The sequence below is a fragment of the Cavia porcellus genome, unplaced genomic scaffold, assembly GCF_034190915.1.
Source record: "Cavia porcellus strain 051 isolate PalLab524CR breed Dunkin Hartley unplaced genomic scaffold, mCavPor4.1 scaffold_19, whole genome shotgun sequence".
NCBI classification, from domain to species: Eukaryota; Metazoa; Chordata; class Mammalia; order Rodentia; family Caviidae; genus Cavia; species Cavia porcellus.
The window spans coordinates 2,358,488-2,429,152 of NW_026947502.1; the positions used below are offsets into that span (position 1 = coordinate 2,358,488).

At 46.1% G+C, this 70,665-nt stretch overlaps 2 protein-coding genes across 8 annotated transcripts in view; both read left to right on the plus strand.

Moving 5' to 3' along the window:
- The first annotated feature begins 23,820 nt into the window (after window positions 1-23,820).
- Window positions 23,821-48,066, plus strand: Clk4 (CDC like kinase 4). 7 transcript variants are annotated; one of them, XM_013154988.2, is made up of 14 exons: window positions 30,049-30,209; window positions 31,256-31,318; window positions 33,762-33,820; window positions 34,801-35,023; window positions 36,111-36,201; window positions 36,596-36,662; window positions 41,532-41,648; window positions 41,736-41,902; window positions 42,106-42,200; window positions 42,495-42,624; window positions 44,004-44,086; window positions 46,448-46,527; window positions 47,291-47,381; window positions 47,585-48,066. In XM_013154988.2, the coding sequence occupies exons 3-14, from the start codon at window positions 33,768-33,770 to the stop codon at window positions 47,723-47,725; spliced, it is 1,338 nt and encodes a 445-aa protein (XP_013010442.1). In that variant the 5' UTR covers window positions 30,049-30,209; window positions 31,256-31,318; window positions 33,762-33,767; the 3' UTR covers window positions 47,726-48,066. The 7 variants fall into 7 exon arrangements, with proteins under 7 accessions (XP_063086587.1, XP_063086586.1, XP_013010442.1 ...); XM_063230517.1 differs by lacking the exons at window positions 31,256-31,318; window positions 33,762-33,820 and adding an exon at window positions 23,821-23,962; XM_063230516.1 differs by lacking the exons at window positions 31,256-31,318; window positions 33,762-33,820 and adding an exon at window positions 26,811-26,982.
- An 11,710-nt stretch (window positions 48,067-59,776) lies between these two features.
- Window positions 59,777-70,665, plus strand: part of Col23a1 (collagen type XXIII alpha 1 chain) — a 250,231-nt gene continuing 239,342 nt past the window's right edge. Inside the window, exon 1 of the mRNA XM_063230525.1 lies at window positions 59,777-60,237. Within this exon, the coding sequence (XP_063086595.1) occupies window positions 59,974-60,237 (264 nt within the window). The 5' untranslated portion in view covers window positions 59,777-59,973. The remainder of the gene's footprint in view (window positions 60,238-70,665) is intronic.

Below are 70,665 nucleotides of genomic sequence, written 5' to 3' on the forward strand. Positions count from 1 at the left end.
CTACCTATAGTAGTAGCCAGTAATTAAATATGGTTATTTATATTTATAATTGTAAATTAAAAATTAAGTTCCTAGCTGCAGTTTCAATACTTCTTAGCCACCTGGGCCAGCGGCTGTCGTATCAAGTAGAGCAGGTAGAGGACATTTCCATCACGGGCACTGCTGGTCCCTCCACAGTAAGTCCCGCAGTAGGGACTGCTTGGAAGCACGTCCAGCGGGCAGCCTATGTGGTGCTGGGAACCAGCAGCGCCTGGCACCCTCACAGCCCCTCTTCCTGTGCCTAATCCCACAGGCACCAAGGATGCCTTCCTGCCCCCAACAGAATGAACTAAAAATGAGATTTGGAACCAAAACGAGGCGACTCTCCTATGTTTACCGTAGTGGCTAGGACTGGAGGACCACAGACGAGCATACAAGAAGGTCAAGGCCAGGGAGCTGCTCGGCTTCCTCCACAGCTTCACTTCTGCAGCTCATCCACTGAGCACCCTCCTAGCACAGCCCTGGCCCGGTCTTTCTCAAGGAGCAGGGCATGTTTCCTCCACTTCTGGCTTCAAGGCCTAGGCACCTCTGGGGAAGGCCTTCTTGCTGTGTCTTAACACTGCAAATGTCATATATCAAAATACACACGAGAAGGTGCAGGACACAGCTTTAGAATAAACCTGCCTTCTCAATGAGGAGTCACCACCACAGCAACCTCAATCCACCAAGGTTGGAACCTGCAGACCTGCAGACCAGCTGTTAAAGGCCCTACCTCTTGGCTTGGCTGCTTGGAGCATTAGGCTTCTAACCCATGAACTTTGAGGATGTCCCCAAACCCTGGCATCTATTGTCCTTTTCTTACTGTGCATTACCAGCGCTCGGAGGATTGTTCTCTGTCACAGACCAACTTTCGGATTCCAAGATGACAGCTTTCAATCCTGCTTCAGCCTGCTAGAGCTCCTTTGTATTTTGGTGAGCTTTGGTTGGTGGTGGTTGTTTGTTTTCATTTTTCAGAGGCAGAGTCTTGCTGTGTTGCCCTGGCCGCTCTTGAATGTCTGGGGCCAAGTGACTTTCCTGTCTCCACTTCCTGAGTGGCTGGGGCTACAGAAACCCACCACTGCTCCCAGCCTTGTCTCCAGCTTCAATAGAACACCTGAGCCTCGTTTCCTGCTCCTGAAGTGGCCAAGGACACCAAGCCCTTGAGGAATCCCTAAATAGCTGGGTGTGGCGGCATACACCTATAATTCAGGGCCACCAGGCTGAGGTGGGAGGAGCCATTTGCGCTCCAGGCCAGCCTGAGCTACCTAGTGAGACTATTTATTAAAAATATCAGATCTCTGAATAAAATAGCTACATAGCAGTCTGTCTTTTGCATTACATTTTACACATTTCCAGGAAAATATAACTTTAAATCGAATCGACTTCTCTGTGAAGATCCAAGTTCCACAACTCTTTCTTTCAAACAAATTTCATTACTAAAACTAGACATATTTTTCACTTCTCTACAAATGACTAAAATGTGATGAAATGATGAGCATTACATCCGTTCTCCCCGGAAGCAGGCAGGTCTCCTGAGAAACAGTAGGCTGGAAGACCACTAGAGGGCGCCCTTGCATTAGGGCTTTTCCTGCAAAAGAAGCCGATTCTTTCTATGTCTATTTACTTACTTCCTGACCTACTTATTTATTTGAGGACACTGGTTTGTGTTCAAGCCCCTAAGCAGCACACAGGGTCCTGCCAACTCCTCAGGTGTTGGTATTCTTAAGACAGAGTCACCAGATGCAAGTGTGAGCGTGGGTATACATGGTTGTGATTTGAGGGCCTAATCAGGACTTGAAACAGCAAGAAAGCGCTTGATGCCCACTGTGTAGAGACGCCAGTACCATGGCACTTGGGTTCCCAAAAAGAGTCAGGAGTCAGGAAGAGCAGTAAAACCACTCTCCTTCATCAGCCAGTGCTGATGGAGTTTAATTAAAGCAGCCCAGAGTAAAGGAGAATAGAGGGCTGACTGGTGTAACTGCCAGTCTTCCTGTGCAGGTCCAGGTGGAATTTATGGATAATCCTAGCCCATCCTGCAACTGTTGTGACTGTACCCTTCCCTTATTTTTCTTGTTTGTTTGTTTAATTGATTGATTGATTGATTTTTAAAGCAGTCCTGGAGAGTGTGAGGTTATGAGTTCAATCCCCAGTACAAACAACAACAACAGAAACAGCATCTTGCTTTGTAGTGCAGGCTGGCCTCAAATTTACAGCGATCCTCCTGCCTCAGCCTCATGAGTGCTGGGATTACAGGTGTGAGCCACTACACCTGGCTTGTATCCTTTACTTCTCATCTAGGTCTATCTTGCTCTGGTTTCTGTTTCTGCTGTTTAATGTTACCAGGCAGTTGAGGTCATTTAAGGTCAAGCCTTAGGGTTCCTTGCCTGTGTCCTGTGTAAAACAGCTTGAACTGCTTTTTTTTTTTAAATTTTTTCAGGAAAGGATCTTCTTATATTGTTCAAGCTGCCTTGAACTCACTGTATAACCCAGGCTGACCTCAACTTCACAGCAATCCTCCTGCCTCAGCCTCCCAAGTACTGGGATTTCAGACATGCATTACCATGCCTGCTTGTTGAACAGCTTTTAGGAACAAGAAAATCTGTTTTATGGCTCATGTTCAGTCTCTGTGATGCTTTTCCCTGGATCGTGGCTCTGTCTAGCAGGAGCCTTCTTGTGCTAAAGCAGAAGCCCCTGGGCTCTCAGTACCCAGGTGTACCTGACCTTCTTCACAGTGCCCTGGGCACAGACTGGAGGCACAATACCTTTGGAGTCCTCAAGTATAGGCCAGGGCTGTCTGGGATGGCACCTCAGGACCAAACCATCAGCTACCATTCCTAGCCCCCCCACCTCCGCCCAGAGCCCAGGGGAAATTCCATACATTTCTGCAGCATGCCAGGACTGAACACTATAGTATCATGAATATCCCCTGGAGACCCCTGTGTGACAGCTCTGACCCCACCTACTCCCAGAGTCCAGCTAAAGGCATGGGCTTGTCTCCACGTGACAGGGCCAGCTCAGGAAAACCCCCAGGGACAGAGTGACAGCCTGACCTCTGCCCATTGGATTAAGGAAGCAGAGGCCACCATTGCATTTCCTACAGGACAGCAAGAAACCATGGAGGAATGTCCCAAAGATGCAGTACCAAAGAGGGCTAGGAAGGACCACAGGAGTTTCCCACAACGGAGAGCACCAGGGCCACTCATGCTACACTTCTGCAGGTCAAATTTCTACCCACACTAGAGAATGGAACATCCCTCCACCCAAAGAAAGAAATGAAATGATACAGCAATTGAACCATCAAGAATGTAATCAAAGTGCATCCTGTTTACCACATGAGTAGATCCTGGCTTGGTGAAATCACCTCATTTATGGCTCTGTCAGGTTTATGATCTTCATGCTGGCTTCCAGCACAGCCTTAGTAATTGAATCAGCTCCTTCTAACTGATAGAGCAGCCAAATCCCACGCCAAGAACCAGAACACACACTGCGAGGTTGGCCAGAGGGCTTTTAATCAAAGGAAGCACAAGTGGCACTTTACCCAGCAGATCAGGGCAAGGTTCCAGTCAGGCAGAAACATCTTTTATGGGTCATAAGCAAGAGGACTCAGTGGAGGGAAGGGGGTTAGGCAGATGTGTCTTCTTCTGATTGATTGGTTGGTCTCGCTGGGCTGTGGGCCTGCTGCCAGTTGGAGGTTTTCGTTTCGCCTCTGTTGCTTTTGATTATTGTTGGTCCTCACCGGGTAGAATGAACTTGTACTGTCTGAGTTTGGGGCCGCTTCCTCTTTCAGGGAGAGGAGGGGAGGCCTTATCACTAATGGCTTTTTCCCGTGGCATTCCCTGGCCCCCTTTTCCCATTGAAAACTTCTCCCCTCCCAGCCTCTGATCCCAGTGACTGACACGTGGCGGGGTCTCACTGTCCCTACAGCACTTGCAGCACTTTGCAGTGATGGACGCTTTTCCATGCAGATCCCGCGTCCCAGGTCTCTGTCCTGAATGACTTATTGTCACTTACCCCTTATTTTTCTCTTTGCTAACTGTGGACTAAGGAGGACAAAGTAATGGAGATTACAGCTGTTTGCCCAGTAGCACTTTCCCCGGGAAGATGGCGGCTCAGTGAGCACCGACTTGACTATTTTCCCCCCACCCGACCAGCACACACAGGAGAAAAAACAGCTCTGGAGGGGCTGGGACCTCCTGGGTTGCCTGTGAAATTTCAGCCAGAGCATAGAACATAAAGCTAGGGGGTCGCTTAGAGATAGAGATTATCAGGCCCTTCACCCCAAATTCACTGAAGAGAGATAGACTTCATCAGCTCCGTACATCCAAGATGTGTCCTCTTGACAAAACCCTGCATAAAGGAGTTGAGCCAGATGATTCCCATCGCATCTCTAAGTGACTTGGGCAGATGTGTAGGGCTGAGAATGGACCTTACTAGGGAGGGTCTGCCCGGCATCTGCCAGGCTGGCAGGCAGGCAGATATGAGACCTATGAACACTCCCAAAGTAGATCAAGCTGGGCATGGTGGCGCACACTTGTAATCCCAACATTCAGGAGACGGGGGCAGGAGGTTCACCATGAGTTCGAGGCCAACCTGGGCTACAAAATGACTACAAAGCTTGCCTGAACTACATAGTGAGAGCTTGCCTCAAGAAACAAACACAAAAATAAAAACAAAGTGAATCAGAACTACCCACTTGTGTGATAAATCCCAGTCAGTAGGTAGGTAAAATATAAATTCTCTCCCTTTATAGGGAAAACACCAAGACTTGGAGAGGCCTAAAGACCTGCTGGCTTGGCCAGTCCACTTGAGATCACTCACTGATAGACGGACGCAGAAACATCTTAACAGGAATTCAGCAGCCCCAGCTGAGACCCTTCTTCCTCTCCCCCCCCTCAAATACCGGGCAGTCTCCTAAGAGAAGACAGGATCTGTAAAAGACACAGGAAAGAGACAAAATCATTTTGATAAATTTGATCCAGGAAATGTGAATAAATAGGTCTGAAATAAATAGGTAATAAATAGGTCTGAAATAAATAGGTATGAATACATATATATATTATATATACATATATATACATGCATATTGTTGTTCAGACAGGCTAAATAGTTTTAATAAGGTTTAGTACTATTTACGTAGCCACCTATTTGGAGGGTTTTTGTTTTTGAGCATTTTGACTTTTCAAATACCTGGTGTCTTCACTAAGTAAACTTAAAAGTTCTATTATTGGCAGGACAGTTGAGAGACAGAAAGAACTCGTGATAAAATAATTAGGTTATTATTTTTGAATTTATTTATTTATTTATTTTTGGTGCTAGGGATTGAACTCATGATCTTGTGCTTGCTAAGTAGGCACTTGTGCCACTGAGCTAAATCCCTGGCCGAAAATAATTAGACTAAAAACAAACACTCCAAATACTGCACATTACTTATAAAACCAAAAGAGAACACTTCTGTCAAACTCCAAAACTTCTACACATAAGGATTGATCATCTTAAACCAAGTGTAGTGATGTATGCCTATAATCCTAACACTGGCGAGGCCGAGGTAGGAGGTTTGCCTTGACGCCAGCCTGGTCTACATAGTGAGTTCTAGGTAAGTCTAAACTACATAGCAAGACTGAAACAAACAAAAAAGTTGATAGTTTTAAACTAGGCACTGTAGCCTACAGCTGTAATTCTAGCACCCTGGGAGTCTGAGGCAAGAGGATTACAAGTTCCAGCCCAGTCTGGGCAATTTAGCAATGTAGAAACTGTCTCAAAATAAAAAGGGCATGGTGTTTAGCTCACTAAGAAGAACCTAGTACTGCAGAAACAAAAAGAAATTTTTTATCTACTTTGTAGGCTCAGTTATTTATGTATGAAACAAAGTGGCAAAATATATTGAGAAAGAGTTGCGTTACAGAGCACTTCTTGTTCACATTTCTTTTTTAAAAATTTTACAGTTAGTGCATGTGTGCAGCACCCGAGGGTGATACTCAGTACCATGGGGTCAGTGGGCCCAGGTACACAACACAGATTAATGTTTTTCATGCTGCTTCTCCTCCTCTCTCTACTCCCTCCATCTTTTGGCCCCCTTCCCCTTTGCAAGAAATCCATCTACCCATGTTTCTTGTTTTCTATCCTGTACTTTGCTCTTTATACTATTCAGTTCTTATATGAGGGATATTTAAGCTTGTACATCTGATTTATTTCACTGAATACTATGGTCTCAAGGTGCATCCATTTGCCACAGATGACTCAGGTTTATCCTGTACAGCAAAGTAGTATTCCACTGTGCGTACGCACATTTTCTTTATCCATGTGTTTGTCAGTGGATATACAGGCTGCCTCCAAGCTTCAGTTGTTATGGGTTGTGATACTGTCAACATGGGTGTGCATGACTCATTGTAATATGCCTTCAACTCTTTGGGGAAGAGCTGGGTAAAATGTTACTTCTGCTTTGAGTTTTCTGAGGACTCTCCATACTGATTTCTGTTTCTTTCTTTTCTTTTAAAAAAAATTTTTTTAGGGGATTGAACTTGCTGCTGAGCTAATCCCCAGCCCCTCCATACTGGTCTCCACAGTGGTTGTGCTACTTTACACTCCCACCAATCACATAAAAGGCTTCCTTTTCCCCACATTCTCACCAGGTTTCATTATTATTTCATTTCTTGATGATGGCCGTTCTTTCTGGAGTAAGACTGAATCACAATATTGGATTGACTTGCATTTCTTTAATGGCCAGAAATGTTGAACATTTTAAAAATATATTTATTGGCAACTTGTACTTATTCTTTCAAAAAGTATTTGTTCACTTTAGTTGCTCATTTTTTGCCTGGGTCTTTTATTGGGGGAGGTCCAATTTATATATATATATATTTATTTATTTATTCATTTTATACCGGGGATCGAACTCACAACCCCATACTTGCCAGGCAGGTGCTTATGCCACTGAGCTAAATCCCCAGCTATATTCTAATAATAGTTCTCTTTGAAGGTGTGGTTGGGAAAAAACCCATTATACAGTTGTCTTGTCATTCTGTTGGTTGTTTGCTTCGTGGCACAGAAGCTGTTTAATTTGGTAGAATCTCATTTGTTGATTCTTGATTTTTTTTTCCCTGTGCAACAGGGGTTCTGTCGTAAGTTTTGTTTACAACTACTACTTTAAGAGTTTTACCTATTTTATGTTCCAACAGTTGATTCTGTTTAAATATTTATATCTTTAAACATCTTTTAGATGTTTTTCATTTGGATTTTAGTTTACGGTATGATGAGAGATACAGAAGTGGATTCAATCTATTGCACACAATGGCCAATTTTCCAGCATAACTGTGTCAATTTCTTAAATGTAAACATATTTTAATACATGGTTCATTAATATTGAAGAAAAAATGAAATGTTGCCATTGTAGTGTTGGGCAAGTTATCAATAAAAAATTAAAACTATTTGTGGTATGGCATATACTTGTGATTTAATATAAGCTTCTGTAAAATTGTGTTTCTGTATGTAGTTTGCCAATATCAAATGCTTGATCTGTGAATTGGAGACTATTTAAAGACAAGTTATGTCTACAGCTTGTAGTGGATTTAAAATTGGTGGTCAACTTAAACACCAGCTGAACTGAGTCAGAGTAGTGCTGAGTGTAGATGGCCCAGTTGAGAAAAGCTGACAACAACATAAAAAGGAGACCTGGAGAGGAAGAGTATTGTTGTGGGTTCTCCTACATGAGTGTTGCTGTTTGGAGCTGTTGGTTCTCCTGGAGGAGCTTGTTGTGCTGGTTTCCCTATATGAACTCAGCTGTCATCAGCACAGGAGCTCAGGACTTCATAATTGCTGAGGATGACTGCGGTGCTTTCCAGGGGAGCTCTGGTCTTTAGTTCGAACATTGCTTCTTGGCTCTAGTGCAGAACCCTCAACCTACTGGCACAGACTTTTAGCTTCTAATGCTGACCTTTGGGCCTTCCCAGTAGATACATGAAATACACTTATATAAGTCATTGTTGTGGGCTCTAGGCCTACAGCTGGACTCATAGGAGATATTAGTATGGGCTCTAAGTTCTCAGCTGAACTCATATAGGTTATTGCCATGGGACCCAGGGCATAGGCTGGATTTTCTAGGTCTCTAGTGTGTGGACAGATTTCTTGCGTTTTCTTTGTATTTGACTCCTTGGGTGACTATTATAAATAATACTATAAAGTCTGTGTCCTGTGTGTAATAGTTTTCCTTCCAGGCTTTGACTGTGACACAGCTCAAATTTGACTGGAGGTATAAAATGAAATCCTTGCCCCCATGTAGTAGAAAAAGATGGCTTCGTTCACTGCTTGAGCTTTAAAGCCAAGGCTGAAATTCAAGTACACATGAAGTTTTATCTTTCTATACTTCAAATGAAAGCTTCTTTACTAGTGGGTCATTATGAAATTTATATGCTTGTTGTTCCAAATATGCATCAAAGTTTCCCAATAGCGATCAAATACCGTACCAGCCTTTAAATATTTTGATACAATTACAAATCTAATTTAAAACTTCAGCCAAGAAACCTAATACTTATACCAGTCAGTGCTTACTAGAGAAACATGTTTAATGCAAGATATATAAATATATAAGAATTTACAAGATACCTCAAAAGTTTGACTGACCTGGAGTAATACAGTGCAGGCCTGAGCAGCTTGACTGATCTGGAGGGGAGGGGTCCACATACGTTGCCCCTGTTTGCAATTCACTAACACTGCAGTGGGAAGGGTCACCTAGCCAGCATGCTTCAGAAGAATTGTAACCACCAAAGAAAGAAACTGGGACCTCCTGGAAGAAACAAAAAAGATGGGAAGAGGAAGCAACAACAAAAAGTCCCCAGGTCCTAACCCTGAGAACATTGACCCAGGACAGGTAAATACAAAGGAGAATGAAAATAGCAAACATGCAATATCAGACATGGCACCAGTGGACATAAAGAGATATCTTCAAGACCTCATAGATCAGTTAAAAAGTGAAATATTTAGCCTAGTAAAGCAAGATATAAGAAGATTAATAAAAGATGCTAAGCACCCCTCAAGCAGACACAGACGGAGGAAGAAAGGAACTCAAACAAAGGAGAGAACCATTTGATGAAGACTATAAAGAAAATATAGAATACATGAAGCAGATTCAAAGAGATTACCAGGAAATTAAAAACTCTATGGAAAGATGGCAAATCTGCTTGAAAGAAACTAAGGATACATTATCCAAACTGGAGGACAGTTTTGCAATGTAGGATTATGAAAGGAAAAACTTTTTTAAAACATCAAGAAAACAAGCAGTAACAATACAAAGGCTAGAAAATGACAAGAGGATTTATAACTTGAGAATAAAGAATGTGAATGAATAAGCAGGGGTACAAACAAAAGAACTACAAAGGTTATTCACAGAAATAATTAAGGAAAACTCCCCAAACATAGGAAAAGGAAATGATATTCAGATGTATGAGGCATACAGAACTCCAGCCACCTACAACCAAAACATAGCTACACCCAAGCATATAATAATCAAGATCCCAGAAATTCAATATAAGAACAGAATATTAAAAGCTGTTACAAACAAGAAACAGATAACCTATAAAAGAAGGCCCATCAGAATAATGGCAGATTTCTCAACACAAACCATCAAGTCAAGAAGAGCCTGGAGTGAAATAGTCCAAGCCCTGAAAGAAAATAACCTCCAACCCAGATTGATATACCCTGCTAAACTGTCTCTAGAAATTGATGGAGAAACAAGATGCTTCCAAGACAAAGAGGAACTTGGGAAATTTGCAACCACCAATCCAACTCTACAGAGAATACTGCAGGGCATTCTAGAGAGAGAGAAAAGTATTAGGATTCCAGGAACAGTGGCAGAGAGGCCTCAATGAAAGGAGCAGAAAATAAAATGAAGAAGATAAGCAGACAACTGATGGCAAAAAAAGAGCATAACAGAAATGAGACAGAGAAGGTTGGTTATAATCTCTAATATAGAAGGCTTTGATACGCTAAATTAAAAAAAAAAAAGAACCACACGTGGAGTAGATCAGGAGGAAGGATCCACCAAGATGCTCTTTATAGGAAATATAGTTAACATGAAAAAGAGTACATGGACTGAAAATCAAATATGAGAAAACAATGCTCTATGTGACAGAGAGAACCAGAAAGTAATAGGGGCAACTAGCCCAGTATTTGTGGATAGGTTGGAAAGACGGGCTTTAATAAGTAAAGGAATACAATTAGAGACCAAGTCCAGGAGAGAGAAGGTTTGGAACCACTTAGGTAAATAGCAGGTTGCCCCATCAATTTAAAACCAAGGGTCTTGGTCACACCCAAAAATGCACAGTGTACCCTGGGGAAGTTAAAAGGCAGGAAGAGTCTTAAAAAAGATGGCAGAAGATATTGTTAATAGTGTATCAGGATTTAAAACCTACATTACTCACACCACTCTGCTTATCTAGATTTTATTCTGTCCCAGTTTGTCTGTTTGCATTAGATTTGAGGGCATAAATAGCTATCCCAAAAACTTCAGGATATAGCACAGTAATCATCTTTAATTTCCTATTATCTTAATCTAGAGCCCTGTATGACTTATACTGTTCTATCATGACTGATCTTAGTTAAATCTAGTTTGTTTGATTGCTGTTTGGTATCAAAGATTTTATTCAAAACTGATATGATTGATAGTATCAAGTCTGAGAGTATAGGCAACTACACTGAAGATGACATGACTCTACGATACACATTCTAGTTTGATAACTGCCTGTTTTTGAAGTTTTATACTATATACAAAGTTGTGTTTTCATTAATACTGTTATTACTGATTGATATATTCAATTATACTATGTCTGATGATACAGCCAATTCTATTGAAGATAACAAGAGACAACACAGGAACTATGGTAGAACGATTTGTACAATGGTCTTATATGTCTTTTTCATTTCATGTGTTTATAGGAATATGTGTTGTCTTGCTTAGTTTTGTTTCTCCCTCTAATATAGAAAGGATAGAAATACATGTTAAGATTCATGCATGTGTAGAACCTATAAACAGTTTATGAGAACTGATCTTATGACCCATGATGAGATGAACAGATACTTTGAAGAAAAAGAGACACTAAAGTACCCAGGGCCAATCCTGGAGGGTCATAATGTGAAACCCAGCAATAGTACTATTCTTTGTTCAGAGTGATATTAGACTGCTTGGGTTTGTTCAATCTCAACATAATTGAAGATATGGATAACTGCATGTGTGTTTAAGTGTATAGGATTGATAATCATATTTCTAAGCTTTTTTGGAACAGAACTGGTTGCAATCTCGCTGTTTGAATCCCCACTTTATATGCTCCACTTTAGTATCTTGAATAACTATTTGTAAGAGGACAATCTGTAATCATCAACTAGTGATTTCTTACTGTTTGTTTTTTTCTTTGAAAGTATGCATTATTTCTACCCATTTTTTTGTTTTGTTTAGTCTTTCTTTAAATAAAATTTAAAAAAAGAATTTACGAGATGGACTCAGATGGTACCCACAGAGTCAAGCGTGGAAAAGGGTGAGAGTCTGCATGCTGGGTGCTGAAGGGCGGCCAGTGCAAGGCCTGGCACTCATGGCAGTGTCCCCTCCAAGTCCACAGCGCCAGGCTGAAGGTCTGCACTGGAGGCTGGAGGTGGTGAGGACAGGGCTGCTCTGAGGACACAGAAGCGAGCATGCCTTCCTTGTGCCCCTTAGGCCATGCTGGGGACAGTCCTCCCTCAGGTGGGTCTTCCACACCCAGAACAAACAGTTAATTCAGTTGGGCATTTCTTACTCAGACTGACACAACTAACTGTTAATATGTGTTAATATTTTTATTTTCATTAATAATTAAACATATTTATGGGATATGGTGTATGTCTTGGATACTTTCCCCGTTGCTGAGAGACAAAACCCCCGATGCCCAGAGTTAAAAGAGGAAAGGTTTATTTGGCTCACGTTTTGTCAAGGTTTCCACACTTCTGTGGCTCCAAGGCAGAGTGGCTCATGGCAGAGGCCATCACAGGTAAAGGATGGGCAGGTGCCCTCATTGTGTCTCATATCCTATCGGCTACTCACCCCTAGGGCAGGCAGCACTCTCACCCATGGTGGGCAGCTTTAATCCTAGCACGCATAGGATTGTGCAAGCTATTATTGCTCTATGCCGGCCACGCATAGAGCAACCCCAGCATCTCACACCTAGACCCAGCCACCTCCCTCAAGCCCCACTGTGACCCATGAGGTTTCAGGGGACACCTAGGTACCAGCCATGGCAGTGTGCAGTGAGCAAAGAGGGGTCATTAGCCCATCTGTCACCTCACGCGTTTCTCTGCACTTTGGGCTGGGAATAGCAGACTCCCCTCTTCCACCTGTTTTAACGTGCAACTCAGTAACTCCTTCGCGCTGTGCACGGTGCCTCGGTTTCCCCAGTAGGAGACCGGCTCCCGCAGTTGTGCCGCTGGACACCATCTTCCCTCTGCCTTTTCAGAGTCCAGCAGCGCTGACCCCGCGCACAGCTCCTTAAACTCACCTTGGGCATCGCCCTGGCACAGCAAGCTCTGGGGACCGCGCCCGTCCCTGCCCCCAGACCCCGCCGGCCACCTGCTCCTCCATCTGCTCCTGGGCTCTGAAAAGGCCAGAGCTGTGCAGGCGATGAGAGGGGAGAGCGGGGCTCCAGGCCGGGGGGTGTGAGCTGAGAGGGCCCGGTCCGGACTCCCGGGCTCAGCGCCGCCGCTCAGCACGTGCTGCTCGGTGCTGTCTCTAGTCTGTCTATCAATCTATCTGTCTATCATCATTCTCTAGCATCATCCATCTGTCAGTCATCTATCCTATTCCCTCCCCTCTCAGGTCCTGTTTCCCCACACCCTCGGGGATGCAGCCCATGCAAGGAGCTACATCCCAGCCCTTGTTAAACTCTGGCACAGGGACTCACTTACTTTCTAAATTTCTCAAGCCGGCCTGGAAGCTGAGACCCTTCTGCCTCCCGCCTCCGGAATGCAGGGACTCAGGGCGCCCGGAACCTGCCTGACCTCCCCCTCTCTACAGGGGAAGCTCCCCTCTCTCCTCCGAGCCCAGGCCTCTCACGGAGGGTTGTGACCCTCCCTGCCCGCAGCAGCAGCTCGCAGCGGGGCGGTCTCCTCACCCCGCGCCGTCCTCCTCTGGGCTTGGCGCGTTGCTGAGCGGGTTCCTTCGGGCAGATGTGCGCTCGCGCCGGGCGTGTTTCCGCCAGCCCAGACCCTGGGGAGCTGATGCCCGGCTCAGAGGCCGCTGCCGGCCACCAGCCGGCCCGACGGGGAGACCGGTGCGGCGGCTCCTCCACCACGTGGAGCCGAAGGAGGGGAAGCTGGACGGAGGGACGGAGAGGGCAGAGGGCAGCCTGCGGGGCCGCAGAGGAGGAGTGGAGCCCGTGACCTGCATAGCGGCTGCGCCCCTCTCGGGTCCTCCTCCTCCTCGGGGGTCCCTGCGCAACCGTCGCCTCGCACGCCCCGTGTGCCTGCGCCACGCGCTCCTCGGGCGGCGGGCCCTCCCGCTGTGATCTTCCTTGCTCCCCGCAAGCTGCCGGGCGGCTCCCTGTGGCACCATGCCCCCGACTAGGTGCTGGGCGCTCGGGATGGTTTCTGGGGCCGCGTCGCTCTCCCTTGGCCTTGTCCCCCACAGACCCCCCCCGCAGGAGGCCAGCACCCCGCGTTTCGCGTCTCCTGGCCCCAGGAAGGGCGCGGGGTTCTATGAGGCCGCACAGGGACCGGTACTTCGGGGGCCGTGCTGACGTTGGCTTCGGTGACCCAGGAACAGGCTCGGCCCGGGGTCCTGGCCCAGGCACCGGGTCTCCCCTGCAGCGCTGCCGGCAGAGCCCCGCGCGGGTTCCTCCTAGTGCGGCTCTGCTGGGGCGGAAAATCGCTGGGCAGCTGCAGCCCTCTCCCCTCCCGTCCCCTCTGTCTCTGCCTCCCTCCTTTCCCTGTCCGGTCACCCCTGCCGTCTTCCTAGCGCGTCCCTTGACACCCAGCAGCTTTTCTCCCCAAGTTCTCACTCAGGAGAACGCCGCCTCTGCTTGGGTCCCGGCTTCTTGCTCTAGGCCTGGAAGCTGTGGTGTGAGCTGGACTCCTGCGGCCCCTCACTTGCTGCCCCGACCGGTGGTTTACTCAGTGCCTTCCTTTGTCATTGGGGGAGACCACAGGGCACACTGATGTGAGGTGATCCGTCACAGCTGAGGCCCGCCATTGTGTTTGGAATATGTGTGATCTGCAGATCAGTTCTTTTTTGTTTTGTTTGGGGGGATTGTTTTTGCTTTTTGTTTAGTTATATTTTTTTTATACAGGGCCTAAACTCACTACTTAGCCAGTTTATCCTGGAACTCACGACCATCCTCCTGCCTCAGCATCCTGAGTGCTGGGGTTACAGGTGTGCCCCGCTTCCCCCTAGGTCAGTTCTTAAGAGTTGAGAAAAGTTTTATTTCTATCCCCAGTGCTCTCGTCGGCTTCTGTGGGTGCGTGTGTGCCTGGAACCCTGGGCCCCCCATGTGCTAGGTTCACGCTACCACTCAGCTACGCTCTCAGCCCCTTCTAGAGTTTATGTTGAGGCAGAGGTTTGCTAAACCAGGGAGCTGTCCTTGGACTCGCCGGCCTCTTGCTTCAGCCTTCCAAGCGGCTGCGGTCACCGCTTGGTTCCTAACTCTCTAAAGGTTCACAGGTGGTGAGGGGCGGGGCGGGGGAGGCGAGCTGGAGTCCAGCCGTGACCGTCCTTGGTTTAATTTCCACTATGACGTGTATATACAAATAGTTTTGAACTTTTTTAAAATTAGAAAGTAGCAATTTGGACAGAAGTTTCCATAAACTCCAGGGCACCCAAGAGGAGAAATGAAGATCGCAAACGCGGGGCAGGTGCAGCGGCGGCCTGGGTGCACAGGGCCGAGGCAGCGTGGATCTCCTCCGCTGACTCCAGCCTGTGCTGCCCGCGGCCGGACCCAGACTTAGGGTCCGGGGGACCCCAGTCTGGGCGTCCCCGCGGGTTCCCCGACCCGCAGATAAATCTCCGGGCGGGGTGCTCGGCCCTGGAGGACTGAGGGTGCTGCGGGGCCCGCGTCTGCTCCTCGCTCTGTCCCTGGAGCCCGGACGTCGGGGCTTCGCTCGCGGGAGGGGGCGCGCGTGGAGCCCCACGTGGAGCGGGCGGCGGATGGCGCCCCCGGCAGGCGGCGGAGGAGCGGGAGGCCGGCTGAGCTCGCGGACGGGTTTGCGGCTCGCTCGGGGCCGCGTGCGAGGCTGGAGACCCAGAGCCGCCAGCGAGGTCCGGGCACAGGCGAGGCCGGGGGGTGGTGTTTCCCGGGCCCCGTCCCCCCGCACTCCACGCCCAGGCTCCCGTTCCCCCACCCCACCCCGTGCCCTGGCTGCGGTCCCCGTCCCCCGCGCCCCGACTCTGTTCGTGGCCGGGAGGGGGCGACCTCGGGCCGGGCGTTGGAGGAGGCGAGGGCCGGGGCCGGGACCCCAGAAGCTTCCCTCCCCCTCACCCCCGGGCTCCCCGGAAAGCGTTGGTCCTTCGTCCCCGCAGCCTCGCCCCAGGCTGGGCTCCGGTCGCATCGGCCCCCCTGAGGGCCGCCCCACCCGTGACCCCTGCGCCACCGTGGGCGCCTGGCGGAGCGTCTGCCGCGGAGCCTTGCGTGGCGACACCGCACCCGCAGCGCGGACCCGTCCCGCCAGATCGGAGCACCCCCGACCCACCCCGCTCTCCGCTCGGGGCCGGTGGGGCCGGGGCGGCGCGGGCCCAGCTGCTGCTCCCGCTGCTCCCGGGCGAGCTGAAGGAGCTCCTTCCCGGGAGAGAGCCCAGGATTCTCGTGTTTAATTCCTTTTTCCTGTGTCTAGCCGGTCCCTGTTTTGAGGAACATTTTCATGGGCCCCTGGAGGACAATGAGCGGAGCGACCCCGCCGGATGCAGACAGCGCTCCGAGTCCTCCCCAGGCGGGCGTGGGGTCCCAAGCAGTCCCTCGGACCGGACCGCAGAAGGCGAGCTCTGGTGCAGGCCGGGCCCAGGGAGGGGACCTAAGGGACCCAGGAGACGCTGGCCGAGGCCGCTGGGTGCCGCTTATCTGGAGAGCGCGTAGCCACACGGTGGTGACCATAGTGCACATTACCGTGTTTTATGCCTAAAAATTGGTTCGAACGGACCTGCGATGTTTTCCGCTTTGAGGCTTGTGTGCTCGTATGGAAGTAACTAGGATGCTGAAGGACGCGCCAGTTTCCTGCCCTGCGCGATCTTCTCTCAGTGTGCAAGTATGTGACGGCTGCTCCAGATGCCCTCAAATCTCGTGCAGTCGCGGGTGGGCTGTTCAGAGGTGGTTGGATCTAGAGCGTGTGGTTCTGGGATCAAGGGTAAGATGCTAAGGTAGTCCACCGACTGGTCTGGCGCAGTTGTGCAGTGAGTCACGCGACGCCACCGGGGGTGGGCGCTGCCCCTAGGCAGGCAGCCGGGTAGGGTGAGCACAGAGAGCGCGGCTGTCCTGCTGGCTGCTCGGCTTTGTTGCCCGCCCTCCTCCGCTCTGCCCTCTGAGGACTGTGTCCTCGCTGCCGCGCCCTCCTGCTTTGCAGCCGGCCGGCTATGAACAGAAAGCTCCACACACTGGCCAGATCAGCCTGTCCTCCCCTCACTGGGTGCTGGGAATTCTGTCTCGGCAACAGGAAAAGGAGCCAAGGCACCCTGTATGAGAGCACGCCTGCGCCTGGCGCACCTCCAGGGCTGCTCCCTGTTTTCCTCGGTTACACTGCGATACAGCCACCCACCGTCGTGAGTGCTGACTAAACACAGAGCAGACACCGCTCGGGTTGTTCATTTTTGCTGCTCTGAAGTGTAAAAAGGACATGGAAAAGGCAGGTAGCAGGACAGCTGGGGAAGGGCGTCTGCTCAGAGATAAAGATGGAGGTGGCATTACGGGCAGAAACATGCAGACAAGACCCAGCGCTGCTGAGGGGTACTTGTGCCGGATCTATCACGTGCTGAGAAGTGTGAAACACAAATGCAGAAGACATCCTGGCACGGGCACAGCCAGAGTGCACTGCAGGGTCCGGATAAGGAAGGGGGTGCCACGCAGCTCAGCCTGCAGCGTCTCCGGAGAACTCAGACCCCCTGAGCGAGCTCTCCTGGCCTGGCTGGGAGAGCTAGCGGGACCACGTCTACACTTCTAGACATGTGCAGCTATTAACAGCAAGTTAGGAAGTATTTATCTGACAGTCCTCTGTACCTCTGTGTTCAGATGACTCCGTGGTTCTCAACTCTTCGGGGAGGGCAGAGGGGCAGTAGTGGGAATCAGATCGAGGGCTTTGGCACTGAGCTGCGTCCCCAGCACTTTTTGCTTTTTGTTGTGACACGGGGTCTTGCTATGTCCTAGGTTGGGCAGGGTAGGCTTGAGCTTCTGGTCCTCCTGCTTCAGCTCCTTAGTGCCTGGGTGTATAGGTGTTCTCAGCCACAGCTGGCCTCCAGGCGTAGTATAGCTTTGTGTTTAGGTCTGTGCTCTGTTTTGTTTTAAACTTTGTGAAGAATGTGTCGTCTTTGTGTGCGTTCCCTTCTTGGCTTCACACTTTGCCTGTCCAGTTGCTTTGCTGTCCTTTGCTGTCCTCTCCCCGCTGCATTGCCCTGGCACTCGGTTGAAGGCTGACGGCTCACGTCTGCGAGCTGTCTTTCTGGATAGCCAGTGCTGTTCCCTTGATCTGTCCATCTGCTCCTGCCCAGTACAGTACTGTCTTGATTATTGTGGCTTCCTGGTGAGTCTTGAAGTTGGGTAACTTGACCTTGTTTTTCTCCTTCAGTATCCTGTGGTCTGCTTTGGGTCTTTTACCTGGATTCCAAGTTTTAGAAGGTTTTGACAGTATACACAAAGCAGCTGGCTGGGTTTTGATTGGATTCATGTGGAGTCTATAGGCTAAGTTCAGAAGAGCTGACCGCCTGACCATATCAAGCGTTCCTACCCGCAAACATGGAAATCACTCCATTTATTTAGTTCTTTGTCTTCTTTCATCAGAGTTTTAGATTTCTTCCTAAGCACCATGTACATATTTTGTTAGATTCGTATCAATGTGTCTCATGTCGGAGGAGGATAATCTAATATTCCTTTATTTACTGAGGATTTTTATCATAGACAGCATTAGATTTGTAAAATTTCTTTCTGAGTTCAACTTTTTTGGTTCTATACATTGGTGAGATCTTATAGTATTTGCTGGTTTGTGTCTGGTTTATTTCTCTTGGTGCAATGTTCTCTATTATTAGGGGTGTCCTCACAAATGGCAAGATTGAGTAATATTCCTATGTATGCGCATGTGTCTGTGTGCCTGTGCGTGTAGGTGAGAGACTTTTTAACCACATAGTGGCAGTGGGCACTCATGTTGCTTCCACATCCCACACCATGGCCGTTATGAATGCTTGCTGGTGAAGATGGGTGTGCCATCTCCTTGCAATAGTGACTTTGTTCCTTGGATATATACCCAGAAGCGGCCTTGCTGGGTCTTATGGTAATTCTAGTTTTTTCAAGGTAACTCCATACTGTTTCTCATAGTGGCTGCAACAGTTCACATTTCCACTAACAATGTTCAAGGGTTTCTTTCTCTCCACATGGGAAGGTTTCTGCCCTAGGATAAATAAATATTATAGCAGTGGTCTAACATGGTGGACGACCAAAGCGAAAACAACACTTACCCTGACCACCACTTCCTCCTCCTTCCCCTTCAGCCCTGATTGCAACTTCCTCTTTCCTTTCCTGAGTGAAGAGAATTCCAATCAGTTCCTCGCGCATCATCAACACCTGCCCCAAACTCCAGCTCTGACCAGGGTCATAAAACCTCTGCCATATTTGTCTCTGGTCAGAGGAGAAAGCCCAGTCTCCATGTCCTCAATAACGATGTTATTTTTCTTGCCTTCTGCTTCCCTATCATGCTGGAAAACCCTAACAAAATCCTCTCCCAGCTGCTATCTTTTCTGATAATAGACACCCTAATAGATGTGTGAAGGTCCCACTGTGGTGTTGACAAGCATTTGGTGGTGATTAGTGATTAGGAGCAGCTTTCAAGTCCTGTTTGACTGTGCATTTTCTCGAAGAAGAAATGTCTATTCAGGTCCTTCATTTATGTACTTTTTCATTTTACTTTTGAGGCAAGGTTTCACTGTGTAGTTCAGGCTGACCCTGAACTGGCTTGGTAGCTGTGACTGGCCGCCTTCTTCAGCCTCCTAAACGCTGGGATTACAGGAGTGCACCACCACTTCTGGCTCCCTTAGTTTATTTTTATTTATTTATTTATTTATTTATTTTGGTCTTTTTCATTTTTATGGGTACCAGGGATCGAACTCACAACCGCCTGCTTGCAAGGCAGGTGCTTATGCCGCTGAGCTAAATTCCCAGCCCCTCCCTTAGTTTATTTTTAACATGATCCATAGTTGTGATTGATTTGAATTCCTTCTATGTTCTGTTTCTTTGATTAGTGTATTGTTTGCATCTATTTTCTCCCATTCTGTGATTTCATGCTGCCCCACTTGTTTGACTCTCATGGCCCATGCTTTTGTTACCTGGGTTGCTTGGTCTAGCGTGAGGAGGCCGTGGGGTGTGGACCTTTACAGGCAGGAGGTGGGAGGTGAACAGCTCAGGGCCCCACCCTCAGGAGGGGTGAAGGCAGGTTATGGACTAGATCAACTGGATTGTGAGTCATCCTAGGCAAGGCCCCACCTACTCTGAACCCCTCTTTAAAATGCTGGGCTGCTACTCCTGTACTGCTCCTGCCCCTCTAATGTCAGACACACGGAGCCAAGCTGATACTTGTGCCACTGTTTGAAACTTGGCTGTTGTGAACTAAATAAAACTGTGTATGCGCACCACAGGCTACACGTGTCCACATGTGCGTGTCCACACAAGCACTGGATCCCATAGAGCTGCACCCCAGCCTGCCTCTTTTCTTTTTTGAAAAATGCAACTATTAGGAGTGCGTAACGATTGCATCATTGCGGTAAATGTGTGCGGCAAGTTTTAGTGCCTTCCGCACCCCGTTGCCCCTCCCTCCTCCACTGTCTCTCGCTCCCCTTCTCCTGTGCAATGATCTGTCTCCCTGTTTCCTGTGTATCCACTCTTAGTGCTGCTCTGTAATTTATTTATATTTGGGGGTTTTCATAGAAGAGAAAGCATGCCATGTTTAAATTTGTGTGCCTGATTTCTCTGGTTGGGCGTAGAGGCACACGCCTGTAATCCTAGCACTTGGGAGGCCAGGGTAGTAGGATGGCCATTCATTTGAGCCCATCCTGGGAAACACAGTGAGTTCAAGGCCAGCCTCCACTACACAGTGAGAACCAAAAAAACCAAATCAAACCAAAACATCATGGTCTCAAAGTGCATCTGTTTTCCTAGTAATGACTCAAGTAATCCTTCGTATGGCAAAGTAGTACTCTGCTGTGCATAGATACCAGCCTTTATCCAGTCATCTGTAAACAGACACACAGGCTGCTTACGAGATTAACTGTGCTGAGCTGTGCTGCCGTGAACATTAGTGTGCGTGAATCACTGTGACAGCATGTATTTACTGTCTCTGCAAGATGCCTAGAAGAACAGCTGGGAGCTTCTAGATTGTTTAGGACTGTCCATGTTGACTTCTATAATGGTTACATGTACTAATTTACACTCCCACCAACAAAGAAAAAGAGTTCTTTTTCCCCCACTACCTCACCAGCATGTGTTATTATTTAATTTTTGATGGTAGCCTTTCTTTCTGGAGCAAGATAGAATTTCAGTGTTTTAATTTGCATTTCTCTAATGGCCAGAGATGTTGAACATTTTTTCATGGGTTTATTAGCCATTTATTCTTCTTCTGGGACTACCTCTTTTTCTTTATAAATTACTTAGCCTCCAGTATTTTGTTATTGCAAAGATATACACAAATTTATTTTTTATTTATGTATTCTTTAATGACAAGCATTTACGTCATCTTTTTTTTCTTCCTGTCACTATCAAGAAAAGGCTTAAAGAGGCAGGTGATTTAGCTCAGTGGCATAAGCGCCTGACTGGCAAGCGCAAGGTCATGAATTCAATTACTGGTACCAAAAAAAGGGGGGGGGGTTAAAATAATTAAGAGTCAGTCAAATGCATGTGTTCTCAGGTAAGCTCTGCTGCATGCTATTTCTTACAAAGAGGGGCTGGGTATCCCCCTCTTTGGGACAGAAATGCTATTTAGTGATGTCCTTGACTGCACTAACAGCATGTGTGTCCTCGAGTCTAGCCACACAGGGCTGTTGGCATCAGGTCACTTTTGTCTGAACACAGCACTTAAGGAACTAAGGAACTGGACACAGCGCTGACTCTTGCCTGCCGAAGGCTTGGTCTCCTGCAGACTCCCCTTCATCCTTGGTGCTGTGCCCTGTGACTGACTGACGTGGTGCCTAACCTTGCCTTCTTTGTTCTTCACTCTCTAATACTTCAAACACAGGCTCTTCTCGGTCGGTGGGATCTGACCTCAGATTTCTGTAGCCTTGTATATGTGGCTCCTTGCTGCCACTGCAAAAATGAACTTCGGAGCACTCTCATGTTTACCAGCAGAGTTACATGAGTTTTAACTGATTCCTCACATGGCCAGGTTGCCCTTTGCCTTTCCCCCAAATTCTCTAAATTGTCTAAATTCTCTAAATTGTCACGTCTGGCAGGTGATGTGAACCAGGCCCTCTGCGGTCATTCTTCTAGGCTCTGGTTTGTCTCCTTTACTGAACTTGTGGAACGTGGAGGAACTATATTTCCATGTTGTTTTCTCTCCTGCAGTAACCTAAGCTTTAGAACAAGTGTTTTGCCCTGTATACTTCTGTATCCCAGCACCTAGCACAGGGTGTCAAAAGCAGTTGCCAAATAACTATTTTATGTAGGGGGAAAAGGGCAAAAAATAAACAGGAAAAGGAAGAAAGTTCTTAAAAGAAGCTTTGAAGTTGATCCCACAGAACTTTGCTATTCAACATTTAAAGATAAAAAAATAAGACATCACCTGCATTAGGAATGATTTAGAACCCTAGAAATAGTGAATTTTGATACCAATTTTTATGTTTTTTTTTGTTTTTTGTTTTTTTTTTTTTTTTTACATTTTTAAGGCTATTCCTTACACAAGCTACATGTGTGAAGGCTTTGGGAACTAAAGGAGAAGCAGTCTGTGTCCATAGCTGGATAAAATGCTGTAACGTAAGGAAGGACAGCAGCGGCCGATGGTACAGTATGGGAAGAGCACAGGGAGTGGAGGGAGATGCCAGGAAACCGCCAGCAGCACCAACCAACACTTCAGAAATTGTAAGGAGACGCTGTAGAACACTGTACTTCCTGCAGCATTAATGGGAATTTGACATTTATGCATTAAAATAGAGAGTAAACCAGGAGATTTAGAAATTATTATGTGTTTTATACAACCATACATTCATGTAAGTCCCACGATACCTAAAAGAGTTACATAATTATAGTTTCCTGTGTTCTCATTGGATGATTCATAGTTGAGAAGATTGGCAGTAAGGATTGAGAAACCCTAAATTACTGTCCTGGATGAGACGTAGCTTCCTTAACCCTTGTGAACATGTACAAAAGCCCATCCACACAAACCTACAGGTTGCCCAACACAGTTATGCTGAGGCTGACATCTTATCTACGTTGATAACATGGTTAATCAGGATAATTTTGAAATTCTTATTTATTATTTTGTCTTCTTGAGACAGGGTCTCACTAGGCAGTGCAGGCTGGCCTTGAGCTCACTGTGTAGCCCAGGCTGGCCTCGAACTTGAAGTGATTCTCCTGCCTCAGTCTCCTGAGTGCTGGGATTACAGGCATGAGCCACCATGCCTGGCTTTGAAATTCTTTTTAAATGCTGAGAAAAATTTGTTCAATAGATTCACTAGAGAAGATTTAGCAGACAGCATGCGTGTGTGTGTGTGTGTGTGTGTGTGTGTGTGTGTATACACGCATATGTATGATACTGGGGATTGACTTAGGGACTGCTGAGCTATATTTCTGTTTTTGTTTTTCCTTTGAGACAAAATCTTACTGGCTAGTCTCAGACTTGCAATCCTCTTGTCTCAGCTTTCCAAGTAACTGAGATTACAGAGATATACCACCATGCCCCAGATAGGGAAGTTTTGTTTTTAATGTGATTTCAGGGCATAGTGACCTATAGAGTGATATTTAATAGGCATGAGGAAATCGATATATTTTAATACCTGCTTCAAAATCCAAGGACTAGCTGGGCCTTGGTGTCACACACCTGTAATCCTAGCACTTGGGAGGCTGAGGCAGAAGGATCATTGTGAATTCCAGGCCAGCCTGGACTACATGGGGAAACCGTCTCCAGAAAACACACACACAGCCCTGGGACTTCATGCTGAACTGACCCTCTGACGCTGACAGAAGGTGTCAGTTCAGTCCCTGATTTGCTACTCTATGGTGGGGGCCATCAATAAGCCTTCTGGTCACTGCATTCCCACTCTGGTGCTTGTGGCTGTCAAATGGAAGGGTTTTTGATACACTGCTTGTTGACTACATTTTCATCTCAGTCTCTGTGGCAGGAAAGTCCGAAGGGTACAGTGGACTCTAACCGTGCCCTGAAGGCTCGTGGAGGAGATGGAAAGTCCAACCTCCTTGGCAGAACCCTCAAACTGCGGACCCCAGCGGCCCCGGACTCAGCGGACTCAGGGGCGCCCTGCAGCCGGGACCCCGAGGCAGGCACTGGGGTTTTCCGTGCGGCTCAGAGCTCGGCGCGCTGGGACTCCGCCTCCGGCGGGCGCAGGGAGCACCCGAGAAGCCGGGGTGGCCCCACGGTGACCCCCATTGTTGCGTCACAGGAGCGGGTGTGTGTGTGTGCGTGTGTGTGTGTGTGTGTGTGTGCGCGCGCGTGTGGGAGTGACCGAGAGCAGGCCGGCCTTCCACAGACACACTGCTTTGGGCTTGCCGAAAGATGGGCTCCGCGTCTCCTCCTCTGAGGACCAAGTAGAGTAAGTCGCTGTGCGTTTTGCTGAATGAACTCAAACGGTCGGTCGGTAAAACACGGCAGAGCCCGGGCGCGGGCCAGCGGGCTGGGTCTGAACCCGGTTCCGGGAAGGTAATAGGGCGAAGCTAGGGCAAGCTTTACGGGGCTGTTAGGTTATTAACTGAGGTCATGGCTGGGAAGTGTTAGCTCAGAATGAGGACTGAACTGACAGCCAAAGACAGCCAGGAAATTTAACTGAATATAGACTGGCGATTATCCATAATAAACATCTTACTACAGCGTTTTTAACTCGGTAAGGGTTCACCTACACCTTTGAAAAGGTTACTCTATCAAGGCAAGTATTTGATAAATTTAATTTACACAATAATTTTATTTGTGTAACTTTGCTTTTATGGATGAGCGTTTTCTATTTTAAACACATAGACTACATGTCCTATAATAAGTAATATGAATATTCCTCTGATTGCTCTTCATAGCAAAGGTTTTCTTTACATAGTTTATATTTATTGGGAGTATCTTTGACGTTTGTTTTTTGAAACAATGTCTCCTATGTAGTTCAGGCTGGCCTTGAACTCATTATGTAGCTTAAAATAGCCTTGACTCAAGGGATCCTCCCCTGTCGCCTCCCGCGTGCTGGGATTACAGGCACCACCATGCCCAGCTACATACTTGTTTTAACACATGGTTTAAGTTTTTCTTAGATGTTTTGGCCATATATACACATATTGTGTAGAAATGAAGCTATTGGTCAGGTAGCATTCATGTTGCTGGTAGTGGATTCTGAGAAATTTAAGTCAGTCTTTTCACTAAATTTCCTGAACCAGTTGTTAATTTGCCAAGGAACTGTCTCAATGGAAAAGGCTGAGGCGGCCATAAATGTTAAGCCAACTGGCCGGAGATCTGGAGAGTAAATATCTGCCTTTACTTTAATCACACTGGAATTTAAACTGACTGAGCAAAATGGCAAAGGTAGCTTGTACAGACAACCTACAATATTTAGTGACTGATATGCCGAAAATAATATAAATCAGGTCCTTGCCTCCATTTGACTACAGAAGAATAATTTGGAGCGTCATGGTTCTGTATTGCGCATCAGAGACACTCGCCACAGAGACTCAGCTTCCTGCTGATCACTGCACACTTTCCAATGTTAGACCTCATGGCGCCATTGATTGATTAACATTGATTTCAGTGCTGGCGATCAAACCTGGGGCCTCCTGCAAGGTAGGTGCTCTGACCACTGAGCTACATCACTGGCCCTTTATGTAGCGCATTTAAAATAAAATACTCAAAGTTACTTTAAAACAAAACAGCAGCAATTGTAAAATGGGGCTGCTGTAGGTAGATTTTCCACCTGGCTGCCTTTTAGCAGAATTGTGCAGTGTCTTAAATCCTCATGGGCAAAAATCACTCATATTCCAGCAAATGGGAACTTTGGTGCCAGCTTAAATTTATACCCTATTTGCTGCAATTTGAGCCCTACCTTATCTTGCAAGATCGCTGTCTGTTGAGCTCAATCCTCCATTTGCTGGATATCCATGAAACAGTATGTGTAACAAACTATAGAACTAATACACATTCACTCTGGGCAAAATCAGTAGGCACTTGCAGGTGGTGAAGTCATGCCGGTGTGTCTTGGTCCACTGAGGAGCTTCTCTCTTGCTGGAGTGAGAGCAGGGAAATGGGTGGGCATTGATGTGATCAGAGGCTGTGTCTTACAGGAGATGGAACGTCAAAGGCAGCCCTCCGCACTATGTGCTATGTCCCCTACATCTTCAGCCTTCCTTATGCATTTTTGGAAAAGGAGTCTAGTAATTTGCCCAAGCTCAAAGTTTTAATCTTCCCGTCTCAGTCTCCAAGAGTGCTTTATTTAACTTTTTGAAGTAGAGTACAATCTTCATGGAATTTATTCAGGTTTATATAATTTATGCAAAGTATGTGGCACGTTGCTATGCCGTTAAGATAATTAAAGGTATTACAATTCTGACCTTTTACCTCGGAAGCTGTGGGAGTTCAGGCCTCCTGTGTGCTGCTGGGCTCACAATCCATCCCTTCCCTAATTTTGACGTCTGTTTTGTCTCTGTCTCTCTCAAGCCTCAGGGATGGGACCTGGAGCCTTGTATTCCACCAGTGACTTGTACCCTCTACCTCTGGCCTTCCTTTTTATCAAATAAATGCTTGTTAGAAACAGAATGCCCTTGACAGTCTTCGGTGTGAACCGAAGCACTTGGCATGGTTGGCCTCTGCCTCCTGGCATTTTACAGGAGGGTTATTTGGCACATGACTCCGGTGGCCGGTGGGTGCACGGGGCTCAGCGCCAGCATCTTGCTGAGATTTCCCTGGCTGTGTGTCACATCGCAGTAGAGAATCGCAGGAGAGGGAAACAGCAGGTGGATAAAGCCTGCGGGACGGCCTCTGTTCTGGGGAGGCCAAGCACACTGAAGAGCAGCAGGAATCCGCTTCCCGGGGAGCGGGGAGGAGTCAGGCTCATCGCCCGTAGGCCACGCCTCGGAAAGGTCCTGCCGCTCAGCACTGCCACGCAGGGACCGCAGAGCACTACCAGCTGCTTCCTGAACCCGTGCCTAGGGCTCCCCTTCCTTTCCGCTCCAGCTGCTTTTCCACCTGCCAAACGCTCCCAAGACGCGCGCATGCGCGCGCACGCGCGCGCGCTCAGCAAAACAGCCGGGGACTCTTGGGACGCAGGCACCTCGGGGATCGCAGCCTCAGGATTGCAGAAAACAGCCCTCCTCTGCTTCAGCCAGGGGACGGAGCCGCCCCGGCTGCGCAGCCGCAGTGTGAAGACCCAGGCTCCGCCTCGCCGTCGCGGGAGCCCCGCCCTTTACGGAAGAGGAGGGGTGCGCAGCGCTCCGTCACGCAGGCGCGTTGGCGGCGCAGCAGGCAGACCGCGGTTAGTAGGGCGACGGCGCAGCCGCCATTTTGTGGGGTGTTTGTGGCAGCCACCCGACAGGGACGACGGCGGTTTGGAGACGTTTTTCGGCCAAAGGGCCTTTTGCTTTCGCGGAGGTGAGGTTCTGGGCCGAGTGTGCTGGTGTGGGGGGGCTGTCGAGTCTGACCCCGGTCTCTGAGCCAGCCGTTGGCCAAACGGCCGGGCCTCGGGCCTGGGCGATTGGCGGCGGAGGCGGGGGTCGCTGCGGCGCTCCGCTGGGGTCGGGAGCGCCCGCAGGGGCCGGCGAAGCGGGTCAACCGCAGGCCCTTCTCCGGGGGTGCGGCGAGTCACTCTGTGCGGACCTGCGGCGGCACTACGGCCGTGGGGTCGCCGCCTCGATGGTCTCGGCGCCCCCAGGGGCGGCCCGCGGGGCGCTGCTGTCCAGCCGGCCTCGCGCGCTGCCGGCCTCCCCCGGCCCCCGCAGACCGCGGGGCGGCTTGCGGCTCTTCGGCCGTGTCCGTCCGGTGAGGCCTTGGGAGCGGCAGGGCCACGTAGGTGCGGGCGGTTGAAGGGTGGCGTGAGCCTAGCGCGCAGGGGTCTCCCGCTCGTCCGAGACGGAGCGCGCGGGTTCAGGGGTTGGGAGGAAGGAGCCTCGCTGGGGCGGCGGGGCCGGGGCCGGGCCGGGCCGGGGGCCTCGGCTGCAGAAAACGCTCCCGGGCGCCGCCTGGGGAGGGCCGGGCCGGGCCGGTCTCAAGGGCCTGGACCCGCGCCCGAATTCAGTGTTTTTCTTTTTTTTTTCCTCTTTGAAAAACAGTGGATTTGAAAAAAACGAAAAAAATGAATTTTAACTAGCGAGTGTGCCTAGGCAAACAACATTTGGGTTCTCACAAAGAACGCGCTTTTACGTTTTGCCCTGCTGTAGGGCGCGTGCCTTGCGTGACTGCTGCGGGTCCGAGGGTCCCCTTCCCAGGAGGGAAGGTGTTCAGCCCAGCTGACCTAAGGCGTTAAAGTAGTTTCGGTAATTGATCGGACAGAAAAATTCCACAAAAAATAGGAAAAAAAAGTCCGCCTCTTTTTGCCTTTTGCCTCAGGTAAACTCGTATTGCTTATTTTTAGTTTCCCTTACCCAGGTGGCTGTATCACACCTAGATGGTGACTACTGCGGAGAAGCCTAGCCAAGAGTTTTAGAGTTTTCATTTGGCTTGATGAGTGTCTCCTCTCTTTAAGCTAAAAAAGAAGTCACATTTTATGGGCCTGAATCAGCAAGAGAATTAAAGTACAGTACCTGAGTATTTGGGCTAGGGATACAGCTCAGTGGTAGAGTGCTGTTGCCTAGCAAGCAGGAGACCCATGGTTTCCCTCTCCGGACCGGAAAAAAGAAAAAATTCTGAGTGTTTGATGGTGTGAATACATTTTCTTAGGGAAAAAATCTCGCAGGAGTATTGAATGGGCCTCATTTAAAACTTTTAATCTATTTGAAATTATTTAAAATTTTACTGGATTTGTTGAGTTTTCACTTTGGGAAACTGAGTGAAGAGATTGGTTTTGTTTTACTTTAGCTTTTCTCAGCTATTTTGCTGATAATGTAAAGTTTTTACTATTTAAATTCACCCTGTTGCAAAGTTTGAACCTCACTGTTAAAAATTTAACTACTACTGGTAAGTGCAAGGTCCTGAGAATGATTTCTGGTGCAGAAAAAAAACATTTTTTTTTTTTTTTTAAAAACTGCTTTGGAAAAGGTGAGAGGAGGAAAGCAGGTTAGACTGTTTAGACACAGACACTGAGCCTGGAAGGAATCCAGGCTGTATGTAGGAGGTTGTAGATGAAATCTGGGAATTGTTACCATCTTTGTCTAATGTCCTGTGACCATGTCTCCGTGCATTCTTGTAGGCTGGTTGCCTCAAAGATTGATTTCTTTTTCAAAGGCATTCGGATCTGTTAATTTTGAGAAAAAGTGAAGGATGATCTGAAAATAAAGTTGTTGGTTAGAAAGAATGGGTTCAGGATAAGCCATTTTGGTTTGCCTTCCCTTCCTCTGTTGAATACTGTATTGTGTCTACCTCTGTTATTTTCAAAACTTAAGAGTCCAGGCTAGGGATATAGTTCAGTGGCAAGTGTCTGCTTGGCAAACACAAGGTCCTGAGTTCAATTCCCATTTAAAAAAAACAACTCGAAGTAACCTGATGCCTTTCCATTATTTGCCCAGAATGGTGGTACAGGTCAGTAATCCCCAGCAGTCAGAAGCTGAGGCAGCAGGATCACTGTGAGGTCAAGGCCGGCCCAAACTGCGTAGAGAGTCCCTGTCTCAAAAACACTTTGAAACAAAACAAAACGAAACAAAACACTTAGAGTCCTTCTGAGGTTTAGAGAAAGAAATTCAACAGAGTTGAGGAAAAAAGGACAAAAGACTATCGTTAATCCGTAGTCACTGTTCATATTTTAATATTCCTAAATGCTTCCCTCATTTTAGCAGTTCATATTACTTTTGCCAAAGCTACAGGACCTGTGGTATTATTTAAGCCAGCTCATATTTCAACCTTGACTTTTTTTTTTTTTTTTTTTTTTTTGAGACAGTGTCTTGCTATGCAGTTTGAGCTGGCCTTGAGCTTACTTTGTAGCCCAGCCTGGTCTCAAACTCCCAGCTGTCCTACTGCCTCAGCCTACAGAGTGCTGGAATTACAGGTGTACCCCACTACATCCCGCTCGTTGACATTTTTTAAAGAAATCACGTTGATAATCAGAAAATTAGTATGAATAGAAGGTGAAAATATTAAACAACATTAGTAATTTCTAGCTAAATATTATTGTCTACCTAGCGCTCTAATCTTTGTTTCGGTTTGTTGGTCCTGCTAGATGATAATTGCTACTTGAAAACAAGCAGCAGCGCTGGGGATTTAGCTTGGTCAGTGGCTTAAAGCACCTGCCTGGCAAGAGCGAGGTTGTGAGTTTGATCCCCGTACCAAAAAAAAGGAAGAAAGTAAGCAGCAGAGAATTTGTCATGGTTCCTATCAGAAGAATTGGAAGAAAATTTATGTAAGATCATATAGTACTAGATTTATGCCTCACTGCAGTGTAGTGCACCATGCTTTGGGAAACATACTTTAAAAAATGTAGGGACCTCTTGACTCATGAACTGTGTGTGTGTAATAATAACTTACATAGCTGTCTTTACCTTCCACAACTTCCTTTTTCCCTCTTAACAGATGCGGCATTCCAAACGAACTCACTGTCCTGACTGGGATAGCAGAGAAAGCTGGGGACATGAAAGCTACCGTGGAAGTCACAAACGGAAGAGGAGATCTCACAGTAGTACACAGGAGAATAGGCATTGTAAACCACATCACCAGTTTAAAGAATCTGATTGGTAAATTACCCTTGATCTTAGTAGCTTTTTAGTTATACTAGTTTTAAGTTACTGTTTAATAGCTTTCATGTGTCAAGTTATTTTATGTTTCAGTCAACGTTTATTCATTCAGAAAACACTGACTGCATATTATAGGCTGTCCTGTGTAGGTGTCAAAGAGGTAGATGTAAATAAAACAAAGCTCCTATTTTCATATAGCTAAATCTGCCTGGGAGTGAGGGAGACAGCTGATCAGTAAGCAGATGAAAAGTGTATTTGGGAAGTCAGAGCACTCAATGGTAGAGGACTTGCCTAGTATGTGTGAAGCCTTTGGTTATGTCCCCAGCATCAAACATGTTTAGCACAAACATGAAGAGTTGAGTAGTAATACTAGAATGTCCAATGAGTGTTATTTAATTTGTACATAGGAGGGAGATGTATATTGTCGGAGGAGGTACTTAATTCAGATGAGAAAAGCAGCATGTACTATTGAAGAATGTTAAAAAGTACTTTGGGGATTAGTACTTACTTTTTACAGGTTATATTTCTTTTTTTTGGTACCAGGGCTCGAACTCACAACTGTGTGCTTGCAAGGCAGGCACTTATAATGCTGAGCTAATTCTCCCCCCCCCCCCCCCCCCCCGGTTATATTTCTAGAATAAGACCAATGGATATATCTGGGATTTTTAATTAGGTTGTGTTTTTTTTTGTTTGTTTTTTTTTTTTTTTTTTTTTTTTTGGTACTGGGACTCAAACCCAGGACCTTGTGCTTGTCAGGCACCTGCTGTATCCCCAGTCATATCCAGGATTTTCAGAAACTTGCTTTATTCTATGTTACTCCTTTACAGAGGTAGTTAGTAATTTAGAAAAGGGCTTCAATAAAAATTTACAATCACATGTGTCCTGTTTTATTATATTCGTTCTGGTATAAAACTTGGAGATAGTACATCTATTTAGAATACATTAAAAAAAAAAAAGACTAGCTTGGTAGATTTTTATTCCATTTTCCATTAATTTCTCTTTCTCATTCGTTTTGTTGGTTCTGTGTTTTCTCCTTGTTTGTGCAGATGTTCCACTGGGACTGTTTACCCGATTACTTTCTAAATTAGCCAGCTGGTTACTTTAAAACAGTATGTAATTTTTTTCCTTCTCCATGCTAAAACAGACTTGTTCTGCTAAATAATGAGCAATGTGGTCAGTGCATACTAGTCTTGCTTTATCAGACGTTACATAAGAGGAAAGTTATGGCAGGATTTCGATGACCAGAGCTAATTAATGTATCCTACAAAAAATAATATGTATTCCTTATATTCACAAGGCTTGACATTGTAGTACTAATTATTCATAGGTTTACTATACATTGTAGCAAGGAAGTGATTTGAGTGAACTTGACTTTGTTTTATTCAGTTTGACTACCTAAGAATACAATTTGGGTTAGTTTAGTTAACTGCCAGCTCAGTGCTGTCCTCTTGAACATTGACACCAGACATGTTTAATGGTTAATTGTTCACTGTAACTTAGAATACTTAATAGTTTTTTTAAGAGTAGAAACTTTATGAGGGTAATTTTTATGAAATAACAGAAAAATTCAACACGCAGAAACGTGTAAGAAGGTAGCCTTATAGGAGGATGCTAGTTGGTTATTTGGATATAAATTATTTCCAGTTTCGTCTTAAAATATCTTTGTATACAAATCTTTGCCTCTGATTGTTTCCTGAAAATAGATTCCCAGAGGCATTTTCAAGTTAAAGGGTATGAGGGGCTGGAGATTTAGCTCAGTGGCATAAGCGCCTGCCTTACAAGCAGGCAGTCGTGAGTTCGATCCCCGGTACCGATAAAAAGGAAAAAGACAAAAAAAAAAAAAAAAAAAAAGTTAAAGGGTATGGACTGTTAAAAAGATTTTGCTAAGCATTTACATTTCTTTTGTAGTGTTATACCAGATCCTGTATCTATATAATATGCACCATCTACACTCAGATCTCAAAACATAGTGTGCTGTGTTTTAATTTGATCTTTAAAAATTTAGGTAATTTGTTGACATATTTATGAATCACTTGAACATTTTTAAAAATCTTTACTTTTTCTATTATGAATTGTCTTTTACTTAGATAAGAGCTTTGTATCATGTATTATTTTAACCCATTGTCACATATATTGCAAAGTGTTGTTTCTTTCTGGTTTGTCTTTGGTGTATACTGTGAGTTGGTCCCAGAAGCTTAATCCATTCTAGGCACAGTGTTAGGAAGACTGAGGTGACTGTAAATGCCACCTTCCCATACTGAAACCAAAATTGTTACAAAGTATCAAGTCTTAAAACCATTGATTCTCTAACTTTATTGGCAATAGTATGTTTAAAATGCAGATTATCAGATTTATATTTGTATAACCTGGTCCCAGAACTCCGTATTTGATAAACTTTATTAAATAGACCCATCTTTTGAGAAATACTCCCTAGCCTGATCTCTTCTCAGCAAAAAAACTGGCTTGTATTCCCCTGGGTGAAAATGACTCTTGAGATTTTCTGCTCTTCCCAAGTAATGCGTGGACGAGTCCATTAAGCCTTTGTGCCATAAAATATAAAATGTTAATATGCCATTCTCCCTTGCAATTTTCTATTTTTCACTTTGCCAAAATCTGGCTTCCCTATAAGATACAACTCTGTTTCTTTTTCATGAATTTTTCCCTGACCTTTTTAAGCAAATTGAGTTCATTCTTTTCTGTGACTCTAAGTGACCTTTCAGCATTTCCTGCATTGTTGGATTTTATTTTTATGTGACTACAGTAATTTCAGGTTGTTTATTATGTGTTGGTGGGGACCTTGCCTTATGTGAATTTTTTTTTTTTTTTTAATATCCCATAGGACCTGTCTGGAAATAAAAATGAATGTCCATGCCCTCATTGGTTTTGGCCATTTTGAAAAGTTACAGTGAAATATTTTTAAAATTAAATCAATTTGTTCATTTTGTCTACCCTGTCCATAGTCTGTTCATATAATCTCTTAAGCTTGGTCATCAGTCATTACAGATTGAAAAGGTCCTCATCCTTTTCGTTTACTCATATTATTACCTTACCTCATGTTTTATTCTATAAATTGCTTTTGGATGAAGAAGAGCTCCAATTTCATGCAGTATTCCAGCTAAAGATTATTAGTGTTTTTTTCTGATTATCGGACTTGCATGGAAGGGATTTCTTAGAGAATTAAACAGGATGCCCTTGACTGTGGTAATTTCAGTTTGTGGAGATCTCTGACAGTTTCAAGCCACCCAACCTAGCCCCATGGTCCTAACCCTACGTACAGTTATCCAGAAGCTAGAGTTTAGACTGACGTGGGGAGTGGGAAGGGCTCTTGGGTCTCCCCAGCCTCAAGTAGGTGACGGCTTTGTGGCAGGTGGTTTGAAGAAATGTTTCTCCTTTGTTTTTGCTTCACCCAGCGCTCTGGGGAAAAGACCAGCTACTCTGGGGAATGTAAGAGGGATGGTGAGGGCAATACAGGCAACATCTGTCACTCCATTGCTTGTCAGGATTATTGTAGCTGATTTGTCTGACTGGGCAGGTGTCCCCTCTCTCCCTCAGTGCTCCATGTGCATCCCTCTTGAAGCTTCGCACTCTGTTGAAGAGGACACTCATCCCAGGTAGAGAGGGGGACGGGAAACTGGGCCAATTGAATTGATGTCCTTTTTTTCCCCCCATCAGATCAAGGCTGTTTAACTGGGATCCATTGATCCCAAGGTCTATGGCCTCAGTGAAATTCCTTGCTAAGTTTTGTTTATGCATTTGTGTGTTTCCTTGGGGAAGAGGGTCCATAGCTTTCATCAGATTCTCAAAAGGGATCTGTGGATCCAAGCACAGTGGCACCTAGATAATGCTGCTTTCGGTTGTATTTGTATTTCTCTAGTAGGAAATAACAGGAAATTAGAAATACAGAGGGGAGTTGGGTGGTGGGACTTTCGTAATCCTGGGCAGGCAGTACAACATCTCTTTCTCATTTGCATGGCATATATTTTAGATGTTTTCAGCACACTATGTTGTCTTGTCAAGCAGGAGTAAGAGAAGGCTAGATGTATCAAGAGATGATGTATAATAGGTTTGAAAACGGCTCAGTTTTTGTCACTAACGTGCTTTGTAACCATCGCATATCAGAGATCTTTTAGTAAAATAAAAGGGTTGGAATGCATTTAAGGCTTCTTGAATCTCTAGCATACTTTCAAGGAAGAATGTTGTGTGCTGGGATATCTAAAATGCATTTACATTACAAGAGAAAGGAATCCTGTTTTGCCTGCCTCTGTGAGTTCTACCAGAGAGGAAAACACTGAGGAGCAGTTTTGTGAATTTTGGTTTTAACTTTGTCCGAAAGGTAAAAACACTTAGCAAACACTGAACATAATTTGACTCATGCTTTGTTCCTTGGTGTGAAGTGCTTGACTGCAATTTTTACAATGGAGAGATTCGGACCCATTTGCTTGTTGATTAAAATTAATAAGTATAAATTCACCAATTTGCATTTTTTCTTTTATTGAGTTAGCTGTTTAAACCAAGAAATCTTGAGTACTTTTTTGAACCTTGTTATTCCACAGTGAAGAGAGTAATTGGACCTCCTTTAATGTGTTCGCAGTCATTATTTAGAAGCAAGGTCCTTGAATGAGAGAGATTATCGGGACCGGAGATACATAGATGAATACAGAAATGACTACTGCGAAGGATATGTTCCTAGACATTATCACAGAGACATTGAAAGTGCTTATCGGATCCACTGCAGTAAATCCTCAGTCCGAAGTAGGAGGAGCAGTCCTAAAAGGAAGCGTAATAGACACTGTTCAAGCCATCAGTCACGTTCGGTAGGATTGATTTCTTTTTTATTCTGAGTAAATTCTTATTTGTGTGTAAAAGCTCTTAAGGAACATAAAGTTTCTAAAAGTTTGTTGTTTATATAATGCTGTTTGAAAGTATTATATTACTTTTATCCTTAGAGGAAATTTCCACATTTTTAGAACTGATCTATGTATTTAATAGCTAGCTCTCACTTGCCCACATTTACTCAAATTCTGCAGACCAGACCATGAATTTATCTATTATAATAAAAGTATTTTGTATTTATATATTTGTGTAAAAAATGAAGTACCCATCTTTTCTTTCAACTTAAATACATTTTTTTTACTTTGAAAGAAATCTCTTTTCTGATGCTTAGTAACAAATATGTGAGGTTGCACTGTCAGATATTAAATGTTGTGTATATATACCATAGTATTACAATATAGTGCATCATTGTAAATAGCTATTGTGTTGAAATTGTAAAAATGGATGCTAAGAAATGTAATAGAGACAGCCTTAAAAAAAAAAAAAAAACACATTTTCACGTGTTTAATCTGTAAACTTGGAATCATGGTTTTCTTTCCCAAGTTTTCTTCAGTAAAACTAGCTGTTAGTAGATTGATCATTGAAATTAACTAGTCTTTGTTTTTCCTTACTTTAATCATGTATAATTTAAAATAATGCTAAATATGAATAATTTCAACTAATCTTGACATTTAAAAACAATTTTTCTGACAAAACTAGACATCTCAACTCACAGCATATGCTAGTTATAGCTAGACGTAAGTAAATCATGACATTGCATTCTTTAAACTTCAGACTTCAATTAAATCAGTATTTTAAAGAGACAATTGTGTTGTTTTTTTCTATTGCCACTTTAAGTATCTTATCTGAAAATCTGTTCCTTGCCATGTTTTTCTTCTGTAACATAAACTGTGCCCTGTGAATTTCTGGGGACTGAATTTGAAATTGCTCCTGCCAACTGTTCGTGGCCTGGTGCTTATCTGAATGCCTGAATATCTCCCCGCTGAATGAATTGCGTATTCTGCCCTGAATTCACTCTGATATATTGATTGGCTGGACGATCTTGGTGCTGCCCACTTGCCGTTCCAGAAGAGCCACCGAAGGAAAAGATCCAGGAGTATAGAGGATGATGAGGAGGGTCACCTGATCTGTCAAAGTGGAGACGTTCTAAGAGCAAGATGTATAGAATATTTTTCAACACTTTTTAAACTTTGCAGACAGAATAATCTTTTTAAGAGTAGTTTGTCAGCGGGGGGCTAAAGAACTCTTCATTGCTTTTTTGTTTTGTTTTTTGTGGGTTTGTTTGTTCTTTTGTATTTCTTCTTTTCTGTAGAATTTAAATATTTCTACTCTAAAAATTCAAAATTAATCAGTGGAATTTGAAATTAGAGCAAGAAAGATAGCTCTATCTAATTGTTTTCATAGCAGCTGAAAATAAAATAATTTGAGTGCTGAAACCTTAGTTATGCTTTGATAGAGATCATTTGAAAATATTCCACACTTAAGCATTCATTGTTTGAATAACTAGACAATCTGGACACAGGTACTTAAACCTTTTCTCTCCCTCACTTTAGATGAAATTGTGGACACTTTGGGTGAAGGGGCCTTTGGCAAAGTTGTGGAGTGCATTGATCATGGCATGTAAGTTTTTCTTTTTTGAATATTCTAAATTTTTGATGGAGAATAATTTATAATTTAGATATTTTCGATGATAGCTATATATTTTCTTGGGGTATTCAAGAAAATTTCTTAAACTATAATTTATTTACCATGAGTGCATTTGGATGGGGGGGCTTTTGTGGCTCTTTCGGAGATGACGTCTTGCTGTATAGATGAGGCTGGTCCTGAATTGACTGTGTAAACCCTTGGCTGGCCTCAAATTGATGGCAGCTGTCTTGCCTCACCTTTCTGAATTCTGTTTATGTAAATGTGCTGCTATACCCTACTTCAAGTGGATTTTAGTCAAAATGTGTCGGAGTTCACTGAACGTAAAAGTGGATGTGCAAATGAAATTGTTTTCCCACAGCTAAGGTCCATGGTGCTCTATAAGACATGCAGGTACTTTTGGATTGCACTGACAGTAAAGCATATATAAACTTGCATATTAGAATTAGCATTGTTTTTCTTTTCCTTTTAAAAAATTTTTTGAGACAGGGTCTTACTGTGTAGCTCAGATGGACCTTGAACTCTTTTTATAGCCTAAGCTGGCTTCCAATTCATTATATAGCCCAGGCTAACTTCCCTGATCACCGTGGTCTAAGTGCTGGGATAATAGGTCTTCATCACCACACCCAGCTAATGTTAGCTTTCTAAACTATAAAGAAATTCCTAAAGACCCACAAAATAAAAGACTACAATCTTTCTCTTTTTTTTTGGTGATATTAGGGATTGAACTTACAGCTATGTACTGCATATGAGATAGGCAAATGCACTTTGCAACTGAGCTGTAATCTTAACACCCCCCCCCCCACACACACACAGGTTCTCATTAAATTGCCCAGACTAGCCTTGAACTTCAGATTTATTTATTTATTGTATTGGGGATTGAACTCATAACCTTGTGCTTTCCAGGCAGGCCCTTATGCCGCTGAGCTAAATCCCCAGCTGAACTTTAGATCTTTCTGCCTCCTTTAGAATAGCCACTCTGCACCCAGTGACACTAAATTCTTTGTTTTTGAAATTGATGGAAGCTAGCTTTCATTTCCAATGTGGCCCAGGCAGGCCTGGAATACAAAGTGATCCTCCTGCTTCACCTTCCAGGTGGTGGGTTTACACGGGTGTGCCACCATGCCCAGCTTTCTAGTTCTTGAATAAAGCGTAATAAAGCGAAACAACCTATTTGGCACACACTGTCTTATTTTTCCCTTTTCCTCCAAGAAACTACAGTATTCTGTAGTTTGCCACCTCTTGGGGCGGGGTGGTGTGCCGAGGATCAAACTCACAACCTTGCACTTGTCAGGCAGGCGCTTATGCAGCTGAGCTAAATCCTTGACCTGTGCTACCTCCTCTTTGTAAATGAAGCTCTTAAATTTGTTGAAATGACACATTTCTAAAGTGACATCTGAATTTTAATCATAAAATAGCTCAAAAGGTTGTAACTTCAGCTTTTTATAAATAAGGTTTTTTTATCTTTTTATAAAATTTCACCTATTGGCATTTGAGAGACTTTCTGTGTATGCACTGGTATGCACTTGATCTCAATTTTTTTCTTCAGTCTGGGTACACCTATACATAAGTTAATCAGCAGTGGTTGTACAGCCACTCAGGCCTGTTATGTTCAGGTTCTTTGCTTGTCACTGTCCAAATCAAAAGGCGCAAGTTATTTGGTGAAAAGACGAAGGCTTTCTTCAAGGCTAGCTCCATGGAGATGGAAGGGCGTCACTTGCCTGAAGCCACCTTTAAGTCTGGTGTGCAGGGGTCTTCTGTAGTAAGGAACATTTAAAAGGAGAAAGAGAACAGTGCGACAAAAGTTCTTCTGAGAAGGTTAAAGTGTTAGGACTGTGTGCTTGATAATTTAAAATGCTTATTATTAAAGAGCCATACTGTAATTTCAGCACAAAATCTTTCCTCAGTAATTCTTAATATAACTATCACAGTACTACATAGGAAAGAAGTAAGCATGACACTATTAGAACCACTTGTTCTTGGCCAGGAGCAGTGTGGTTTCCAGGTAGAAAATATAGGTATGTTTCACGCAGAGTTGTAATCATAAGCAGTTGGAGGTGGGTATGAGATAGGCAGGCCTGATACTAGCAATGTGGACCAGGAAGCTAGTGGTGCAGCTCAGATGAGAATCAGCAGTAAGGGGCTCAGAGAGGAAGACTTCATGAGAGAAAAATGGTCTGTAAACCCGGGAGTGCATCTTGGCCAGTGCCAAGACAGCAGGTGAAGTCAGTAGGAGCCACACCTGCTTATTTAAGGTTCCCCTTGTGTTGGCCAGGGAAGTTGGGGAAGAGCAAGGCTCTCCAGGGCTTTATCTGATTCAAGCACGGGCACAAGAACTGTTTATGGTCAGTATTCTTTTTGAGTCAGAATCATGGAGGAGGAGAGGGAACTTCGATCACTTACTCAGAAAGTATATATATATGAGCTTTGGATAGAAATATTTAATTGATTTATCCTAATGAAGCTAGTGATGTGCAGCAGGACCTTTTTTGGTAAATGGCATCTCTATTCTAGCTGACGTTTTCAAAAGAATTTTTAACATTTTCATTTCCCTAAATCAAAAATACTCATCTAATGTACTTGTCACATAATTTATAACATTTAGTGATAGATTGCTTCTAGTATTTCAATTATTGTGCTAATTTAGATATATAGATAATTTATATTTCTTATCAAAAAACTTAAAAGTACAGTGTGCTCCCTTTTTTTCCTAGTCTCTATTTGGATCTGAAGTAGTAAGTATGTTATACACATAGATGACTGTGAATGGCCTCCTAATACCATACCATACCGATCAATGCTTCTTCATTATGGCTCATCTGATAATAATTTACATGGTTGTAATACTGTATTTCATCCTGAGAAGCGTCATTGTCTCCTCATTGGCTGAATCTAGAAATTCAAATCCAACCTGCAAAGCCTTGAAAAAATCTTAACAGCATAATAACTGCTTCATCCTTGCCATCATCCATGGACACTCTTAAATGCCTACTCAGAAGTGTTTTATCCTTGGGGTGGACATGTAGCTCAGCAGTAGAGCACTTGCCTAGCATATCCAAGGCCCCAGTGCCATTAAAAAAACGTTATGTCTTTGAATTTATCCTGTTATCCTGTTATCTTTTATTATCACCCATTTCTGCAATAAAAATTTGATCATGTTAAATTTTATAATACATGGAAATACTTTTAGACTCACAGAAAAGTTGCTAAAACAGTTCAGAGAGCTCCTACAATCCTTAAGGCAGATTTGTTTTATCATTGTGTGTGTATACATGTCATACTTCAAATTTGTCAGCTAATGTCCAGATCTTCCATTTCACAAATTATGCTCCCTTAATACTCTTAAAATTTCCTAAGACTCTTAATTACTGAATAGTTAAGGTATTCTAAGTAATAGTATTTAATAGGTCAGAGAACAAATTCTTGTACTTCATATACCTAAAAAGCTAATTGAAAGGTATCTTTTATTAGGATATACAAAGTAACTACATGTATCCATAGATAAATATCTTACTGCTCCGAATCGCCTTTTTTTTTTTTTTTTTTTTAAATCTTGAAACAAGGTCTTGCTGTGTAGTTTTTAGGTTGGCCTTGAACTGGTGATGATCCTACTGCTTTGGCCTCCTGAGTGCTGCTGGTACAGGCATGTGCCACCACGTCCAGCTGTATAGCTGACATTTGGGAGTAGAAGTTTGCCTTAGGTTTTGATTTGGGGGGTGATGCTGAGGATTTCGCCTGAGCCTTGTACATGTTAAACAGATGTTCTCTCACTGAGCCACATACCCAGGCCAGATAGTTAGAAGAATTCTTTTAGTCTTGAGGTCAGCAAATGTCATAGGAAGATTACTACAAAAACATAGGTAGTGATTTATCAAGGCTCCCCTTCACTGGGGCTTTGAAAGCAATGAATTGGAAACCAGTAGCCAAAGAAAAGTTTTGCTACATAGTGTTATATTTGTTTGTTGACCTCAAAGATGTTTCAAAGCCCAGGAAGTTCTTTTGTTAAGGTGGAAGTAGCAGAGTAAGAAAGGTGTGGATGCTAGCTGATCTTTAGGCTATAGGTATAGAAAAGAGGACAAAAGGAGGTTGAACGTTTGAAAATTGGATTCTTTAGAATATTCATGATGTTACACTTTTTTGGGGGGGTACCAGGGTTGGAACTCAAGGTCTCAGGCCAGCCAGGCAGGCGCTTAAGTCACTGAGTTAAACCCCCGGCTCCTCATGGTGCTATACTTTTTGCAAAATAGTCTTGTAAATGCCACAATCTTAAAGCCCACTGATACAAACTAGTTCTTCCTATGTTCTTGCCAGTGAATGTACTAAGCATATTTAATGGTGTCTTGCTGAATTGTTTCATTTCCCTACCAGTTTGATGGTTTCACAGCTATATTTGTGTACTCAGTTCTTTGTTGTAAATAGTTGGGTTAAGTTAGGGCTTAACCTTTCCTGTGATGAAATCTGTTGTTCATCCGTCTTCTGTTAGACTGTGAGGCATGCAGAGACAAATCCATCTTTTTATCACTTAACGCTTACATACTGACACCAAGTAGGTCTCGCTTGCTGAATGAATGCCATATAAATCAATATGTAATGTATGTTTCAGTATAAGGCCTAGGTAAATGTGAAATTCTAGGAATAAACATTAAAATTCATAAGTATTAAGGAATCACTTGAGTCATGTGTACTTAGTGAGAACATTATATAGAATTTGGTATAATATACTCCAAAGGACTATTTTAGAAAAACAGCATAAAGGAATTGATAGTCAAGATTGTAGATTAAAAGATAAATGGTGTTAACCCACTTCTGTACATTTAACATATTCATCTTAACTTTGTTTTTTAGGGATGGCTTACATGTAGCTGTGAAGATTGTAAAAAATGTAGGCCGTTATCGTGAGGCAGCTCGTTCAGAAATCCAAGTATTAGAGCATTTAAATAGTACAGATCCCAATAGTGTCTTGTGAGTATACATTTGAACCATGAGTTGTCATATTACTTGAAATAATCAGAATTCTGTGAACTCAGTTACTATTTTGGTCTCTTTTAGTCGATGTGTCCAGATGCTAGAATGGTTTGATCATCATGGTCATGTGTGTATTGTTTTTGAACTGCTGGGACTCAGTACCTATGACTTCATTAAGGAAAATAGCTTTCTGCCATTTCAAATTGATCACATCAGGCAGATGGCATATCAGATCTGCCAATCAATAAATTGTAAGTATACTTGATAAATCTTTATAGACACTAGACTTTTTTTATTATGTCGGCAACATATCAAAACTTGTCACTAAAAATACACATAATACAGGCAAAAATACACATCATACAAGCAATATCCATTACTAATCTCGTCACCTCTTCCAATAGCAATTAAATGTATAAGTGAAACTAACAATGTCTTTTTGTTTTTGTTTTAGTTTTGCATCATAATAAATTAACCCATACAGATCTGAAACCAGAAAATATTTTGTTTGTGAAGTCAGACTATGTAGTCAAATATAATTCTAAAATGGTAAGTTTAAAGGCTTGTTTTAATTTTGGTGGTTATCTTTAAGATTAGTTTTGTTTGGTGATCCTTGAGGGCTTTCACTTCTGAACCTCATTTTATCCTGATGTTTAACCATGCATGAGCCTGGGGTTGTGGTTGGGGTTCTGTAGTAGGCACTTGGCTGGCATGTGCAGGCCCTCGCTTCAGTTCTCAGCACTGCAGAAAGACGAAAAAAGTCCTGCTAGGCTTTTGTCAGTAGTTCCTAGAATACTTTATGCCATTGGTGAGTTTCATGTATATTCAATTGTTTTTCTCTAGAAGCGGGATGAACGCACACTGAAAAACACAGACATCAAAGTTGTTGACTTTGGAAGTGCAACATACGATGATGAGCATCACAGCACTCTGGTGTCCACACGGCACTACAGAGCTCCAGAGGTTATTTTGGGTGAGTAGGAGACAGGTGTTTGTCCCTTATGGCTTTTACTGAGGTGGGGAAGGGGATGGCTAGAAGGATTTTCTTGATATGCAGGAAACATTTTCTGTTATTATAACTACTGTGTAGATATTAATATAAATATTTTTCCTGGCTAATACAAATGATACTATTCATGATACCACTAGATAACCCAAGTTTTATCTTTTTTTTCAAGTTGATCTTAAGACATAAAAAAGAATAGGTTCTGTTACCTAAGTGCATTATAGCAGTGTGATTTCGAAGTTTTGTAGGTACCTATTCTTACAGTGTTTCAAAAGTATGATTCTGTTACAAATGCTGAGAGTTTGATTGACAGAATCTTGATTCAGAGTAGACAAAGGTCAAGAGATGGTCATTGATAGATTCGAAAGAAAATTAGTTATGGTGGAGTTTTGAAATAAGGCACTCAGGGAGCACTTGTGTTACACCTCAGAATTTATGTCTTTAAAATTTAAAGGGAGAGCCCCAGTCATGTATGAAAGATGGGGTGGAGGTTTAGAGATGATGGGAATAGTTCGTATTAGGTGCTAATGAGAGTTTGTAGTTCCAAATGTAGACAAGGGAGAGTCGATAAAAGTCTGAGATTGGCATCTTCAGCCTTGAGGAAAAGGTATCTGAAGATGGGTAGACTACCTGTTTGTGGAGTATTCCTGAGGGTGAAGGCAGAATTGGGTTAGAGGGGAAACTGTAACCTGGGAACTACAGAAGAGGGAAGGCAAGTTAAAAGTAAGAAGAGTGATGTGGAATTGGCGAGTATCCAAAGAAAGGGATCACATGCAGCAGAAGGTTACAGCCACATGGTGGAAACCAATCCAGTACTGAGAAAATGGGCATGGCTGAGAAGAAAACTTTTTACCTAAGGTGTAGGTTCTAGTGTTTGTAGGTTCTACATGTGTTGGTCACAAGTTAACACTACCATATAATTATGTGTTCAAGTGATGGGCACTGTGGGGGAGGGCTCAACAGAAATGACTGGGGTGCAGTCAGGGCCTTTGAATATATTGCTGCATAATTTACAGTATTTTAAATGGAAGCAACTCACTTATCAAACTGGCCATAATTGATAAGAGCTAAGTAATTATGCTTTGAGAATAATCATAGACCTATTTTTGCACTCAGTAGAAATTCCTGATGTACCATGAACAAAGTGTAATAGTTGTAGCAGTAATGTTGTCCATCAAATTTTGATATAAGCACATGAATCATACTGGGTGATCATTCCGGGAGTAAACCTGGAATTTATAGTGTTCCCCAAATAGACTATAAAGAGCACACCCATATAGGGAAGGATTTAGTGCATTTTCATTTAAAAGTTGTTGCATAGTAAGATGTTTGTTTGTTTTAAATAGCTTTGGGTTGGTCTCAGCCTTGTGATGTGTGGAGCATAGGTTGCATTCTTATCGAATACTACCTTGGATTCACAGTCTTTCAGGTATGTATCTAGTAATTTTTATTTAATGATTCATAATGAATTCTAAGTGTTAAAAGCATGTTAAAATTTTAGCTTCTCTGTTGGAAAGTTGCCATAAGTCATTATTCTTGAGATTATAGCATATATATGCAAATCATTATCTTCTCCAAATCCAAAGTTAAATGAAATTTGCTGTTAGTGAATAGTCATAGCTAACTTTGCATGTAATTGACATCTGAGGTTTATAATGTCTCATGTTCCCTTTCAAATTACAGAGCTCCATATATTTACATTTAGTGTTGATACAGTTAGTTGTGTTGAATATTCTTTTTGTGTAAAAGAATTCAAGAAAACAACTATATTGCTCTAGCATATCTGTCAAGAAAATCATGCAAAAGATAGGGAACAGTAGCTCAGTGTAAAAAGTATAGATCGATCCCCAGTACCGATAAAAAGGAAAAAGACAAAAAAAAAAAAAAAAAAAAAAAAAGTATAGGAGAGTCCAGGAGTAGAAATTGGTCAGAAACCTGGAGAGGGACACGCATGTGAAGGAGAAAGCAGCTGTGGTATCTACATGCAGAGGAGTAAAGGATGTGTTGTAGTCAGGAGCATTGCACTGTCAGCAGCTTGTGTAAATAGGCAGTGGTGAAGTGGTGACAGTGGGCAAAGATTGTTGTATACTCTAAAAGGTATTTGTTTTACCCTTAAAGAAACTGGTTTCCAAAGGTAGACCCAAAGTGAAAACAGTTTTTTGTAGAGTTAACCATTCTAGTTTTTATTTAGAAATTATCCCTCCTACAGTTAAAATGTCCCATGTATGAAATGACAGTGGCAGTTGGTAGTTGAATTTTTAAAGTAGAAGTTTTTAATTGGCAAAACAAAATAAAAAACTGTTTGATTTCATTTTTTTCCCTGATTATTTTACTTATATCTAAAAGTGTTGAAACCTTTGGTATGCAACTATTGAAGAATTAATGATCAAGATGCTGTGTTAAGTTTTGCTTTATTTGTGGAAATCCCAGCTCAGTCCTGTTAAGGTTGACTGGAAGTTACAGCAATGCAGACACAGGAAAGCAGTGTTAAGAGTCACTTAGGTGGCTATAACACAAGTACAAGTTCACTGTGGGTCCTTCACAGGCTTTTGTTTCTGTGTCATTTGTAGAAATCCTGTTGAAAGTATTCTTTGGTTGGTAGGCAGGTTTAATGGCTAGAACCATGGTTATCTACCAGTTCTGGCAAGTTGGGTTCTAGTTTTATAGTAGTGAGCTGCAGGGTCAAGAAAAAGTTAAGCATAGCTTATACTAAATGATTTAATAATTGTAAGTCAGTCTGAAATCTTAAGGTATAGATTTATTAACACTAATTTGAGATGTGGTTTATATTTTCATTCCATCCTGTGAAATAGCCTTAAACTAAAAACCTTTTCAAAATACAGAGCTGGATTTATTTGTTCAGAATTACTGACATTTTAAAAGTAGTGCTCCAGGTACTGTGGAAAGTACCTTAGACTTGGAAAGTGTTACACAGCCCTGTTCTGTAGTACAAGGGTTGGCAGACTGTGGCCCATGTGAAGTTGTGTCTGGTGCCTGTCTTTAAAAAGGATTAGAGAATGGAAATGTAGTAGGTCACTTGCCTAATATGTGAAAGGGTCTAGGTTTGACCCATAGCCCTGCCAAATATGTATATAATTATTATTATATAAAGAGACTTTTGGGAGCAGCCAAATCAGATGTATTGGCTGTGTCCTGGAAAAGTTGGCCAACCTCTTCTCTCAGAGCCTGTCATTCATTTCAGCAATGTTCTTGTGTTCTGCTTAGCTAAAGCTGTATGGATAGTTTGAGAATATGAACTTTTGATTAGGGGTTATGGCTGAAGTTTCCTTGTTCATAAGCTCTATGACTTGAAGCTAGTGTTTTAGCATTTTTCTTATATCCCCCTCCTTCACACATGCATAGCTCAGGATTGTTGTGAGAATTACGGGCAGTGTGTTTTCATTGTCTGGGATATAAGTGATGATAAGGTATAAGTTTGTTGGGTAGAGGTAAACCTTGATTAAGTGGCTGATTAAAGGAAAAAGCAGCAGTTTGCTGATAATCTCCTATTCTTCAGTGCAGGAAGTACAAGTAAAGAAGGAAGTTGTTCTGTTCTGAAAGTTACATGTTTATTGCTATCAGCTCTCACTAATGGCTCAGATTAGTTTTACTGTGTTTGTATCGGACAGCACAGCTTACTCAATTTGTCCCATCTTTGAGGAATCGTGTAGTGTAAATCCTGTAGCTGGCTAGTTGAGTCCTTCTGTATCAGCATAATATATTCCTACTTTTTTTAAACTACGCATTTAGGAAATAATTTTCCAAATTCCTTGTTTCTGCATTTTTTTAGACTCATGACAGTAAAGAGCACCTGGCAATGATGGAACGTATATTAGGACCCATCCCAATACACATGATTCAGAAAACAAGGTATGTGTTACAATTAAAGTCCTTTGTTGGCTATAGTCAGTCACCTGGTTCCAAACTGCACAAATCCTAAAATTGTGCATAACCCTTCTTCCAAGGACTGGGTTATTTTTTGTTTTTCTATACTGGTGACGCTGTAATACCTCCTACCCCTTAGAGTCATGTTTTCAGAATACAGTTCAGCATGTACCTTATGATCTAATGAAATGGTGTTTTGTATGTGTGTGTGTATTTATACATATTTATATTTTCAAGTTAAACTTTGTATAAATTCTTTCCTATGTTGATGTAAAACTTAACAAGCTGTGAATAAGCTTATCTGTTTGGAGTTACAACCAGTCCGAGTTGGAATTTCCTGCTAACCAATTATATGTCCTTGGACAAGATACTACAGTGGTTCTAAACACAGCTTCACCAGAGCCTCATCTGAGGAGGTTAAAGATTTCTAGCTCCATTCCAGATCTGGTGAAATCAGAACTCACAGGAATGGATTCAGGAACCTCTGTTGAAAGCTGGCATTGTCCCATGCATGGTATTTGGGGAAGAACTTAGCTGGGATGTGAAACACCAGAGGGTGGAAGGGAAAGCAGGAGATTGTATGACGGTGTCTCATGCAATTGTTTGGAAGTTTCGTAACCTCGTAAGAAGTTGCGTATCTGTTCCCAGAGAGGAGCTGCGCTTCCTTTTATTCCCCATCCTGTGTAGGGCAGGGTAAACCTGCAGGTCTTCTGTTACTTCCTAATCCAGACTTCTTTTTCCTCCATAGGAAACACAAGTACTTTCACCATAACCAGCTAGATTGGGATGAGCACAGCTCTGCTGGTAGATACGTTAGGAGACGTTGCAAACCACTAAAGGTAAAAGGGAAAAAAGTTAACATTGAGGAAATAACATTTACACTATATTACTAAAATCTTTTTTTTTTTTAAAGCCAGTCAAATTTAGCAGTGGGTGGGTGGCATACCAACTTTAGTGACACTAATGTTAATAAGTTCTGATAACCCACTGCCATCGGACGAGCCTACTAAGATCTTCTTTAATGAGAATATTTTCCCCCTAGGAATTTATGCTCAGTCATGATGAAGAACATGTGAAGCTGTTTGACCTGGTTCGAAGAATGTTAGAATACGATCCAACTAAAAGAATTACCTTGGATGAAGCATTGCAGCATCCTTTCTTTGACTTATTAAAAAAGAAATGAGAGTCAGTGGTCTTACTATATGCTTCTCTAGAAGAGATTTCTTTAAGACTGTGTCAGTCAACTAAACATTCTAATATTTTTGTAAACATTAAATTATTTTGTACAGTTAAGTGTAAATACTGTATGTTTTATATAGGTAGTATAATTGCCTTGTTAAGCAAGTATGGGCTTGATAATGAAATATAAAAGTTAAAAATAATTTTTTTCTTTTTGAGATTGCCATTTTTAAAGGCTTTTGGAATATCTTTGTGTCCAGTGATACATGTGACTGATCTAGTCTTTTGTACATGGAGGTCAACTTTGAAGTGATTTTTTTGAGTAAAAGGAAATCTTGACTACTATATATTGTTAAGTGAATGTTCTTTAAATACCTCAAAATTAGAGCTTTCATTTCTGTGATTGTAACTCTAAGCAGACAGATACTAGAAACCAAAACCCATAGGAAACAATTCCTGTTAGAGTTTTACTGGACCCTAAGTTCTGTGTTCCGTTTTCCTTGGGTGATGTCAGTGGGGACAAGCAAGTGTTCCCGCAGAGGCTTCCGTTGTTCATTGTGACAGGTTGTTTAATAAAGCCGTGTGCACTCACTCCTGGTGGAGAGTCATCTCGGAAAGTCCTGTTTTCCCAGGGTGGTTTGGTGAGTCAGACATAAAAACAGGGATGCTGCTGACTGAGGTTTTAATTTTTTACTTGGTTTTGTGATGCTAGGGATCAAACCCAGGGCCTAATGCATGCTAGGCAAGTGAACTATCACTGGCCTACACCCTCTACCTTTTTTTTCTTCTTTCTTTCCTTTTTCTTTTTTTGTCTTTTTGAGACAGGGTCTTGCTACGCAGTTCAGGCTGGTCTTGGGCTCATTTTGTAGCCCAGGCTGGTCTCAAACTTGCAACAACCCTCCGGCCTCACCCTCGAGAGTGCTGGGATTACAGCAGTGCACCACTGCACCTGGCTTTAGGTTTTAGTTTTTATAATGCCAAGTCCTTAGGAGTCTTGAAATTGCCTGCTATGCTTCCTTAATGAATAAACCCCCATTTTGTGAGAATTAGGGCTATTATGAAGTCATACATACTTTTGATAATTCCCAACTCTGGAAATTTTTGCCTATATGTATTTTTGCCCAAAAGTTTTGCCTATATGTATTTTTCCTGGTTTACCTGTTACCCATAAAAAAACTACATGGCAATTTTTTTTAATGGGGGTGCGGGGAATATGGGGATCAAACCTTGTGCTTGCAAGGCAGGTGCTTATGCTGCTGAGCTAAATCCCCAGCCTCAACATGGCAGATGTTAATTCAGTAAAAAATATTGTTCAGTCTGTAAGATAGAATTTTTTGTTACAGAATTTGTAATCAGATCTAGTTATTTATTGAAAATATCCCTACCTCACCAGGGAATTTCAGATAGCTTTGAGTGTTTCTATGTACTTTAAATAGAAGATGCGTGGAATTCTTCGATGTGATGCTAGTGAAGCCAGGTGGTTTTCTGTCTTACCCAAAGCCAGTACGGTACTTGCCAGTAGGCTATGCTCCAAAAGTTGACTGGAACTTTTGAAACAAGCTTGCCATACAATCACTGCATAAATTAAATTTAGCCCTCTGATGCAATTCATGCAGACTGAGTGTACTCTTGAGGTGAACTATAGTTTATGTGGTAATGTTTCTTAAAGGAGCATTTGGTATTTTGTTAAGATTTTTTCCCCCTGAAATTATGGTCCTGTATGAGATGTGACTGAAAAATACAGTAAACAGGAATTTTTTAAAAAAAATTGTATGACAGTGAATGATACATTGCCATTATTCCCCTCAAGATGATCCCCACTTTCCTTCCTGCCACTGCTTTTTGGTACCAGGAATGGAACTCAGCGTTGCGCTTGCCAGGCAGACATTGTGCTGCCGAGCTCTGTCCCCATCCCTTTGCACTTCATGGAGCAGTTCTGAGAGTCTGTCTTCACGCAGGTCTAGTCAGTCGCAGGTCTAGTCCATCGGGCTGTCAGGACTGCCTTGATGTCCTGAACCGAGCAGAAGGCGCACAGTTGCAGATGTGGTGAGGTGGGTGAGGACCACCGTGGTGATGGGCAGTCTGCCCTTCTGTGATGGTGCTTGATGGGATAGTCCCCGTGCTCTGACTGCACCCTGTAAATACGCCCACAGCAAGGACCTGCAGAGCTGCTTCCATAAAGTGCGGAGAAAGGCGAGAAGCATATTTGAAGAGATGGGATGGGTAATTAAAGGATTAATGGCAATGAGTGTTTTACTGTGATAGCTTTTAAAAATCGTAAAACACTGACCGTATATTTCAGTCACACCTTGTACAGAGTCAGATGTTTGCTGTATGTTACTTCTCACTCCATTTCCATCTCATTCTTGCATTGCTACTTCCCCGAGCTTCCTGGTGTTTCCTTGTGTGAGTCTCAGGTTTCCACGTGTGTCTGCTTTCCACCAGAAACTGGTTCTCACAGGCACTGAGCTCAGCACACAGGGGACAGGAAGTCCATCCACACGAAGAAGTTAACGGCTGACATCCATTTTCTTCTGAGCATGACTTACATTATTAACTGAGGGTATTTGTAGTTCCTAGACTTAAAGAATTTTAAGAATTAGCGTGGAGAGTTTAAAAATTGGGACCATTTTATGAGCCAGGGTTACAGCGCGTCGCTCAGATGGGCTCAGAGGCTTCATCCTCTGGCCTCATCCCCCAGGGAGCGGGCTGGTGCCCAGGCGCTGTAGGGCACTCTTTCGTGTTTCCAGTTTTCATTGCCTTTCCCTTACTCTTCTGGAATCATACTGTGAAGCTCCAGGGTTTTTATTGTTTTCATTGTTGCTGTTTTGCTTTTTGTCTTTTACAGTGTTTAATCTACATCAGTGGGTAAATACAGACCACTTTTAGGTATTTTTCTTAATTTGACAGTTCATGGTTTCTAGAAATTTCACTGAAGTTGAGGTTTTCTTGAAACATTTATGAAAGTGCAGGTGAGTAGATGGCTTTTCTGGTGCTGCCGTCTGAGATTTTTCATTAAGCTATGCATTCTTTAGAATTTTCAGAGTAGAGGAACCAAATGGGTTGCTGTTAGTAAAGCTAGTGGTAGGAGACAGACCACCCTGTGAAATTCCGTACTTGCTGGTAGAGTAATCCTGAAGAGCCGAACACCAGAGAAAGTGGACGTACCGTGGCCAGGTCTTCCAATTATGAGAAAACTGGGACTTGGACTTCGGTTTGCTGCAGTGGAGCATGGTGTGAGGAAGTCCTGTGCCGGCCGGGTCAGTGAGCTGGAAACAACGGTGTGGTTCCTGTTCACAGTTCTGTGAGCAGACTTGGGTGAGGCGGAGAGTGGAAAGCTGTATTACTTTGATTGTACTACTTGATGTATCACATTTAAAACAAGCTTTAGTGTGTGCTTACAGTACATAATGTATTCGTCATGTGGTATTGGTGTAGAATACATACTATATCTTGATCGTTCCTCCATCTCAGTTCTCCCTGCCCCACGGTCTCTTCCTGTCCACAAAGTCTACCTGTTTTCTAACATCTTTCATTTTGCTGTATATTACATATTTCTCATATAAGAAACCATTAGATATTTACCTTCTGTGCTAATGCATTTCATTTGGCATTGCAGATTTAAAATGCAGCCATTTTCCCACAAATGACTCAAAATTTATACTTCACGGCTGAGTAATACTCCATAGCGTATGTATTAAATTTTCATTGTCCATTCCTCTGTTGGTGGGGATACAGACTCCTCCATAATTTAGCTCTTGTGAAATACATTGCTATGAACATGAGTGTGCATATAATATGGTGTCTTTAACTCTTTGAGAAGATACCCAGAAGAAGTATATCTGCATCAAATGGGATTTCTGTTTTTAGGGTCTATGGTATGTCCACACTGACTTCCATAGTAGTTGTGCTAGTTCACATCCCCATCAGTAATGTAGAAGGGTTCTTTTTTCCACAACCACAAATTCCACGGCATTTGTTTTTGGTTGTTTTGTCTGAGCCATTCTTCGTAAGATGAAATTTCAGTGGTTTAATTTCCATTTCTCTCATGGCTGAAGATGCTGGGCTGTTTTTACGTACTCACCATTTGTTACGTACATTTTTGGGAAGTGCCTCTCATTTTAGTTGCCCGTTTTTTTATTATAGTCTTTTATTTGGGAGGGAATCATTTTATTTTTCTTTTTCTTACATTAGACCTGAGGAATAGCTGGTAGTTTAAAACTTTTCCGCAGTTTTGTAGACTGCCTCTTCACTCTATGCCAGCCTATTAATTTATGTAATCCTGTCTGTTGATGGTATTTTTGTGCAGTTTGAGTTGAGAATACCCATGCTCATTTCTTCAAGAATTCCACCTGCCTCCCTGCAGATTTCCTGTAGTCCTGTGGTCTGTGTGTTAGCACAGGACGGGAGGTAGTGGTCTGCAGTCACTCCGCTGCATGTGTGTAGCCAGTTTCCAAGCATCGTTTGTTAGAGGCTGTTTTTGGCCCGTCTGTTGAAGTCAGATGCTGAACGTGCCTGAGGTTGGCTGTGTTCTGTGGATTCTGTTTTTGTGGCAGAACTGTGCCGTTTTAACACTGTAGCTTTGTTGTGAACTTAAACAATTCTGCTCCCTTTGCTCTGGTTGCTCAGGCTGCTTTGCTGCCCTGCCTGTCTTGGTCCTGTGTAGCTTTAGAATTGTTTCTTCTAGTTCTGTTAGGGATGCTGTTGCTATTTTGATTGGAATTGCATTAAATACATGTTTTTGGTAACTGGCTATGTTGACGGCTCTATATTGGTTTTGCCTATCCAGGAACAGGGAATATCTTTTATTTTCTGATGTACTCTTCAGTCTCTCTTTTAAAGACTTTTGCTTATAGAGATATTCCTCTTCCTTAACTTAATGAGTATTTTGTTAAGCTATTGTGAATAATCGTTATTTTCTTCCCTTTTTTGGTGGGGGGTGATTTTAACTTAGGGTCTTAACTGTGTAGCTCAGGCTGGCCTCAGACTCATAGTGATCCTCCTGCCTCAGCCCTCCTGAGTGCTGGGATTACAGTCTTGCCCAGTAGTTTGGCTCATTTCTTCATGGCAGTCTTTGTGTATAAAAATGCTGTTGGTTTTTGTGTTTCCTGCTACTTTGCTAACTTTATTAGTTCTAGGAGTCTTTTGGTAGAGTTTTGGGTCTTTGTGAAGACGGTTTGATCTCCTGTGTGTACCTTTTCTTTCTCTTCCCCAGTTGCTGTGGCTGAAGTTCCATGCTACATTAAGCAGCATGGTGAGTGGGCACTCTTGATGCTGATTTTGGAGGGAAGCTTTCAGGTTTTCCTCATTTATAGAATGTTTGGGTTTGTCCTGAATGGGATTTATCCGTTTGAGATGGGGGCCTGTGTGCTGTTCACCCCGGCAGAGAGCCAGCACGGTGATGAGAATGGACTTGCTGTGCTGCGCTGCATGCTGTGGCCGTGTCTTGTTGGAGATGTGCCCCCGCGTCCCTTAGGAACTGGCCTTAGCGTTCTTCTCTTTGCTGTCAGGTAACGCTGAATTCGGGAATGAGTTGGGCAGTGCTGTTTCCCTTTGTTTCATGAAAGTTTGAGGAGTGTTGGTGTTAGATCTTCCTGAGGTTGTAGACATTTGTGGTAAATCTGTCAGGTCTGGGCTTTTCTTAGTAGGGATTTTATCTCTTTTATTGCCTGTTACTGGTCTATACAGTTTCTGTTCTCGATTCAATTTTGACTCAATCCATATGTGTTTAGGAATTTCTGTTCTAGTTCTCCAGATTACTGGAGCATAAATTTTCAAACTAGTTTCTTAAAGTCCTCTATATTGCAGTTTCTCACCTTTTTTCACTTCTAAATGCTCAGATGGGAGGTTTTTTTCTTCCTTTGTTAGTAACAAGTTTTGCTAAGGGTTTATCTTTTCAAAGAGCCAAATCTGACTTGTTGCTCTTTTGGGGCTGGTTGGTGTTTTTTTTTTTTCAGTCTTAATTTCATTGAATTATGTTCTGTTTATAATCTCTTCTGGTTTTAGCTTTGCATTACTATTTTCCTGGGACCTTGAGATGCATCTTTAGGTTTTTATTTTGCGTGCATTCACAGCTATAAACTTTCCTTGAAGGCCGCTGCTTTCATTGCGTTCAGTGAGTTTTCATATGTTGTGAATCTGCAGCATGTGGTTCTAGGAACCTTTCAGTTTGTTCCCTGATTCTTTCTGTGATCGTTTGTTCAGTAATGGATATTATTTACTGTTCACGAGTTTGTGTAATTTCCATGGTTCTGCTGCTGATTTTCAGTTTCATTTGGTACAATCTGATAGTATGAAGAATATTTCTATTTTTTATTTACTTAAGCATGTTTTATGGCTTAATATATGATCTCTTTTGAAAATGTTTCACACGCTGCTGAGAAAACTCTATTTGTTGTTGGAGGAAGCCCTGGACTGTCTGGTAGACTGGAGCGCGGAAGCCCCCTCTGTGATCATTCTTGTTAGTGCGGCGTTTTTATGTCTAGTGGTTCTTGTTTTATAAAGTTGGGTGTGCCAGCATTGGGTGCATGTGTATTTGAAACGTGCTTTTTCCTGTGGATCTCTCCCATTGCTGCTGTGCTGGGCCTTCTTCCTCCCATCTGTCGGCTTGAGTCTGAGAAGTTGGCTGCGCCCTGACTGCAGTGTCCATGCTTTCATTTTCAGTCTGTGCTTTGGGATGAGGCCTGACTGACCCCTGCAGGCAGTTAAGGTGTAGGTTGTTTTTTTTTTGTTTGTTTGTTTTGTTTTTTGTCTTTTTCGTTTTATCGGTACCAGGGATCGAACTCACGACTGCCTGCTTGCAAGGCAGGTGCTTATGCCGCTGAGCTAAATCCCCAGCCTCGTGTATGTTGTTTTTTGATCCAGTTTATCAGTCTCTTTTAAGACCATTAATACTGGAGAATTGTTGCTGTGTTTATGAATGTGTACTTTACTGTGGACTCTTTGGTGCTGGTGGCCTCCCTGTCTCTTAAGATTCTCTTAAGTATGTTTTTCCAATGCTGACTCAGTGGTCATGTATTCTGTTTCTGTCATGGAAAGTCTGCTTTTCTGTCTTTTCGTGTATGTGTGTGTGTGAGAGACAGGGTTTCCCTGTGTACCCCAGGCTGTCCTCGGGTTCCCCGCATAGCCCAGGGTGGCCTCGGTTTTGCCCATACCCCAGGCTGGCGGTGGATTCCCTGTGGGTACCCCAGGGTGGCCTCGGGTTCCCTGTGTAGCCCAGGCTGGCCTTGCATCTTGACAGTCCTGTGTCAGCCTCACAAGCGATGGGATTATAAGCCTGCACCACATTCATGGGCTTGTTGAATATTTTATTAGTAAAATTCTTTTATTGGTTTAAATCTATTTAAAGCTTGCTATACATCTTACAAATTTGTTTATATGTTTCTTTGATCTCTTCAAGCATTTTGACCATTTAGATTTTGAGTTCTCAGCCCCTATGTGTTAATCAGTTTTGGGGAGTAGCAGGGTTTGGGGATACCTCTTGTTGCTTCGCTTGCTTATATTTCTATCTTTGAGTTGCAGGTAGAGGATGGTTAGGGTAGGAATCTCTTGTCTCCCTGTGCTGAAGTCCTTTGCGGTTGGGTAGGCTTTGGCGTTCATGCCCTCTGCAGCTGAGTATAATGTCGGAGGGTTGTGTTAGGTGCAGCCTTCTGGGGCCGGTAACCATTTAGAGCGAGAAGCAAACCATGGTAATGGTGAAGACAAAGACGAGCCAGATGGTGGCCTGTGGTTGACACCCATGAAATCAGCAGTAATAACAGTCAAAGGTAAACTGGACATCAACATACTGTAATCACCAATAAAGGCTGTAACTGTACCACCCTTAATTACAGAAAAGGAATCTGTAATAAAACAGATAAGAAGCCAAATCCACAGGAACACTGACAACACAAGGAGCCTTATATAACAGCTAAAAACTAAACACAAGGAGCCAAAATAACAGCTAAAAACTAAAGTGTAACAGTAAAAACCCAGGTGGGAGAGGGATAAATGAAGTAAAATTTGGAAAAGTGAGGTGAAGATGAGTAAGACGTGCAGGTCAGAGTTTGCAGTGTCCCCTGCTGCGGGTGTGCCCCGGGCAGCGTGTGCTTCCCGTGGGATGCACCCCAGCCTTGCCCTCCCGGACCGGGAAGCGGTGCCCTCATTTCCCGAGGGCACCAGGGAGATGAGGTGAGGTGGCCTCCGTGCCTGCTCTCCCGATACCGCGTTCCGCGGCCTACACATCCTTTTCCCGTCCTGCTTCAGCCACGGGGAACAGCGAGAGCACAAACCGCCTTTGTGTGTCAGCGCTGGCCTGGTGGGTCACCTTCCGTCCTCCGTGTTCACCTGTGGTTTATTACTGCCTTCAGCTTCTGTCAGGCTGTTCTCTGTTCGTCCCATTGTTGTTCTGTTCCCCTCTTCTGCCTTATTTTGTGTGTTTTCGTGAGTCTGTTCGGTTGCTTTGGGTTAGCTTTTAGCTAAACTATTGAGTGTGTGGCAGGGGCTTTGGTTTCTGCTGTACGTCCCCAGGTGACATCACGCCGCTCCCGTGCAGGATGGGGCCCATCCACCAGGCACCTGTCAGCTCCCCGCCTGGCCCTCGTGTTCTTGGCACACAGTTTACTTACTACAGTGTAATTTTTGCCCTAAGATCATCTTTTAGTAAGACTTTAGTAAGGAAAAGCCTTCCCGCGTGCACTGGCTTCCTTGTGAAGACCGTGTTTCCAGCTGGTGCGGTTTTCCTTCCGCCTCTGGTTTTCTGCTGCTCGTGGAGTTCTCCATTGACAAGGACGGTGCTTTCCTGCCTCCTGAGTGCAGTGTTTCCTGTTTCCGACAGGAAGCCTGTTGTAACTGCTTCCGAGTGTTCTCTGGCTTTACGTTTTGTTTTCCTTTACCGCTCATTTCAACCTGTGAATCATGTGTCCTTGCATTTGTCTCCCAGTTTCTTATGGCGGGGTTTCTTGAAACACTTGACTGTTAAATTTACAGTATGCTTTTATCAAGTTTGGAAAAGAAGTCTCAGCCTTTAGTCAAATATTTCTCTTTAGGGACTAATATTTTTTGCTGATTATAGAAATCATGGTTGACAAAGGATGATACTTTTTAAAAAATCTCCATGTAACTTCTAGAACTTTGCTTTAGATCTTTAAAAAAATCTTTCATGTCTCTGCTTAGCATGTCTAGTCATTCCTGTAGTGTGTAGTCCCTTAGATATATGGAATAGCTAAGATTTTTAATGCCGATGGTTACTAATTGTTATCTCTATCACTCCCAGGCTGGATTTGACTTGATTTCTTTTTCTACTATCCTTGACTTGATTTCTACTATCCTTGACTTGACCTTGACTTGATTTCTTTTTCTACTATCCTTGGTCCTACTCTCTTGCTGTTTTACACCCTGGTAGCTCTTTTTTTACCATTTGTTTGACCTTACTGAGTGCTGGCTATTTTTATATTCCTGTGTGCTTCAGTTCTGTTACGGAACATGGATATTGAATTAGTTTGATCTTTTCGGGTTTTGGTTTTACACCTTGTTAGGCCATGTGGAATCATTTTTTCCCCACTACTAAATTAGAAAGCTTTGGAATCCTCCACCCTGTCCTGGAATTACCAGGTTGCCCCGAACAGCTGGCTGGTCAGCACAGCTGTAGGGTTCATCCCCACTCAGGCTTGGAAGCTCTCTTGGGTGGCTGCCTCCTGGCCCTCGTCATGCGACCCTCCCCTGCACTGAGACTAGCTCTCCCCTGGGACCAGCCCAGTCCACTGCACCATGGGCTGGGAAATGTCCAGAGACAGGAAGAAAGATCCCTGGGGTGGCTTACTTAGCCTCCCATCTCTCTGGGGTGACTGTCCTCTTTCCTGATACTCAGCATCTGGAAAACCACAGTTTGATGTAGCCTGTGGTCACCAAGCTCCGATGGGAGGATTAGTCTGCACCTGTCAGCAACTCATCTTGGGGACGGAAACCTTCAGCTGTGAGTGCTTCAGTTACACAGCTATTGGTGGGCCCGGTGTTGGAATCAAGGCACTGAATGAACACGCCGGTGATTTTCCCTTTAACAGTGTATTTCTTAAACTTCAAATTCCTACTGGGACATACTTATAAAATAGCCCTTGAACAGTAGACTGACCACAAGCTTTCATTATCAGTGTTACTTCCTATGGTCATCTACAGTGGCTGTCCACTCTGTGACTCAGTAACTTCTGTTGTATAAAATAGTTTGTAATGCTGCTCCCCTGGAAAAGCATCAGGCATCGAGCTGCAGTTCCTGTACCTGTCGGTTCCGCTTGTGGTGAGGCACAGGAGGAGCAGGGTGCCCGGTGCACCCCAGTGCCCCCACTGCCAAGAGCAGGCCTGCCACTTAACAGCTGGTCAGTGTCAGCAACGCCAAGCAGGGGGACGCCCTCGACCTCACAGCCCTGCAGCGCGATTTGTCGGTTTTTTGCTCTCCCTGAGGCTGTGAGGACAGCAGGTGTGAAGTCCCCACCCATGGGCCCTGGGGAGTGGTCATGGCAGGTATCCCGCTTCTCCCCTTGGTTCCCAGGCCAGGCGTCCTGTTTGAAGGATAGCACCACAGAGGACTCTGGTAAGCAACACACTGTCCCGAGAGCTGGCACTGTGTCCCTTCGATGGTCACTTCTGTATGCCTTCAAAGGCCGCGGTCCCAAGACCCGCCTGGCTGCTGCTGCTGGATGCAGAGGCAGGCGCCCTGCAGGGTCACCAGCCCTCTATCATAAAGTGGGTGCTGCATCATACGGGATCCTGGACCTGTGGATACGGTGCTGGGGGATGCTTGGCAGAGGGGAGGAGAAAGAAGCTTAAACCTAGAGTAACTACACCCCCAGGACCAACCAGCCTTTCAGGGGCTGTGCAAGGGTTAAATACCAGGGCCTGCTGCAGTAGCCAGGCCGACCTTGGCAGATGGCATGCCCATGTCTGGGATGCCACCTGTGTGACAGGTGAGGTGCACACCTACCACCCTCTGCACGTCTCCCCTGCCCTCCGGTGGGCCAAGCCCTTGGCACTGCCTCAGCCAGGGTCCCATGCATGCCCCGCAGGCTGGCTGAGGGAGGCCTAAGGGGTGAGCACCCACTGCTCCAGCTCCCTCCTAAGAGACTTGCTCCCTGCTGCTGCTGAGCACACCCTAGAGCCCCAGAGCAGCCCTCCCCTAGCCCCTTAGCTCTGGACGGCAGGGGCTTCCCTTGTGGACAGCCACATCCCGTGGGCTACCTGCCTGGGAGGGGGGCAGCCCGGGAGACCCTGACCTGGGGAGAGAGGAAGAGGCTGGGGTCCAGATAGACGCAGGGAGGGCCTGCTCAGCGGCTGGCTCGCAGGCCATGCGCTAACGTAGCTGGGGCCTCACGTTCTGGCCTCTGCAGAGGAAGCCTTCAAGCCTTGCCAGGCGAGGACTCTGCAGTCCCTGGTCGCAGCGCTAGGGTCCAGCCCGTTTACCTGAGGCCCAGGTGTCCAGCTGCAGCGTGAGGCGGCAGCCTCCTCCTGCTCAGCCAGGCTCGGGGGTCTCCGTGGCCTTCCAAGTGAGTGGTCCAGCTGCAGAAATTACTGCGAGCCACCCAGGGAGCCAGGGAAGAGGCACAGTCAGTCTTTTCCTAAGTGGCGATTGTGGGCTGCCTGAGCCAGCGTGTTTTTAGCTGGGTGTCTCAGGAGCTGGCGGACGCCCTTGGGCACGCTGAGGGCCTCAGCAGGCAGAACCCGGCCTCTCCCCGAGCCTCCTCGCCTCGCCTCCCTTCCTGGCACCCTGCGGTGCCGTCCTTTGTGCTGTCCTTTGCTGGGCGGCAGGCTGCGCCCAGTGCTTTCCAGCCGCACAGTCTGTGTTCAGGTCCGCCTGGTCACTCTCGTGGGCCAGGTTGTGTTTCCTTGGCAGAACCAGCTCAGCAGACTCAGCAAAGACTGCCGCTCCTTTTCCGCATCTTGCCGTTGGCGACTGCCTCGGTTTCCCGCTGACGCCCGGGCCTTGCCCCCTGGGAGCAGAGCAGGCAGCGCCGCCGCGCGCCCCTCGGCCGCCAGAGGGCGCCGCGCCCCCGCCCAGGCCGCCCGCCGCTTCCCGGGCCGGGACGCAGAACTTCGCCTGCGTTCAGAAGCCGGGACGTCGGCCGGCCGCACGCAGGGCGGCTGCGGAGCGCACAGCAGGCACCGGCGCGGCCGCCGGCCCGGCTCCCCTCCCCTCCCGGCGGTGCGCCGCACGGAGGAGCCACGAGGGGCCGCGCGCCCGAGCTGTCCGGCCGCCCTCGCCTCGCCCGCAGCCCGGCACGAGCCATGAGCCCCGGCGAGCGCCCGGCCGGCGGCGCCCACGGGCGGAAGAGCGTCCCCGCGGGCCCCACGACGACGGCGGCCGGCGCGCTGTGCCTGCTGCTCTCGCTGGGCTCGGCCGCCGCCTGCCTGCTGCTGGGCGCCCAGGGCGCGGCGCTGCGGGCGCGCGTGGCGGCGCTGGAGGAGGAGCGGGAGCTGCTGCGGCGCGGGGGCCGCCCGGACGCGCTGGCCACCTGGGCCGAGCCACACCTGGAGCGCCTGCTGCGGGAGGTGAGCGCCGGAGCGGGCGGCGGGGCTCGGGGTGGGTGGGGGCACGGCCGGAGGGCACCCTGCAGCCGCTGTCCCCGGGGACTGGGCCGGAGGACTGCACGGTCCGGGCAGGGGGAGCTCGGACCCCGGCCCCTCTCCCCGCCCAGGAGAGCCGGGTGGCTCCCCAAGTGTCCGGTGGCTCTAGTTCTCCACCCTGGTCCACCTGACGCAGCCGGCGGCACAGGGCAGGGAAACCAACAATCCCCAGGGCCGGGCCCCGCGGAGGTCAGTGGTCAGCACTCGGGGCTGAGTGAGTTTGGGAGCAGCTTCAGCCTGGACACTCAGTGCGGCCCCTCACCGCCGCCCCAGAGCGTGCGTTCCAGGGGAGCGTGGAGGGGTGGGGGGAGGAGAAACCTCTGGGCCAGGCTCCTGGATCCTGGTTCCAAACGATGCCATCTGGATGTGGGGCACAGCACATCCCGAGCTGCTTCCTCTCTTCGTGAGAATTGCGCTTGCCCCACCCAGCACATGCTCCCCTGCACCCTTCCAGGCACGCGCAGCCCAGTGTGGAGGCGCAGGAGCCCAGGTGGGGCCCCCAGGTCTTCATCTAGGGTCTTCGTCAGAACTCCACCTTCCGAAAGGCAGCCCCTCCCTTAGTCCCCCGACTCTGCCGCCTGCCCTGCCTGAGCCATCCTCTTCCACTGGGGAGGTGGCTGCCCATGAAAGCACCCAAGGGCGCATCCTCAGGGGAGGTGGAAGGTGAGGCAGTGCTTCCCAGCAGAGTGAGGAGGGCAGCTAGCTGGTCGCACCGGCTCCCGGACAGTGCCAGGCTGTGCTCTCTGTTCATCGCCTGAGCTGCAGAGGGCTCATGGTGGACCATGCTTGGCATGCCCCAGGCCGGAGCTCCCCCAGGAGCACTCGTGTGCCTAGAGCCGAGTGTCCCTGGGCGAGTTGTCTGGGCGCCTCAGGACAGGAAGACTCAGCAGTCCCCAGACCCTCTGGCAGCTTTCTGCACACATGCTTCCTCCAGGCTCTGGGGATGGGCCTTGAGCTGATTCTTGAAGGCTGGGAAGCTTCTGCCTGAGAGTGCTGTCACCCCCTGAGTGTCATTAACCCACATGTTTGAGTGCATCGGAAACCCTGGTGAAACTTTTTACAAGGAGCTTGCCCGATAGCGGCTCTCCTGCTCCGAGGGCGCTGGGCAGCGTCGGGTGGTCTTGAACTGCAGCCTGAGAGGCCTGGAGGTGGCCTCGCTTCTGCCTGGACTGTACGGGGGTGGAGCCAGGTGCCGATGAGCCAGTCAGTGGATGTGGACGGAGCCTGCAGCGCCCTCCTCCTACTCTGCTTCCCTCCTCCTCGTGCTCTTTCTCTTCTGGCTTGTGCATTATCTCTTGTTTTCTTCCTCCTCTTCTTCCTTCTTTGCTTTTTTTCCTTCTCCTCTCTTCTTTCCTCCCCTCCCACTCTTCTCTGTCTCTGTCTCTCTGTCTCTGTCTCTCTGTGTCTGTTTCTGTCTCTCTGTCTCTCTGTCTCTGTCTCTGTCTCTGTCTCTGTCTCTGTCTGTCTCTCGCTCCCCTCGTCTCTTGGATAGAAAGGCAAAGGGAAACCCTTACCGCCCTGAGTCCCCACCCGAGGACCTGCTGTGCTGTTCCACACTTTCCTTGCTGCTAGGAAGTGTCTGGGGGGCCCCGTGACCCGGCCGTCTTCCCCTTTAGGTGGGCGCACAGGCGGCCTTGTGCGTCTCTCTCCCAGGCACCATTCAGTCCCTGCTCCCAGCTCTTCTTGCAGGGGTCCCTGGGTGGGAACCACGTACAGCCTGGTGACAGCGAGTTCCCCGACTGGGATGAGGGTGCCATGGGAGGTGCAGCATGGGAGCCGGAATGGGTGTTAAGTAGATTTGTGGCTGCAAAGGGCAAACAGGGAGGGCACTGGACACCCCGGGCAGGGGGCATTTGTACCGATCATGCTTTTCCGCTCCGATTTGGCCTCAGATTTGCCTCTTGTCCCTCGAGTGTGCGCCGTGACTGCTGCTTGAGCTCTGACCAACACACGAGGAAATCCTGGCCAACGGCACACAACTTTAATGTCGAGAAAAGATAAGCCAACGAAAGCCCCTGATAATCCGGGGGCCTACTGCCCCCATTCCCTGGGCAGCAGACTGAGGATGTGCATTTTTCTGGGTCCAGCCGATGGCCCAAGTAGGGAGCTGCAGAGGCTGTGAAGAAAGAATATTCCTGTTATCTCTTAATTCTTAGAGACTTTTCCCATGGCACAGCGGGCATAAATGGTTTTAGGAAATGAAGACAGGATTTCTGGCAGAGGCCCTTGGTGATGGTATTTGTGCCCAACAAGCCTCTGATGGTTTCCTTCGGAAAGTGCTTCAAGTAGGCGCCCCATTAACCCCCCTCTCTGGTTATACCTCTTGTTACAGAGTTACAAAAGCTCAGGAGCGCAGTCTGCATAGCTTTCCTATTGCACTAAAAACGTAATGCCAGGATTAAAGAAATATTTAGTTGTATTCAGGGGAGAGCATTTCTGGCTTACAATGGATTTATTGTTGGCTGTTGGCCTTTCATTGTTCAGACCAGTCAGTTTGGAAAACAAGAAAAACCCAGAGACTCAGGATAAAATTCAAGCACTTTATTTCCTGCTGTCAACTATGGATTTTTGGTTTTGGTTCTGGGACTTGAACTCTGGTCTCATGCTTGCCAGGTAGCTGCTGTATCCCAGCCCCCTGCTGTCAGTTAAGTTACTGTCAAGCCAAGATCCAGTGCCGCTTTTGTTTTAGCCTCTGAAGTAGTCTGTCTCCTTGTCAGGACTGTGCTGTGTGTCCGTTTTCATCAAGACCTATTTTTAAATCCTGTACATCATGGCTACATTTGGTTCCTTGACAATTCCTGGCTCCCAAGCCAAAAAAAAAAGCCCTGAAAAATGTTTCTTCCAATTACTTCCTGGCATGCTTACTTTCCCTACTCTTTTCTTGCCTCAAAAAAACTTAAAAAAAAAAGAAAAAAACAGCAGGCGGCCGTTTGGGAGAGCTTTATGGTGATGGCCGCATGTTTAGAACAACTGTTCTGGTTTAGAACCAACTGACAGCTGCTGGCTCCGAGTGTCTGTTTCCGAGGCCCTTGCCAGGGCTGCTGAGTTGGACGTGTCCCCGTGGGCTCTGAAGGGTGGAGGTGCGCCTCCTGGACTTGGGGTGCTGGAAGCTGAGTGAGTTCTTAGCAGGAGGCAGCACAGGGCGGGTAGTGGTGCGTGGGGTTCTCATCAGCCGAGGGGCGCCGGACACCTGGTCCGCTGTTTACGAGCTGTCACCCAGACTTCCTTTTCCTGGCCCTCGGCCCCTCCACTTGGATGTGGCACTCATGACAGCACATGTAGCAGAGAGTGAAGTAGCCCGTGTACTGGAGAGACGTGGTGCGTGCAGGGTTTGGAGGTGGTGTGCATCTGTCCCCCGAGGGTTCCCGCCTTGGAGGCGTGGTGGTTAGGGTGACACTGAGAGGTGAAGTGGACCTTTTGAGATTCGGCCTACTGAGAGGTCCCAAGGTCAGTGGAGGACAGCCCTTAGTGACATGAAAGTCCTTCGGTTGGTCGGCTGAGGATCGAGGGACCCCACTCCTGCTTGGGCTCCCTGCTTTGCAGTATAATCTGTGTCCTTTGTTCCCACTCCGATGCCATCTGGCATCAAGCCGAAAACAGGCTGAAACAGTGCAGCCACCCAGTCTGGGACTTGCAGCCTCCTAAACTGAACTAAGTAAGCTCTTCTTTATAAGGTATCCTGCCTCGGGTATGGAGTTACAGTAACAAAACTGATGAGCACAGCCAGCAAATACACTTTCCACAGCGGTGATGGAATGCCTGTGCATGGTTGTTTAAATGGTGACCATCATTGAGTTTTCCTGCCTAAAAAGAAAAGCCCAGAAGACAGACTGAGGCTTCAGCTACTGCAGTAACTTGGCCTCACCTGCCGCTGAGCGTGCCTGCCGTTCTCCTTTCCCTTCCTCATGCCATGAGACGACTGCTGAAGCACCATACTCACGTCTTCATACAGGAGCAGCCAGCGTAGGGAAGGAAGCAGGATAAGAGCTGTCTTCTTGAGAGACTATTCTCTTATTAAATCAGTAGAGAAACCTTTCCAGCATCTTGCAGCAGAACTTCCTTTCAGCCACCCATCAGGATAGGTCACATGGTCGCCATCACCCTCTGGCAAGGGTGATGAGGTGACCGGCAAGGCGGCTTTGGCCAATCTTGATTCCTCCTGAGGGTGGGCATGCTGCCACCAGAACGGAAACGAGGCTTTGTTAGGAAAAAAGCTGGGAACAGCTATTGGGGCACAACTAGCAGTGTCAGCCAGATGCCACCAAATGTCACGCCTGTCGCCCCGGGGAAATGGAGTGGGCGTAGCCTTCTGTTGGCGCTGTCACAGCTTTCCCCACCACGCTGTGCCAAGTTGCTGTTTCCCAGGCTCCATACCCGGAGTCCTCTCCAGCCCTGATGGGTGTCTTCCTCAGAACCTGCCCACCCTGTCCAACCCTGCCTCCAGCCATAGTTGAAGGGAAAGTCTTTGGCACTGTTCTCTTCTTTGCAGTTGTGTTAGTCTGTTTCCCGTTACTATAATAAAATAGCTGAGGCTGGGTCACTTGTAAATGAAGAGGTTTATTGAGCACATAGTTCTGGAGAGTCCGACAGCATGGCACTGGCTCTGCTGAGGGCCTCTGGGCATCCTGACAATGGCTTGGCGGGTCAGAGTGCATCCAACGGGAAGAGTCCAATGGGGAGACTCCTGGGGAGACCAAGGTGCAGAGAGCTTCTTTTATAGCACTCCCTTCTTTTATAGCCAGCTCAGAGGGCCCACGAGTTGCCTTAGGCCCTCCTTTAGGCCCTACTTCTTGAAGGTTATGGACATCACCATGGAACAGAGTAAGCTGCTAACACGTGCACCTTTGGGGGACAAACCACACCACCCCAGCAGTTTCTGGTCTTTAACCCTTGAGTAAGTACTACTGTATCCCAAAGCAGCTGGCTGTCATGGCCCTGTTCCTCACCGAGATGCAGACAGTGACTTGCTCGGGGCGTGCAGCGCATACCCCGGCTCCCCCAGGGCTGCAGGCTGCCTTGGAGCAGAGCATCAAAAGGGCAGGCATGTCCACAGTCTCCGTGGGCCTCCTGTGGACCTGGGTCAGGACGCATGTGCGCAAGTCAGGGCTACCTGGGTCTCTTTGTCCCATTTCATTAGCTTCTCCTGGAGCAATCTTAGGAGGAGGAGGAAACCCTATTTCTCTGTGGCCCATTCATACTCTGTGGGGCACCTCGGCCCCCAGGGGCCTGGAGCAATGAGGTGCACATGGCTGGGAGGGTGCTGCAGCCTTGGGTGGCACCATCCTACATGGTAGGTTCCGGGAGGTTGTGAGTTTTAAGGAGGAAGACTCCACAGGGCATAGGGGAGGAGTCGGAGGCCACGCTGCCCGCTGGCTACCAGGCCGGGCTGGTTACCTGACTCCTCAGTTCTCTGGCTAGGAGACAGGGCCATACTCGGCGCTGGACGGAATAGCTGCTGCAGGACAGAATGGCTCTGTGACACTCGGGTAACGGGAGGGATGAGTCAAGGACACTTGTTAAAGCATGGCAAGGCTGGCTTCATCCAGCCCCTTGATGGCAGGGAGAGGGCACGGCTCTGTGGTGGGGGAGACTGCCTGGACTTGGCTGTGAACATAGCAGGACACGGGGCGCACTGGGGCTCAGTGGGTGGGAAGTGACTCAGAGGAAGCGTTGGGCGGTGATGTTCTGGCTGAGCTGGGCTTAGCGCATGCTTGATGAAGACAGTCCAGGTGATCAGATGTTACCTAAGGAGGGGCAGCGTGTCACTGTTTGGGTCTTTGATGTCCCCCAAAGGCCCATGTGTTAAAGGCTCCAGCTTGTGGTGCCATTGGAGGTGGTGGAGCCTTGAGGAGCTGGGGCCTGGTGGGAGGCAGTTAGGTCCCTGGGGTGGGGCCTGGGAGGAGTGTGGGCTCCCCAGACCCTCCCGGGCCTCTTGTTGCTTCCCAGTGGCCATGAGGCTGACAGACCTCATCACCACGTGCTCCTGCTATGATGTACCCTGCTGTCACAGGCCAAAGCGGCGAGGTCAGGTAACTGTGAACCGCACCCCAAAACCATGAGCCCAAATAACCCTCTCCTCCTGCTGAGTGTTTCTCAGGCACTTGTCACGGAGGATGAGGAACCTGATCCAACCAACGTTGAGGACGGGCTTCCTGCTAAACAGACCTAGCCCAGTTCTTCACTAAGACTCGGTTTTCATAAGGACACACGCAGATGGGGCTGGCTGGGCGCAGGGCCTGGCTGTTGTTTGTCAGCACCGCACACCGAGTTCCAGCCTCCTGGAACGCTGGAATGATCCTGCATGTCTTCTCCCTCACCCCAGTTCCCACACCCCTGTTCCTTTTCTCTACATAAACTGAAACCCTCTGAGAGGCTCTGACAATGGGGTTCTTTAAACCTACTCTTTGCAGGGTGCTGTGGACACTTTGCTCTCTGCTGGGGGACATGCTCATCAGCTCCCCAGCCCCTGCTGCTTCTGAGACATAGCTGCCTCCTGCTTCCAGGGGATGGGGGTCAATATGGCTGTGGTCAGTGCCCGTGGGGTGATGGATCCAGGCCCCCAGTGAACGCTAAGCTCCCTTGTTTGAAACAGCACAGGATTTGCATATAACATTCTTTTTGTAGGCTTCTCTTACGTCTAATCCCTTACACTACCTAAGACAGTGTAAACATATGTGCAGAGTTGACATTGGTTAGGAACTCATGGCTGGGAAAAAAGTCTGCGCACGTCCACCACTGACTCTGTGTTTTCCCTGCATATTTGAAAACCGCGGTTGATTGTCACTGGCTGCAGAGCAGGCGCGGAGCTGGCTGTGCTCGGGAAGAGCGCGCTGCGGGCTGTCTTGTCTTCTGTCTGCCGGAATGGATCTGCTCCACATGATCACCGTCGGGAATGATCCCAGCCCCCTAAAACAGAGGCTGTCTTTTCTCACAGTCCTTGCACTCAGCGAATTTTCTCCAGAATGTACACCATTTATTTTCATTTTAAAACTTTACTGCATTTTCCCACGTGATGTGTGAGCATTATGTTTGTATTTAGGGACCACATGGCGATCCATCCAGAAGGTCTGCATCCAACATGGCATTAGGCCTCCGTCACAGTTCATTAGCTTAGAATGCAGCATAGTCCATAGCTTTTGGAGGAAGATTTCTTACTTCCATTATCTTTGGGGTGTGGAGTAACCAGAGGAAGAAGGATGTCTGTAGGGCTCTGCTGTTTGCTTGTTTGCTTTGGGCAGCACTGAGTGGATCCAGGGCCTCACGCTGGCCGGCCTGGTGCTGTACCTTGGAGCAGCCCCCAGCCAAGGCTTCATTTCTTGTTTTAATTGTAGAACATTCGAGTTGCCTGTGATGTGTTTGTTCATTCCTCTTTCTGGATACCCTGAAACCCTGCACCACTTCAAGTCCTGTGAGGGGAGGAATCGATCCAGTTTGTCTTCTAGCTGATTTGTCATTGTTGAAAGCAGTGACAATAAAGAAAGTTTTATTGCATGGTTTGGGAAAAGTCTGAAGATTTCATCTCTGAATTGAAGCTGCTATGGGGGCTTGGGTGCCGGGACCTTTCCCGATCTGCAGGTAGCAGCGCTGGGCGCTGGGCCTGGTCCACACTGGACTTCTAATTATTTTGGAGGAATGTAGCTGAATTTGAGAAGTTTCTCGGAGGCCACACACAACCTCCAGCTCCTGCCCCGTTGGGTTTTCTCCGCGTGTAGAGTCAGGATTAATCTTCAGTTGTTGACACAAGCGCTCAGGAAACACCCTCTGTCATGTCTGGAAACACATTTCAGGACTTAGCAGGAACCACGGAGAAAATAAGTTTGCAGATGGAGCTGTGAACAGTCACATCGGCGTGCTCCTAGAGGGGACAGGGAAATGTTGGAAGCCCTTTGTGGGTGCTGAGGATTAAACTCAGGGACCCTGAGCTGCGCCCTGCTCATTCCCTCTGGGGGAGGGAGCAGTGACAGCCCTCAGTGACAGCACAGCCAGGTGGCCTGACTCTTACTCCCAGGTCCTTTCCTGGGTCTCAGCAGAGCCCCGAGGGAGGCAGCGATGTGGCTCTGAGGGGCAGAAGCTGGGGCTCCCGCTCTGAGTGTGGAGGTCTTTGCAGAAGTCTGCCAGCCGGGAGGAGCACGGCAGGGGCATGGCGGAGGACGCCAGCTATAACGGACGTGGATTCTCCCTCAGTGGGTCACTTCCTAGCTGTGTGACCTGGGGAACTGTGCCTCTAAACCTCAGCTTGTGGGAGTTTCCTCACACAATTTCTGCGGAATGAGCACTGCACACTGTGAGGGCGGCTGCTGCTCCGAATGGAGGCGAGGCGGTGTGGCCACACGGCGGGCCTCTGGGTCCTCTTGCTCTGGGGTCCCGCCTTCCTGTCCCAGCCATGCAGGTGCAGGAAGGGCTCTGATGTGTGTCTGGGCTCGGAGTCTGGGCAAAGGCCCTCGGTTGGCCAGGGCAGCAGGGCTCCCAGGCTGCGCTTTCCTGAGTCACTCGTCGGATCAGAATTTGATTAAAATTCATTTAATTAAAATTTTCATATTTATGACCAAAATAAAAGCCAAGTTGTTCATTAAAATAATTATATGGGTTTCTTATTGTGAAAGGGCATCCCAACACCTAATAAATTGGCTTTAACGAACAATAGTTTGGTTCTGTGATTAGGCACTGTGGTGCAAGCCCTCTCGGCTTCCCACATCTGCTTCAGTTCCCACTGGTAAATGAGGAAATCGATTTTCCCAGTGCAGCCATGAAATTGCTAATGGTGTGGTGTGTGTGTGTGTGTGTGTGTGTGTGTGAGCGTGCACGCGCTTTCAGATGGGCAGTGGGAACTTCCAAAGCTGAATTTGTTTTCAATTTTGAGTTGTGAAATAAATCATAAAGCAATCAGGACACATTCGGGTGTTTTTAAAGGACATTTGAAGTGAAATCCACTCAGCTTGGCTCCTCCAGGAGAAGCCCTGCGCGGGACAGCGGGGTCTGCTCACTGACGTGAACCCCGCTGTTGCAGGGGGAAGGGCCGCTCCGTCCACCTGCGCTTTCAGACCTGAGTTCCGTGTGGTCAGAAGAGGGACGAGCTCTCCCGATGGGACCAGAGTGTGGGCAGGCATGAGCTGGTGTGTGTGTGAGCGTGCGCTTGAATGCAGATGTGTGCACTCAGATGTGTGTATGCCTGTGGGTGCCTGTGAGTGTGCACACATGCTCACAAGTGTGAATGTATGTTCATGAGTGTGTGAACATATGCACATGTGGTGTGCAAGTGTGTGTGCATGAACGCACACCCAGGGGAGTTGCAGTGGAATTGGCTGAGAGACTTTGCCACTGAGTGTCTTCCTGGAGAAGTTTGCTCCCCACCCTGGGCCCCAAAAGCTCGCTTCACTGGCCCCACAGAGCTTACACTGAGCCCCTGGTCCTGGGAGACCTGGTTTGAGCGTGGAGCTGTCTAAGAACTGGCCCATGTCCTGTGACGTTGGTTGCTCTTTCTAAGTCTCAACCTCCGCCTCTGTAAAAGGGAGAAGGAGCTGCTCACCGCGTGCCCATGGGGCCTGAGTTTGGGGACCAAGTTTCTCTCCTTCACAGGCCGAGGCTGGTCCTGATCCCTCCCCGCCCCAGCCTTCTCAGGGACAGCTCTGATCCAGTCCTGTGTGAGGCTCCGACCTTGGGCAGAGCTTGACCACAGGATCTAGAAGCAAGGCTGTCCCCCCACAGCTGGGACAGTCCGCCCATGGTGTCCTCTTGGGCTTTGTCCCCTGGTTGGAGCCCAGGAGGGCTGTCACCACAGGGGACCGGCCCGGGAGTCCACGGACAGCAACCCTGCGGGTGCTACAACCCTGAGAGAGCGCAGCAGAGGATGTGTGTGGAGTTCGCAGCCCCCACCCCCACTTTACGACATTTCTAGGTGATACAGGAGACCTCATCGGATGCAGATGCTGTGTGCATAGTTGCTATACTGTATCGTTCAGGGGATGACAAGGAAAAGGTCTAGTACATACAGTGGTACTACATAATCCAGTGGGTGTTAACATTTGAAACATTTATTGCAGTAAAAGACACGTTGCCATTAATCCCCTCCCCTCGCGCCCCCACGTCACCCGCACCTGTCCCTTCGGCCCCGGCACTTTCTGAGGGCAGAAGGCCTCTTTCACGGTGTCTTCAGCTGTGCTGTCCTGGCTGCCCCCAGACCGCGCTGACTTAGCACATCTACCTTCCACAGACCCTGTGGCCTGGGAGGGGCGGGGGTGCCCAGCCTGGTCTGTGGGGCGGTGCTTCTCCAGCCGCAGCATTCACTGTATTTTTGGTCTTGCCTTGTAGAGACACTCACAGAGGGCTCAGAACTGCTGCAGAAGGGGGCAGGAG

Coding starts and splice junctions, on each gene's coding strand:
- Clk4 (XM_063230517.1), top strand. CDS start 30,049: ATGCGGCATTCCAAACGAACTCACTGTCCTGACTGGGATAGCAGAGAA. Junction 42,201..42,494: donor TCAAATATAATTCTAAAATG/GTAAGTTTAAAG, acceptor GTTTTTCTCTAG/AAGCGGGATGAACGCACACT. Junction 46,528..47,290: donor CACATGATTCAGAAAACAAG/GTATGTGTTACA, acceptor TTTCCTCCATAG/GAAACACAAGTACTTTCACC.